Source organism: Scyliorhinus torazame, chromosome 10 (genome assembly GCF_047496885.1).
Source record: "Scyliorhinus torazame isolate Kashiwa2021f chromosome 10, sScyTor2.1, whole genome shotgun sequence".
NCBI classification, from domain to species: domain Eukaryota; kingdom Metazoa; phylum Chordata; class Chondrichthyes; order Carcharhiniformes; family Scyliorhinidae; genus Scyliorhinus; species Scyliorhinus torazame.
In genome coordinates, this window is record NC_092716.1 from 181,960,255 (window position 1) to 182,021,202 (window position 60,948).

At 47.3% G+C, this 60,948-nt stretch overlaps 1 protein-coding gene across 1 annotated transcript; it reads right to left on the minus strand.

Moving 5' to 3' along the window:
- Nucleotides 1-1,643: 1,643 nt before the first annotated feature.
- Nucleotides 1,644-58,801, minus strand: LOC140384399 (uncharacterized). Its single transcript, XM_072466071.1, has 8 exons — nucleotides 58,732-58,801; nucleotides 34,940-35,114; nucleotides 34,584-34,702; nucleotides 28,548-28,614; nucleotides 18,857-19,010; nucleotides 7,181-7,326; nucleotides 3,918-4,028; nucleotides 1,644-2,248 (listed from the first exon to the last, which is right to left on the minus strand). Exons 2-8 carry the CDS (start codon nucleotides 35,090-35,092, stop codon nucleotides 2,045-2,047), a joined length of 954 nt encoding a protein of 317 aa, XP_072322172.1. The 5' UTR covers nucleotides 35,093-35,114; nucleotides 58,732-58,801; the 3' UTR covers nucleotides 1,644-2,044.
- Nucleotides 58,802-60,948: the final 2,147 nt, after the last annotated feature.

A 60,948-nucleotide genomic window follows, 5' to 3' on the forward strand; every position in this document is an offset into this window, starting at 1 on the left:
TTTATAGGAAGGTAGTGTTGCCAGAGGCCTGTTACCAATGATTCATCCTTATCCAGACCATTTTCAGGTGCTTCAATTACCTTTCTCTTCATCAAAGAGCCAAGGTAGGATTGGCAATTTCACTGTGCTTTACTCCTTTCTCCAATAATGATGGAACCTTGCCTACAGCTGCACTTGAACAATTGCTACATAATACTTTTGTACAAAAGAAAGTCAGCCACCTGCCCTTGTCTTTCAATAGCACCATCATCTGTGTAGTCTCCGTTATTCATGTTCTTTGAGTCACCATTAGCTGTATGGGTGACTGAGTGGAAGAGCAGTACAGAAACCTAATACTCTGCAATTAGTGCTTACTTCCATAAACTCCCAAAACCTATCCATCGTCTGCAGGGGTCGAGTCATTCGAATGCCCAACATTCCATTCAGGAAAAGCAATTCACTTGGTTGATACATCCTCCAGATTCACACTTTTGCAACCATGCGTATGATCTAGAGGATGCACTAGAATTCTCTGAGGGGCTCTTAATTAGTAACTATCTCCCTTCTGCTCTTGTCACTTTTGGGAACACCATGATCTCCAAATCGTGTACAATTCTGATTTGGACATGTTGCTTCATGTAGCCATTTTGCTCCCCCCACGACACTCCCGTAAGTCAGCTGACTCCTGCTGACCCCGGCCTCTCCCACCATTCCTTTTAAAAAAATTAATTGAGGGCGATTGGTGCAGTTGGCTGGGTCAGTATTTATTGCCCATCCCTGTAGGTATGTCTAGAAGTCTGTTCATTGTCTGATCAATACCTGTAATTCCTTATTTAATTCCAATGGGTAGGGGGAGGGGGTGGTGGTTGGGGATGCGCAATCACCCAAAGACAAGAGTGATTCGAGGGAAAAGCTACTTATGCCACCTGCTTAGCCTGTTTAGGCCAATAAATGTGACATTTTTAGCATTGTAAGAATTCTTACAACACTAGGTTAAAGTCCAGCAGGTCTTTTTGGAGTCACTAGCGTTCGGAACACAGCTCCTTCCTCAGCACTCACCTGATGAAGGAGCTGTGCTCCAAAAGCTAGTGACTCCAAATAAACCTGTTGGACTTTAACTTGGTGTTGTAAAACTTCTTACTGTGCCCACCCAGTCCAACGCCAGCATCTCCACATCATTTTTAACATTGTTCACAACCTGAGAGAAGAACAAGTTTCAGTGTGCCTTAAGATTGTTATTGAGTGTGGAATGTACAGGAAGCAGCGTCAGCTTTAATATCTTCATGCTCTGTTATCTTACAATTGGTTGATTTAAAAGTTCTTTAAATTTTGTTTTGGGTTCAGTCAAGACATGATGCCAACGACACTGGCATGCTTCATTTTTCCCCCTCAGACTTCCATTTCCCCCTCTGCCTTCAATACCAATAAGCTTAATCTAGAATTCATGTACAAATCAAAACATTGAGAGCATTATTAGACTATATTGTCATGCACAATGTTGTCCAGTGAAGTCCACAAGCCAGGAATGAATTAAAATAAAATCACTTGCCCGGGACATTTAAACAGTTGACTGCACAAAAAGAAATTGTAGTTTATGACATAAAGTGAATCATGGACAATTGCTGTTTAAAGTAATTTGTTCAAATACACACAACATGTTACCCTTTCAAAAATGACATTTTATTAATAGAAAGCTCCAATGATATGATAAGCATTGGGAATTGATTTCCATAAAATCAGAGTGTATTCTAGTATAGTGTTCCATTAGATAGCACCCTGTAATTTCTTTCTTCTCAGCTGCAGCCACCATGTCAGCCTTCTCCTTGCAGCCAGAAATAACCCAGCCAGGGCACAATTACTCCTCTGATTTTCCTAATTGCACACTTCTGTATACGATGCTCGGGAAGTTGGAAATTCAGCAAATAGAGATAGAACCTACTATAGGGATAAAAGAAATATTGCTTCAACTGCATTAAAACTGAATAATATTTTGACAAGTTCTTTTAATCGATTTGAATCTGCAGTTTGGAAAGTCTTCCTGCTGTCCTGCTCACTGGCATTCCGTTCAATCGCCAGTTGGATAGGATTCCCTTGGAAATATTTCTCCGTGTGTCTCCTTTAGGTACTGAATAGAACTGATGGGTGGGTATTTGTTCAATCCATCGCAGCATTCCAGTATTGTATTATGATCCGGATGAACAAAAAAAGCCACTGACTGCCGAGGGCTGTTCAACATGTCATCAGTTTGCGGAATAGGAACTCTATGTTTCTGTGGAAAAGAAACAACAATTTTCCTGATTTGTATGTTCCTCATAATATTTCCATGAAGATTTCTATAATAATATAAGTTCATAGTGAGAAACTCAATTCTCTCAGGAGCATCAGGGCTCGGGATTATTAAAGGGAAACTTAGGATAGATGTGCAGCAATAGCTCTTCTCAGGTCAGAAGAAGGTGTCAAGGAGGATGGTTGAAAGCAGGCCATTGAAGTCTTGGAAAAGAATTAGCTTGAAGCTGTTATTGAAGAGATTTTAGAGAGGGTGCAAAATAAATTTACTGGAAGGTCAACAGAGATGTGGGACTCCACGGAGAGAGCAGAGAAACTGTGATTGTTGCACTTTGGAGCAGACAAGGTTGAGGGGTATCCTGTAAACACGGAGAAGCTGTTTCTAGGGGCAAAAGGATGGCTAATGTGGGTAAAAGAACGAGAGGCAAGCTGATGTGAGCTGTTTGGATATGGAATACTCTGCTTGGAAGATTGGTGGAAGTAGATTTAATTGGGAAATGGATAAATACTTGACAAGGAAAACAGGACTATGGGGAAAGGGCAGGGAAATGGGACAAATTGGGTAGCCTGAGCAAAAAAACAGAATAGGTGCAATGAACTGAACACGTTCTTCCTGTGCTGTCGCCCTATAATTCCATGATTATTAGGATGGTGCATTTGTAGATTAATTTATCGGCACAACCTTTAGGCCAACAGCAGTTCTTGGGAAATTCTAAGCTCGATATTGGTGCTTTTTAACTTGCCAGTTCACACTGTAAAGGCATAAGGAAACGTGAAGTGCAAAAAAAGGCCATTAAAAAGGCTTTGAATTTATCCATCCACCACACTCCTTTCCTGTATTTCATTCCCATTTTTTCAAAGGAGACCAATCCAAAAAAATTCACAAATCGCAAAGCTGACAGCCTGACTTTCCTTATAATTCCTCACAGCCAACATTTCAGCTCCAGGCCATTTCCTTCAGTTCTCTACCCATAGGCAGGTCCAATCCACAGTTCCCACCACAGGTAGGGCAAGTCAGCAGGTCCCAACTCCACCCCAGCCAGAAACAGGGATGGAACCCCAGGCTGTTGGTGCCAATCTTGTCCATACTGCCATCAGCGATCACATCTTCTTTGCCATCAAGTTCTGGCGTGGAATTCGAACCCAGGACATCTAGTTGAGGGGCAGTAATGCTTCCCACTGCACCACAATACCTCCACTTAGTTCCCTAATGCCACTTGAAATCATGTGATGTAAGATTAGCTCCGTGGGGCACACATGGACCTCTATAGCTCGACTTGGAATTACTGGATCTGTCTTTGGTGTTTTTCTTTCATTTAAAATCATATAAATACTCTCATGCTTCTTTCCCTCTTCATGCACATATACATATAGACACATTCTTCACTTGCATTTACAGACTCACATTTGATTGGACAGTTCCAATGGCTTTGCAAATAATTGCATTTAGAACCATACATACCTCAGGGTAAATAGGTGTTGCTGAATTGTTAATCAATTGCTTTTTGTCATATTTAACGTACTTGGAGATATTCTCCATTTGGGAAATCTTAACAATTTGAAAGTTAATCAATGGTTTCAATGCATAAAAGGAATAGTAAGTTACTATGATTTTAATTATCCCTGTTTTACCAAAATGAGTGTCACCTCACCATGGAAATCAATGCGTCAGATGTCCACCTCTGAAGAAGGTTAGCTATGTTGAGTAGAACAGTGTTTGGAATGTAGGGAGCAGCACAGTATTGGCCTGATTTATTCATAACCTAAAATACAAATGTTGTGAAGTGTTAAAACACCACCAGCGATTGCACCAATTAACATTTCATGTTTGGTTCATCCCTTTCTCCCAATTTGAGGAAAAATTCTGCCAATCATATTACCTTACCCGAATAATCATTCCTTAGGCGTCAGTCTAAACACTGAGAAATAACAGGCCATTTTATACTGGAGGGCATTAGAGATATGATCAATTTTTTTGTTATCCAAAATCTACACTTTCCTGCAGAGGCCATTGTACAGCCTCTAAGTGTGGATTTCCTCTCCTTTCTGTGGTGTTCTTTGTGGTTCAGATCCTAGGATGGTTGACATAGTGTTCACAAAGACCACAACTAGCTTTTGTATTAACAAAGCTAAAGATTTATTTGCACTACTTAATCGAATTTGACCTCTTACTTCTATATCATAAACAATTGACAATAAACATACAATCTACCACTAATCTCTACACTAATATAATAACTATGATTTGCTCTCATTCACACTAGTTTTCTTACTGTCTTTCTCCTAGCCTTCTCCTCAACACTCTCCCAGAAGGCTTAGCATTGATGCATTATATAGTTCTGCAGCCAGCTCCCTCTAGTGGTTGATTCGGAAATAACATTAACCCTTACAGTTCTGTACATTTCTCATAATGTCACACTTTCGAGGCAATTATTTCTGGGACTAATTGCAATGTCCCCATTGTCACCTAACAAACAAGAATCGGACCTGGGATATTCCTGGACTTGTATGATTCATTGCCACATTATCTCTGCGATCTCTGCGCCATTGGAAAATCTTGAAAGTTCCAGATTTTTTCATTGTTGTTATAACTTGTGGCAGACAAAACAGACTTGGAGCATTTGTTAATTAATAAAGTTAAATAGATGGTAAATTATTTGGTTCACCACAATGCTAATAACACAACACTGAATCTTTACTTTGAATTAAATACTGTACAAGAGAACATTATACTCAAGAGTAGCTGGGCACAATAAGTGATCCAGAATCTCCATATTATTTGCGCCTGTGTTTATCTCTGTCGCATCTAGCAGCATAATTTCAGCTTGTTCAGGTCTCAATTCGACACATTTTCTACCAAACGTCTTATGACTAAATCCAATATTTGGAGGAGATAAAAATCTGTTACGCTGTGAATAGGTTTGCTCACAAGCTACTAGCAAGTAGGCACCAATATAATCAATTGAAGTGGCACTTGAACTGGAGAATGTCATTCAAATATCTATATTTATTTGCACCAGGGAAGAAATAGGAGAGTGCATTTTAAATTGTTGTTTGATAGAGAATATCAGGTTTGATTACATATTGGCTAAGACTTTGTGGGGCTAATATTGTGTTATTGAACACAAGGAATTCCACCGCTGAATGGCCTGACTGCTCCTTCTCCTCAACCTCGTCCTAAGCCTCACTATCAGAGGATGTGGCTCATTCCATCAGATGATGCTATGCCAGGACCTTCCCTCTGAACAATGGCAAGTTGTGTATGGCAGAGCAGGCTGTGGAGAATAGTGAGACACAAGCTGGATAATAATGCATGGTCCAAGCATCAAAAGCTCATTTTAAGCGGACCAGTAATCTGCTCGGTGGTGGCCCTGGTAGATGTATCGTTTTCATTGCACCACATGTGAGCATCGGTCCATGGATCTTTCATAGGGGTTATGAGCCATCGCTTCAGCGGGTTGTGCTTGTCTCCAAGAAGTCACACATCCAATGGTTTTGGTGGACAGAATGACTGTGGCACGGATAAATGTTGAAGGATGTAAACATCAAAACTGCTTCCAGGATAGTGGGCAGAGATCTGCCCAATCGTGTGACAATGGTCACATACAAGTTGGACATTGAAGGAATAACAAGTTTTACGATGGCCTCAATGGATCTTTGATGGTCACGTGTACAAACTATCACACCTTGATCTTTGGGGAATCCAGCAATATGCTCAAAGCCTCTGGCTCTCTCAGCCTGACTAAGGTCATCGATGGTGAATGAGATGAAGTCATTAGCTTAATTAAAAAATGTATCTGTGACTATCTTTATGCAACGGCGAGCTGAAGCTTGAAATATGGCATTGGCTGGTTCCTGGAATGATCCAGTTGCATAAAAGATCAAGACCACAGTCATCGTGAGAGAGACAGGCAAGAGTGGGCACCAATGCAATTTGAATTGATCTCCCCAGGCAGCAATTCACAAAGAAAGTTCACTGACTCCCTGGAGAGGTGCAGATTTCAAAAACACTGGCACGCTGAGAGCGAAAGGTAATTTATCCTTTGCCTGTGGACTCTCTTACATGCTAGCGTCTGATCCTACCACAAACTAGCTGTTGCGATTTATTGTCAGTCCTGTTCGGGCCCTTGTGTAGCAGTAGGTTCTTCACCTGACTGGACCACAGGGTGCAGCTGTCCCCAGCCTGCTGGCCTTCTCTATCTGCTGCCCCTTATTGGAGGAGATTCCTCCATTGTGCACAATCACCATGGAAACAGGTGTCTCTAGTTTCCCTGTTGGAGTCCTCACCCTCCACGATTGACCTCTCTTGATTTTGTAAAGCCAGACTGCAAAAAATGAAGAAATAAGGCCCGTTAACAGTCAATTGGTGCCACTTTCAGCAGCAGACTCAGCTGTTGCACACCATGGTCCCATCTGCCGCCTCTTTTATCCACCCTTGTGCCACCTCCTCACACATGGCATAAATGCTTTTCTCGTGTGACGACTGAGCAACTACTGTGACTAATATGAGAGGTTATTCATGAAGGCCCCGTCTTCTCAACCTTGCCCCTCTCCTGAGGTGTAGTGATCCTCAGGTTAAATCACCACTAGTCAGTGCTCCCCCACCAAAGGGGAAAGCAGCCTATGGTCATCTGGGACGATGACGACATTACCTCACCTTGCTGAAAAATAGATTGACAATGTAAAATTGCAGTCAATTGCCTCTTTAACAAGTTCAACAGCTTCCTAAATGTTTTCCCCATAATGGCAGGTAGGCTTCTGAATAATCGGAGACTGGCGGGATGATATTGGATTGCTGACCCAATGCCATCACGCCATATTTTACTCAAGAACTGGGAGGACAGAACACCTGACTTGTGGCCATAAAATCAAACCATGGTAAAAGCAGGATCATATTTTTGAGATTTATATTTACCTCCAAACCTCCACTTTTATCTTGGAAGAGTAAAGTGCATGTCCCAAAATCTGAATGCTCTGCACATCGCATCTGATGTTCCTTCAGAGAGGATTTCTGTATTGATGGGTAATATGCAGTTCTCAGGGTTGTAGGATTTTGATTACCTTCGAGAGATTACATAATGCGTTATAATGCAGATATTATTAATCATTCTAAAAGGTAAAGTTATGGGCGGAATTCTCCGTTTGAGAGACTAGGGGCTGGATTCTCCGTCCCGCCGCGCCACATTTCTGGTTCAGCACGTGGGCGGGATGCACCGTTTCGCCGGCTGGCCAATAGTGTTTCCCATTGTGGGCAGCCCCACACCGTCGGGAAACCCCCGGGCCCGCAAAACGGAGCATCCCGCTGGCGGAGAATCCAGCCCTAAGTGCTGACGCTGGGACTGAATGGGGTGTGTAACACGGTCCCGATGGGGGTGTGACTGGGGACATGCTAATCGCCCAGCACTCGTGCCACGTGGAATGAGTGCAATTTCAACGCACGCCGGCATGTGATTCGCTGGGTTCAGGAATGACACTTGAGAGCCTGACAAGTTGCAGCCCCATATAAGCATTCCTCTCCTCACACACTCACAATCCAGCCAAGAAGATGGCAGCCCAGAGAGTGACCTCGTGGTTCGTAGATGCAGTGCTCAAGATTTTGCTGGGCGCCATGGAGGAGACGCGGAACACCCTGTTCTCCGGGTGGGGATGGAGGCTGCCACCAGCCGATATCAACCTGGCTTGGGCGGAGGTGGCAGAGGCCGTGAGCCCCATGGGCCTCACCGTGAGGACCGGACAGTGCTGAAAGAAGCTGCACAGGGCAGCCAGGGAGTGTCACCGCCACCATTCCCCGGCACCACTCCCGTCTCACACACCCCAATCCCAAAGCTAGCAAACGCCCGCCCCCCACCCCCCGCACCATACGGCTCCTGTCAGGCGGACCAGTAGGCAGTGCTGGGTGAGGATGGGTAACCCCCTAGGCCAGCCAGGGTGAGTCACCAGTTCCATGTCCTTGGCAACATTCTTGACTCACCCAACCCCACACCCAGCAACCACCCACACCCACCCCACCATGCACGGTAGCATTGTGGATAGCACAATTGCTTTACAACTCCAGGGTCCCAGGTTCGATTCCGGCTTGGGTCACTGTCTGTGCGGAGTCTGCACATCCTCCCCGTGTCTGCGTGGGTTTCCTCCGGGTGCTCCGGTTTCCTCCCACAGTCCAAAGATGTGCGGGTTAGGTGGATTGGCCATGATTAATTGCCTTTAGTGACCAAAATTGCCCTTAGTGTTGGGTGGGGTTACTGGGTTATGGGGATAGGGTGGAGGTGTTGACCTTGGGTAGGGTGCTCTTTCCAAGAGCTGGTGCAGACTCGGTAGGCCGAATGGCCTCCTTCTGCACTGTAAATTCTATGATAATCTATGATAATCTATGCAGCTTCCACTGGGCGGACTGGTAGGCAGTGCTGGGTGAGCATGGGCAACCCCCCCAGGCCAGCCAGGGTTAGACACCACCACTGCCCCCTGACACCACCCACATCCCACACTCCAGTAACCCCTCCTAGACAACGACCGAACCCCATCTGCCAGCAGCCGCCCACACCCCACCCTGCATCACATGGCAGGTGCTGCAGATATACATGCCACCTGATGTGGCGCTTCCTTCCCACCTCTTCCTCGGTCTGTTGGACGGTTGGTTCTCCAACCTCGCTGGCTGGTCCCTGCTCTTCTGGGACAGGCTCCTGCTCTGCAGAGTCCTCCCCGAGCAACCTCCCTGCTTGTGCAAACTCATTGTGTCCGCAAGAGTCACCGTGGCCAGGCAGATGCCAACCATTGCTGGCTGAACTCTGAAATCCATTGTCTGTAAGGGGTAAAGGGCAGACAATTGTAAGGGGAATAGGTGGGCATTTCTGTGGCCACAAACGAGACTCCAGGATGGTATGTTGCCTCCGTTGTGCTGGAGTCAAGGATCTCTCGGAGTGGTTGGAGAACATTCTGGAGGGGGAGGGTAAACAGCCAGTGGTCCTGGTACAAAAAAAGGTTAAAAAAAGGGGAGGTACAAAAAGCAGTATATAAGGGGCTGGATTCTCCGCCCCGCCACGCCACATTTCTGCTTCACCCCACCAGCGGAATGCTCCGTTACGCTGTATTGTCAATGGGGTTTCCCATTGTGGGGCAACCCCAGGCCGGCGGAGAATCCAGCCCAAGGAATTAGGAAGAAAGTTGAGAAGTTGTACTTCAAAGATAGTGATCGCAGGATTACTACCAGTGCCATGTGCTAGTCAGAGTAGAAAAAGCAAGATATATCAGATGAATATGTGGCTGAAGAGATGGTGTGAGGGGTTGGTTTCAGATTCCTTGGGCATTGGGTCTGGTTCTGGGGATGTGGGACCTGTACAAACTGGAAGGATTACACCTGGGCAGGACCAGGACTTATGTCATGGGGGAGTGTTTGCTAAAGTGGTTGGGGAGGGTTTAAACTAAAATGGCAGGGGATGGGAGCCTATGCAAGGAATCAGAGAAGGAGGAAACAAGGACAAAAACAAAAGACAGAAAGGGGAATAACAAAAGTGATAGGCAGAGAAACCAAAGGCCATATTCATACAGGGCCACAGTGAAAAATAACAGGAGCGACACACTTAATGTTAAAAATACAAGCTTTGAGCTGTCTAGCACAGGAGTAAAATGGGAAAGGTGTGAGAACTGGGAACTGTTTAGAATTCAGCATAAAAGGACCAAGGGATTGATTAAGAAAGGGAAAATAGAGTACGAGAACATTAAAAACTGACTGTAAAAGATTTTATAGATATGTGAAAAGAAAAAGATTGTGAAGACAAATGTAGGTCCCTTACAATCAGAAACAAGGGAATGTATCTTGGGGCCACAAAATGGCGGAGCAACGAAACAGATACTTTGGTTCTGTCCTCACAAATCATAGGATCCCTACAGTAGGAAGCCATCCAGCCCATCGTGTCTGCACCGACCCTTTTGAATGAGCTACTCATTTATACTCCCCTGCCCACGCCGCCCTATCCCTATAACCCCATAACCTAATCTAGGTCACCCTAATTTGAAGGTAGTTTGTGGTGGAGCTGTTGTCAAGTGACACTTAAACCGGAAACACTTCTTCAGTGTTTCCCTCCCTACCCACTCCTCTAACCAAAAAAACAAACAACTGCTGTGAAGATCAAGAGGAAGGCTCGAGAACAGTGACTGGTAAGTAGTGTTTCTGTTTTCTTTTTCTTTTCATTGGTATATTGATATTTTTTTCTTTCTTCGTTGTTTATTTATTTATTTAATTGTTTTTGGTAAATTGTAATTGTTGAAGTTAACCGAAGGTTTAAGACATGGCAGGAGATCTCAGACCCGTGTCATGCTCCTCGTGTGCGATGTGGGAGCTCAGGGACACGTCCACTGTCCCTGGCTCCTTCACGTGCAAGAAGTGTGTCCAGTTGCAGCTCCTGTTAGACCGCTTGACGGCTCTGGAGCTGCGGATCGACTCACTTTGGAGCATCCGCGATGCTGAGGACGTCGTGGATAGCACGTTTAGCGAGTTGGTCACACCGCAGGTGAAAGGTACTGAGGGAGATAGAAAATGGGTGACCAAAAGACAGAGCAAGAGTAGGAAGGCAGTGCAGGTGTCCTCTGCGGTCATCTCGCTGCAAAACAGATATACCACTTTGGATACTGTTGAGGGAGATGGCTCACCAGGGGAAGGCAGCAGCAGCCAGGTTCATGGCACCATGGCTGGCTCTGCTGTGCAGCTGGGCAGGAAGATGAATGGCAGGGCTATAGTGATAGGGAATCAATTGTAAGGGGAATCGACAGGCGGTTCTACGGACGCAATCGAGACTCCAGGATGGTATGTTGCCTCCCTGGTGCAAGGGTCAAGGATGTCTCGGAGCGGTTGCAGGACATTCTGGGGGGGAGGGTGAACAGCCAGCTGTCGAGGTGCACATAGGCACCAACGATATAGGTAAAAAACGGGACGAGGTCCTACAAGCTGAATTTAGGGAGTTAGGAGCTAAACTAAAAAGTAGGACCTTAAAGGTAGTAATCTCAGGATTGCTACCAGTGCCTCGAGTTAGTCAGAGTAGGAATGTCAGGATAGATAGGATGAATACGTGGCTCGAGAGATGGTGCAAGAGGGAGGGATTCAAATTCCTGGGACATTGGAACCGGTTCTGGGGAGGTGGGACCAGTACAAACCGGACGGTCTGCACCTGGGCAGGACTGGAACCGATATCCTAGTTTGTCCTAGATGTCCAATGTTTGCTAGAGCTGTTGGGGAGAGTTTAAACTAATGTGGCAGGGGGATGGGAACCGATGTTGGGAGTTGGAAGGTAGTAAAACAGGGACAGAAACAAAAGGCAGTAAGGGGGAAAGTGTAAGGCAGAGAAGCCATAGTCAAAAATCAAAAATGGGGACAGTACAAGGTACAGTGACTGAGGGGAGCTCAGTGAATAGGACCAGGAATACTAAAAGGAATAAAACGGGAAGTGAAAACATTAATGGTAAGCGACGCGGCAGGTTGTTACATGAAGATACGGGTTCAACGACAAGGAAAATTAGGAGAAAGGTTAAGAGGAAATATAACTTAGGAGAGGTTACTGATCGAGGTGTTAAGACTCAGAACAGAGGTAAAAAAGCCAACATAAGTGTACTTTACCTGAATGCTCGTAGTATTCGGAATAAGGTAAATGAGTTGATGGCGCAAATCATCGTGAATGACTATGATTTAGTGGCCATTACTGAAACATGTTTAAAGGATGGTCACGACTGGGAGTTAAATATCCGAGGGTATCAAACTATTCGGAAGGACAGAGTGGATGGTAAGGGAGGTGGTGTAGCTCTGTTATTTAAGGATGACATCCGGGCAACAGTAAGGGATGACATCGGTGCTATGGAGGATAAGGTTGAATCCATTTGGGTGGAAATCAGGAATAGTAAGGCGAAAAAGTCACTGATAGGAGTAGTCTACACCACCAAGTAGTAACATTATGGTGGGGCAGGCAATAAACAAAGAAATAACTGATGCATGTAGAAATGGTACAGCAGTTATCATGGGGGATTTTAATCTACATGTCGATTGGTTTAACCAGGTCGGTCAAGGCAGCCTTGAGGAGGAGTTTATAGAATGTATCCGCGATAGTTTCCTAGAACAGTATGTAATGAAACCTACGAGGGAACAAGCGGTCCTAGATCTGGTCCTGTGTAATGAGACAGGATTGATTCAGGATCTCATAGTTAGGGATCCTCTCGGAAGGAGCGATCACAATATGGTGGAATTTAAAATACAGATGGAGGGTGAGAAGGTAAAATCAAGCACTCGTGTTTTGTGCTTAAACAAAGGAGATTACAATGGGATGAGAGAAGAACTAGCTAAGGTAGACTGGGAGCAAAGACTTTATGGTGAAACAGTTGAGGACCAGTGGAGAACCTTCCAAGTGATTTTTCACAGTGCTCAGCAAAGGTTTATACCAACAAAAAGGAAGGACGGTAAAAAGAGGGAAAATCGACCGTGGATATCTAAGGAAATAAGGGAGAGTATCAAATTGAAGGAAAAAACATACGAAGTAGCAAAGATCTGTGGGAGACTAGAGGACTGGGAAATCTTTAGGGGGCAACAGAAAGCTACTAAAAAAGCTATAAAGAAGAGTAAGATAGAAGTAAACTTGCTCAGAATATAAAAACAGATAGTAAAAGTTTCTACAAATATATAAAACAAAAAAGAGTGGCTAAGGTAAATATTGGTCCTTTAGAGGATGAGAAGGGAAATTTAATAATGGGAGATGAGGAAATGGCTGAGGAACTGAACAGGTTTTTTGGGTCTGTCTTCACAGTGGAAGACACAAATAACATGCCAGTGACTGATGGAAATGAGGCTATGACAGGTGAGGACCTTGAGAGAATTGTTATCACCAAGGAGGTAGTGATGGGCAAGCTAATGGGGCTAAAGGTAGACAAGTCTCCTGGACCTGATGGAATGCATCCCAGAGTGCTAAAAGAGATGGCTAGGGAAATTGCAAATGCACTAGTGATAATTTACCAAAATTCACAAGACTCTGGGGTGGTCCCGGCGGATTGGAAATTAGCAAACGTGACACCACTGTTTAAAAAAGGAGGTAGGCAGAAAGCGGGTAATTATAGGCCAGTGAGCTTAACTTCGGTAGTAGGGAAGATGCTGGAATCTATCATCAAGGAAGAAATAGCGAGGCATCTGGATGGAAATTGTCCCATTGGGCAGACGCAGCATGGGTTCATAAAGGACAGGTCGTGCCTCACTAATTTAGTGGAATTTTTTGAGGACATTAACAGTGCGGTAGATAACGGGGAGCCAATGGATGTGGATTTCCAGAAAGCCTTTGACAAGGTGCCACACAAAAGGTTACTGCATAAGATAAAGATGCATGGCATTAAGGGGAAAGTAGTAGCATGGATAGAGGATTGGTTAATTAATAGAAAGCAAAGAGTGGGGATTAATGGGTGTTTCTCTGGTTGGCAATCAGTAGCTAGTGGTGTCCCTCAGGGATCAGTGTTGGGCCCACAACTGTTCACAATTTACATAGATGATTTGGAGTTGGAGACCAAGAGCAATGTGTCCAAGTTTGCAGATGACACTAAGATAAGTGGTAAAACAAAAAGTGCAGAGGATACTGAAAGTCTGCAGAGGGATTTGGATAGGCTAAGTGAATGGGCTAGGGTCTGGCAGATGGAATACAATGTTGACAAATGTGAGATTATCCATTTTGGTCAGAATAACAGCAAAAGGGATTATTATTTAAATGATAAAATATTAAAACATGCTGCTGTGCAGAGAGACCTGGGTGTGCTAGTGCATGAGTCGCAAAAAGTTGGTTTACAGGTGCAACAGGTGATTAAGAAGGCAAATGGAATTTTGTCCTTCATTGCTAGAGGGATGGAGTTTAAGACTAGGGCGGTTATGCTGCAATTGTATAAGGTGTTAGTGAGGCCACACCTGGAGTATTGTGTGCAGTTTTGGTCTCCTTACTTGAGAAAGGACGTACTGGCACTGGAGCGTGTGCAGAGGAGATTCACTCGGTTAATCCCAGACCTGAAGGGGTTGGATTACGAGGAGAGGTCGAGTAGACTGGGACTGTACTCGTTGGAATTTAGAAGGATGAGGGGGGATCTTATAGAAACATATAAGATTATGAAGGGAATAGATAGGATAGATGCGGGCAGGTTGTTTCCACTGGCGGGTGAAAGCAAAACTAGGGGGCATAGCCTCAAAATAAGGGGAGGTAGATTTAGGACTGAGTTTAGGAGGAACTTCTTCACGCAAAGGGTTGTGAATCTATGGAATTCCTTGCCCAGTGAAGCAGTAGAGGCTCCTTCATTAAATGTTTTTAAGATAAGGATAGATAGTTTTTTGAAGAATAAAGGGATTAAGGGTTATAGTGTTCGAGCCGGAAAGTGGAGCTGAGTCCACAAAAGATCAGCCATGATCTCATTGAATGGTGGAGTAGGCTCGAGGGGCCAGATGGCCTACTCCTGCTCCTAGTTCTTATGTTCTTATGTTCTAATCTGCACATCTCTGGACACTAAGGGGCAATTTAACATGGCCCATCTACCTTACCCGCACATCTTTGGACTGTGGGAGGAAACCCACGCAGACACAGGGAGAACGTTTAAACTCCACACAGACAGTGACCCAAGGCCGGAATTGAACCCAGGTCCCTGGCGCTGTGAGGCAGCAGTGCTAACCACTGTGCTACTGTGCCACCAATGAGGACACAAATCAGATGCGAGAAACGTAGGGTTTAGTGAGAGGAAGAAACTGAAGGAGATCAATATTAGTAGAGAAATGGTGTTGGGGAAATTGATGGGGTTGAAGGCTGATAAATCCCCAGGGCCTGATAATCTGCATCCCAGAATACTTAAGAAAGTGAGCCTATAAATAGTGAATGTATTGGTGGTCATCTTCCAAGATTCTATAGACTCTGGACCAGTTCTTGCAGATTGTAGGGTAGCTAAAAGGGACGTAGAAAGAAAGCAGGGAATTACAGACCAGTAAGCCTGACGTCAGTAGTGGGGGAAATTCTAGAATCCATGAGAAAAAATTTGATAGCAGAGAACTTAGAAAATAACAGCAGGAAGGGACAGAGTCTGCATGGATTTATGAAGGGGAAATTATACTTGACAAATCTACTGGAATTCTTTGAGGATGTAACTAGTCGAGTTGACAAGAAGGAGTGAGTGGACGTGGTAAATTTGGACTTTTAGAAGGCTTTTCACAAAGTCCTGCATAAGAGATTAGTGTGTAAAATTAAAGCGCATGGAATTAGGGGTATTGTATTGAGATAGATAGAAAACAGTTTGGCAGACTGGAAACAAAGAGTAGGAATTAACGGGTCCTTTCCAAATTGGCAGACAGTAACTAGTAGGGTAGCGCAGGGATTGGTGCTGGGATCCCAGCTATTCACAATATATATTAATGATTTAGATGAGGGAACAAAATGTAAGATCTCCAAATTTGCAGATGACACCAAATTGGATGGGAGGGTGAGCTGTGAAGAGGATGCAGAGATCCTTCAGTGTGATTTGGAAAAGTTGAGTGAGTCGGCAAATGAATGACAGATGCAATATAATTTGGATAAATGCGAGGTTATCCGCTTTGGTAGCAATAACAGGAAGGCAGACTATTTGGGCAGCACAAGTGGATAGCACTGTGGCTTCACAGCGCCAGGGTCCCAGGTTCGATTCCCCGCTGGGTCACTGTCTGTGCGGAGTCTGCACGTTCTCCCCATGTCTGCGTGGGGTTCCGCCGGATGCTCTGGTTTCCTCCCACAGTCCAAAGACGTGCAGGTTAGGTGGATTAGCCATGATAAATTGCCCTTAGTGGCCAAAAAGGTTGGGAGGGGATATTGCGTTACGGGGTAGGTTGGAGGTGGGGGCTTAAGTGGGTCGGTGTAGACTCTATGGGCCGAATGGCTTCCTTCTGCACTGTATGTTCTATGTTCTTATCTGAATGACTATATAGTAGGAGAGGGGAATGTGCAACGAGACCTGAATGTCCTCGTACACCAGTCACTGAAGGTAAGCATGCAGGTGCAGCAGGCGGTAAAGAAGACAAATGGTATGTTGGCCTTCACAGTGAGAGGATTCGAGTACAGGAGCTGGGATGCCTTGCTGTAATTATACAGGGCCTTGGTGAGGCCACACCTGGATTGCTGTGTGCCGTTTTCGTCTCCTTATCGGAGGAATGATGTTCTTGTGCTAGTGGAAGTGCAGTGAAGGTTTACCAGAATGATTCCTGGGATGGCGAGACCGACGTAGGCGGAGAGACTGAATCGATAAGATTGTATTCAACGGACTTCAGAAGAATGAGGGGTGGTGTCATAGAAACCTGTAAAATTCTAAGATGTTCATGATGGTGGGTGTGTCCCCAACCAGAGGACAGGTCTGAGGATACGGGGTAGACCATTTAGGATGGAGATTAGGAAAAATTTCTTCACCCAGAGTGGTTGACCTGTGGAATTCATCTCCACAGGAAGTAGTTGAGGTCAAAACATTCCATGTTTTCAAGAAGCAGTTAAATTTAGCACTTAAGGCGAAGGGAATCAAACGATATGGGGGAATGTGGGATTAGGTATTGAGTTGGATGATCAGCTATGATCATAATGAATGGTGGAACAGGCTCGAAGGGCCAAAAGGCCTCCTGCTGCTCCTGTTTTCTTGGTTTCTATGATAGCATGATGAGTTCGCTTGTACCCACCCAGATCCAATGGGCTACGTGGTGGTCCTGGCCTGCATTGCAGGCCCTGCCACGCATGTCCCCCTCCGCCTCTCAATCCTAGTCCCACCCCTGGCTGTTCTCCCGGACAGGTCCGCACCACGCCCCTGGCCCCATTGGTGCCTGGCACTGAATGGCCTCTATACCCGTCACCTGTCCCTGTCGGTAGGGGTACCGTTGGCTGGTACTACCCATGCCAACGTTACACTCTGCGGCCCATGTCCTAAGCCCTCCTGTGGGGTTTACCATTGGTGCCCTACTTAGGTGGGCTGTGTGATACCCCATCAGCAGGGTGGGACCTGATTTGGGGGTGGGGGTGTTAACGTGTACCTGTTGGATCCATAGCTGTGGCAGGTCCTCTCTGCGATGCGTGGCTTATGCCTACCTGGCTGGTGGCAGGATGGATGGGAGCAGGGGGGCAGTGGGCAGGCTGGGCTTAGTGATTGCTAGTGGTCCTGCGGGGCGGACTCGCTGGCATCCGTCCAAGGGGGCAGTGTGTCAGGGAGGGTGGCAAGGGCCATGGGACATGCGTCCGCTGTTCGGGATGCGCTCTGTATTTCCTCTGCTCCCCTTGCAGTGAGGCGGCACCTTGATGGATCCACTGAGTAACAACACCTGGTGGACCACTGGCAACGCTGGGGCATGACTATCTCATTGGGGGGTTGGAAGGGGGCTGAGGGTTACGAGGGGAATGGCCTACGTAGCGGGGGTGGGCACACATAAAACCGGCCGGTGGTGCTCTACACCTTTACAGGACATAGTCAGCAGTTAGTGGAGCACGCAGACTGACGGCTGCCTGGTCGGCTGCAGCAATGGCGGTCCATGCCTGGGCACTCCGGTCCCGGAAGTGACACATCGAATCCACGGCCCATCGCCTGCTCTCCCCCTGCTCTCCAACCCCCACCCCTACTGTGACGTGTGCCCGCCAGCCAGCAGCATGACTGTCAGACCCCTGTTGTGCCTTTGGGAACTTTTCTTACTCTTCTTTATCCCTCTCAGCAACCATGGCGCCTGGTCCCCATTTATCATACCATAAGTGAACCGTACCGGTGTCACTTCCGCCTGACAGAGGCGGAGCATTGCGGCAGGCTGGGGGCTACCAGGTCGGGCCCGTTAATGGTATGTAATGATCGCTACTATACGTTTTGCATGCCCACAGCGGTGCAGGGCATGGAACGCATCCACGCCACCATTGAGGCGCCAAGGCATGGCACTCCATTGGGCGCCCGGCGCCGAACTCAATTTCCGGCTGACACCCAATTCTCTGCCCAATCGTGATTGCGGCGTTGCTGGTTGGAGAACCCCGCCTTATATTTTTTTTTAAACTCAAATTTTTCACTACCAACCAAAATAGATAATTGTCACTCTTCTACTTCCTGCTGAAAGTTTGACACATTTTCTATGGAAATTATCACACTGTCACTTTTCACCAACTTTCTCTCCATTCCTACTGCTTCCCATATCCCCTGAAGCTATTGATTCCTTATTGGTCTATAGTGCTAGATACCTTTATGTATCTTCACAGCACCAGGGTCTGGGTTCGATGCCGGCTTGGGTCACTGTCTGTGCGGAGTCTGCACGTTCTCCCTGTGTCTACGTGGGTACCCTACGGGTGCTCCGCTTTCCTCACAGAGGTCCCGAAAGACGAGCTGTTAGGTAATTTGGATAATCTGAATCCTCCCTCTGTGTACCCGAACAGGTGCCCGAGTGTGGCGACTAGGGGATTTTCACGGTAACTTCATTGCAGTGTTAATGATGTCAGCCTACTTGTGACAATAATAAAGATTATTATTATTGATTGAATGACTAATATTCATGTGTAAGCCATGACTGTGAAGCTGGTGCGCTATTTAACCATGGAGGAGTAGATTTTCTAATGTCGAAACGAGTACTTACTGCCTATCTTTGTGTGCTTGTTGATGAAGAAATCGGGCTCAAGGCTCAGGCCCATTGCGATCACTTTCAGAATTCGGATGGCCAGCTGCTCAGAGGATTTGAAGAATGATTCCATACATTTTGTAAACTCAGGAACATGTTTGACAGGCCAATTCTAACACAAATGAAAAAAAGGGACTCTCTCAATCAAATTTTCTTTGCTGAAATAAGAAGCTGAACACATTCTGCTTCCTCCGCCCTCACTCCTCCCACACAGAGCTTCCACCCTCTGCCTCCTCCATTCCATTTCCTGATCATTTCAGAATCTGCCAAAAGTCACTTTCAAGTGTATAATAACCCTCACGAGACCAATGGGGACACATCGATCGATCTCCCTTCCCGTGGGGCTCGTAGAATACGAGCTCCCCGCTAGTGGGCAAAGCCCTGCTGGGACTCGTAGATTCTGCCTTTAAATCCCGGCCCGCACTGGGAACGACACTTCCGGTAGTCCCGACTGGGACCTCTAAACTATAAGCTGTGCTGTGGCCTTTAGTTTATGTTTACGAATTAGATATTGTTTAATTGACCTTCTCGGGCCTCCTCTGCCTAATTACTCAAAAAATACCTCACATGGAGCTTTAGAGAAGCCCTTTAGTTTATATGAGTGTGGTGATACACCACTGTACTTCCCTACCATTGTACATAGTATATAATAGTTGTGTGTAACGTGGCCCTGTAATACTGTGTATTGTACTGTAGCTCTGCAGAGGTTCGGTCACTGGTAGGTAACCCAACCTGACCACGGAGAGCTCCGCCTTAGCCACTCCCCCGGGAGTTACGTATAAGAACCCTCTTCTGGGACCGGCCCCATTCTGTCTGGGGTTGTCTGTGTCGGGTAAGCCTCCCATGTAGTATATTAAATTGATGCACTAAGCGTCAAGAACCACAAAGACATGTGAGACTTTAACTAAGGCTTTAATATACTACATGGGAGGCTTACCCAACACAGACGACCCCAGACAGAATGGGGCCGGTCCCAGAAGAGGGTTCTTATACGTAACTCCCGGGGGAGTGGCTAAGACGGAGCTCTCCGTGGCCAGGTCGGGTTACCTACCAGTGACCGAACCTCTGCAGAGCTACAGTACAATACACAGTATTACAGGGCCACGTTACACACAACTATTATATACTATGTACAATGGTAGGGAAGTACAGTGGTGTATCACCACAATGAGATCAGTCCAACTTGCTGCAAGATGACTCATCGTTAGCAAGTGATGCTCAGATCTGTGTCCTTAACCTACACGGTCCAAGTTTGGATTCTTCACATCACACCAGCTGGACAGACTATATTTAAAATCTTCTGGCATTCACAGGAGATCCACCAGGCTGTAAGCCTCCTTAACTCTGTCTGAGGAGGAACTAGAACATAGAAAAATACAGCACAGAACAGGCCCTTCAGCCCACGATGTTGTGCCGAACCTTTGTCCTAGATTAATCATAGATTATCATTGAATTTACAGTGCAGAAGGAGGCAATTCGGCCCACTGAGTCTGCACCGGCTCTTGGAAAGAGCACCCTACCCAAGGTCAACACCTCCACCCAACACTAAGGGCAATTTTGGACACTAAGGGCAATTTAGCATGGCCAATCCACCTAACCTGCACATCTTTGGACTGTGGGAGGAAACCGGAGCACCCGGAGGTAACCCACGCACACACTAGGCGACTCATAGTACCATAGCTCTATAGTTACAGAGTTACTGTCTGATATAGTTTGATAGACTGTTTGCGGCACTTAAGCAAACCATTTGGACCAGCTCTCTATAAGAACACCTCATTTTCATAGACCATTTCATAGAAACCCTACAGTGCAAAAGGCAGCCATTCAACCCATCGAGTCTGCACGACCCCTTGAAAGAGCAACCCAGCCCAAACCACACAACCTAGTAACCCTACATAACCTATTGGACATGAAGGGGCAACTTAGCATGTCCAATCCACCTGATGGCAGCACAGAGCACAGTGGTTAGCACTGTTGCTTCACAGCGCCAGTGTCCCAGGTTCGATTCCCGCTTGGCAATCTACACGTTCTCCCCGTGTCTGCGTGAGATTCCTCCAGGTGCTCCGGTTTCCTCCCACAGTCCAAGGATGTGTACGCTAGGTGGACTGACCATTCTAAATTGCCCTTAGTGTCCAAAAAAGGTTAGGTGGGGTTACTGGGTTATGGGGATAGGGTAGAAGTGTGGACTTAGTTAGGGCCGGTGCAGACCTGGGGGGCCAAATGACCTCCTGCTGCACTGTAAATTCTCTGATTCTACGATAACCTGTACACCTTTGGACTGTGGGAGGAAACCGGAGCACCCGGAGGAACCACACAGACGGTTCAATTCCGGCCTTGGGTCACTGTCTGTGTGGAGTTTGTACTTTCTCCCCGTGTCTGCGTGGGTTTCCTCCGGGTGCTCCGGTTTCCTCCCACAGTCCAAAGGTGTGCAGATTAGGTAGATTGGCCATGCTAAATGGCCCCTTAGTGTCCAAAAGGGCCGAATGCCCTCCTTCGGCCTGTAAATTGCATGACTCTATCATCAGCAGCTTATCCAATTCACTTTTGAAAGCCTCATTTGAATCTCACACTCTTAGGGAGTACATTATAGATTCTAGCCACTTGCTGTGTTAAAAATGTTGTTCCTGATTGATTTTATTAAACCAACCATCTTAAATTGGTGTTCTCTGTTTCTTGAGGAACAGTTTCTCTCTGGTCACTTTGTCTAGACTAGATCTTTTGCACGAACACCTTTCCAGAAGTCTCCTGTCAAAATTTATTTTCTCTAAGGAGAACAACCTCAATTTCTCCGAGGTATTTATGTAACTGAAATCCCTCATCCCTATGTTAGGATACTGTTGTAAAACCTTTGTCTGTACTGTGCTTTTTAAAATTCCTGTCCTGCTGACTGCCTTTAATCTGCAGCCTTCTTGTTTACAGCTGTAAGATTGGGATTTTTTGTGCTCAAGCTATAAACTTTGGGCCAACTTGAACACCCTGGTCTAATGAACTAGCCCAGGACTTCCCCTTTAGGTTATGTGGCACAGCCCATATTGATGACTCTGGAATTCTGAGCCATCTTCTGAGTTGCTTGCGATTGGTGGAGACATTCAGAATCTTCCAGAAGAAAGGCGGGTTGTGTGAAGAGCTCCATTTTTGTCCTGAGTTCTGTGAGAAGACACAGGCAGGAAGCAACTTGAAGATATTCTCTCTGCTTTCTCTCTCTGCCTGGCTATTTAAAAGGCTCCAAGCCAGACCTGTGAAGGCACTCTTACTTGAAAGATACAGGCAGCAGCCCGACCTGTGAAAGGAACGTCTGGAGTGAAAGGCTGCAAGCAGTTTCTCATCAGGTCCAGAATACTTTAATCCTCTATCTGAATGGCTGGGAGCACTCTTCATTATAGAGCTGATGTCTCTGCACAGAAATCAGGCAAACGCTAAATTCTGTAATTTCTCAGGTATAGAGCTCCAGTAATCCCAGGGAAATGGAGACTCCATCAGGTGGTTAAAGGAGACAATTTCACTGACCTGAATCTCCTGTGTAAGCCTCCATCTGGTGGTCGAAGAACAGAATTGCACTGACCTGAATCTCTTGTATAAATCCATTTCCCAGGGGGTCACATTCGGAGGAGGCTGGTGCCTACAGAGGCCACAATCTCAGCAGTGAAGATTTGTCTCAAACCTTTTCCTTAAATTCCCATTATTTTAATTCTTCCCCTACCAATTACCATGTGTCTGTCTTCTGTGTGTCTGATGGAGGGTGAGATGGGGCTTTGGGAATAGGTAGACGAGTAGTCCATTGTTCCGTTATTTCCTTAATATGTCCATCTTTTACACTTGCTATAAATAAACAGTTTGTTAATGTTTTACTTATAAATCTGGTGCCTGTAACTCATTCGAGTGGTGACGGGTTAAAGATCTTAGGAAAACACACAAATTATTGATTAATTCACTTACGTTGGAACGCTGGGGTCTGTGGGCTGAAACTGACCGTGCGCTCGCCTCGGGTGTCATAACACCTAGAACCATTCTTGTAAAAATTCCCAGCACCTCAACACTTCACATCCAACCTAAAGTGTGGTATTTAGAATTGAACACATACTCTAGTGAAAGCTAAACCTGTTGGTATATAATGTTGATCATATTTTCCTCCTTTTTGACGCCTATGCCTCTACCTGCAAAACCTTAGGTTCTGTAAGCCTTTTTTTAGAGTAGATTTAGAGTACCCAATTCATTTTTTCCAATTAAGGGGCAATTTAGCACGGCCAATTCACCTACCCTGCACATCTTTGTGTTGCGGGGGCGAAACCCACACAAACACGGGGAGAATGTGCAACCTCCACACGGACAGTGACCCAGAGCCAGGATCGAACCTGGGACCTCAGCGCCGTGAGGCAGAACGGCTAACCCTCTGCGCCACCGTGCTGCCCCTGTATGCCATTTTGACCATTTTCTGAACCCATCCTGCCCCTTTCAATGATTTGTGCACTGTTCCTAGACCTCCCTTAAAAACTGTGGGCACGATCTAGCAGCCGAGAATCCCGTAATGGCTGCTAAATATTGTGACTGGCCAAAAGCGGGATTTGCACTGAACGCAATTTCCCAGCCCCCCTCTGATGGTGTAAGAAAGAGGACGACAGCTGTTGGGGGCCATTGGCTTTAATTGCAGTGTTTGGGGGAGAGGGGTTACTAAGTTCGATTTCGATGGAAAATTAGTCCATTGCTGTCAGATGGAGCCTCAAATGAAGACCATGGGACTGCAGACCAGGATGAGCAGCCGGAGGTCACACCAGTGAAGGAGGGAAGACGAAGAAGACGCCGCAGAGTATACCGCACTCGGATCCACTTCATGGAGCTTTCCGATAACATCTGTCAACGGAGACTCCAGTTCATGAAGGAAAGGGTGTGGCACATGCGTCATGTCCTGGCACACTTGGTGTCATGTGGCACAAGACAATACCTGTGCCCGGTGGCCTTCAAGGTCACTGTAGACCTGTATTTCTATGCCTCTGGATCCTTCCAGGGCTCCACTGGGGACTTGTGTGTCATCTCACAGGCTTCCATCCACAAGTGTATCCGTGAGGTGATGGATGTGCTTTATGCCAGGACGAGTGACTGCATTCATATCAACTAGCACCAGGCCAGACAGGACGAGAGATCTACAGGGTTCGGGCAGATAGTATGTTGGTCACAGATAAATAGGCAATTGATCACCCCCATGTGGTTCTCCATGCCCTACGGCACCTTTCATCAACAGAAAGGATTCCACTCCCTCAATGTGCAACTGGTCAGCAACCACAAGATGTGCATAATGCCATAATTCATGTTTGTGCCTGTTTACTGGGGAGCGTACATGGCCCATCCTCGTTCCTGGGCCTTTTGAGGGGCACCCCAGGCTACTGGGATGGCTCCTCTGGGACAGGATCTATCCCCTCAGGCCATGGCTGATGAAACCAGTGCAGAGGCCACAGACCGCTGCAGAGGCCCAAACAATGAGGCGCACAATGAACTCTTGAAGCTGTATTTCCACTGAGTAGACTGATCCGTTGGAGCCCTGCTCCCAAATAGTCTCCCACATTGTGGTTGTTTGCTGGGACTCCACAACCTTGCTCAGCAACGGGCTGAGGATCCTCCAGAGGAGGATCTGGAGGAGCGCCACACGTCCTTAGACGAGGAAGAAGTGAGGGAGGGCACCAAAGTGGAGCCTGCTGAGGATGCCGCAGATGGCTGCGAGGTGGGGCGAGAGTGCATATCGGCAGGAGCGCTAGCATAATCCACATTGCCTCATGCTTCATGGAGTAGGACCTATTGGGTGGACAGCTGGGTGCCCCCTCGAACGTCATCATCCCAATGCAACCAGGTGGGTGGAGTGGAGCGACCATTCATTATTCAGGATGCTGGGTGCCAGCTGACCAGTCAGTGCAGGAGGGTCGTGATGACTTGCTGTGAGGAAAGGTCTGTGATTCTCCTCAGGGATACTGCTAGTATCTGATTCCTATCTGTCTGATACCAGCTCGCAGAGTCACTGGCGTATCTCAGAGCGAGGATGAGTGCATACATTTTTCTATCCTTATGCTGTAACGGGGAATTTGGCAAAAGGTTTTAGTACTTTCTGCATCTAAATCCTGTCATTACAAATGAAACAATTGAACTGAGAAGACCTCTGAAGGGCATGTAGGCCCTGTGGGACCAAATGCGTCCCAATGATGAGAAGCACCATTCCATTGAGTAACTTAAAATTATTAAGCCTAAAAGTGGTGAGCATCGATTATCTTTAATACAGTGATAGATCAAAATTAGAAAGTTGACAGTTTTCCTGAGCGACCTGTGCCGAACTTCACCTTGCCATGCTATGTACCTATATTTTATATACCCTCCCACTACATCTAGCTGTGTCGCCGGGATGCAAATTTGAGGTGGAGGTGGCCTGCTGTCTGCCATGTTCTGATGCCAGGGATGACCTCCGGCATTCTCTGGAGGGCGAGTACCCAGACTGCCCGGCCATATTTTTGGGTGTCACTGGTGTAGTGCCAGATAGGCAGGACTCTCAGGGCCTCCTGTGTGGAGGCCCTGGATTGTGCACCTCCCTCGGGGTGCTTGTGGGCCCCTGGATTACTCCATTGGATAGAAGGGCAGCTGTACTGAGATCCATTGAGCTGTCCTCTGTTGCTGGCACTCGTGGAAACGTACCAGTGTCTGCACCATGCAATTGATACCCTGAGCCATGGAGCTCATGGACTGAGCCACATTTTGGACAAATCTGCCATGGATCTGACTTTGAGCCCCTGGTCTCCACTGCAGTCGCCACCCGAGCAATTTTGGCCTGCATGCCACGCATCATTGAATCATAGCATCCCTACAGTGCAGAAGGAGACCATTCGACCCATCGAGTCTGCATTGACCCTTCTAAATACCACCCTACCTAGGCCTAATCCCATACCCTATTCCTGCAACCCCACCCGAAGGGGTAATCTACCATGGTCAATCCACCTAACCTGCACATGTTTGGACTGTGGGAGGAAATCGGAGCACCCGGAGGAAACCCATGCAGGCAGGGGGAGAACGTGCAAACTCCATTCAGACAGTCACCCAAGGTTGGAATCGAACCCAGGTCCCTGGTACTGTGAGGCAGCAGTACTAATCACTGTGCTACCATGCCACTCAATTTGGGGCAGCACGGTAGCACAAGGTGCAGCACGGTAGCACAAGTGGCCAGCACTGTGGCTTCACAGCACTAGGGTCCAGGGTTCGATTTCCCACTGGGACACTGTCTGTGCGGAGTCTGCACGTTCTCCCCGTGTTTGCGGGGTTTCCTCCGGGTGCTCTGGTTTCCTCCCACAGTCCAAAGACGTGCAGGTTAGGTGGATTGGCCATGTTAAATTGCCCTTAGTGTCCAAAATGTTAGGAGGGGTTATTGGGTTACGGGGATAGGGTGGAAGTGAGGGCTTAAGTGGGTCGGTGCAGACTCGATGGGCCGAATGGCCTCCTTCTGCACTGTATGTTCTATGTTTCAATTGTTACCAGATTGCCGGTGCAATCTTCTGCGAGAGATGGCTTTGGGAGTCCGGATCTACTGCTCAGGCAAGCTACCGCCCATCTTCTCTCCCTCGGGGCGATTGTGGCGAGCTTACCCTGCGGGGGGGCAAATGGGGATGATGCAAGCAAGTTGCCTGCAAGGTGTGATGGTGATGAAACCTGGCATGTGTGGGCTCTGCACATGGGCAGAGCTGAATTGTGAGGAAGGGAGTGCCTGGGGAGATGAGGAAGCTCTGGCATGCCACCAACTACCTTTACCCGCTCATGCCGGTTATTTGCCAGTTTGCAGGGAGACAAATGGAGATGGTGACCAGGCAGCGTACTGGGCCAGAAGGCAATGACTCCTGGCATGTGTGAGCGGTGCGCGTGAGCAGGAATGAATAAGAGGGAGAGCAGACACAGTGGAGATAAAGATGCATGTTGGAGGTTAGGTGGTGAGACCTAGCTGGGCGGCAGCATAAGGGGTCCAAGAGGCCTGGACAGGGGCGACTGAAAGAGGGAGTGATGAGAGAATTAAAGAATCTTTATACTGACGAATGAGGCCATTCAGCCCTTCGGGTCTGTACCGAACCTTCGAAAGGGCACACTATCCAATCTCCCACCCTATCCCCGTAACCCCACCCAACCGTTGGACACTTAGGAGCAACTTATCATGGCCAATCCACCTAGCCTGCACATCTTTGGACTGTGGGAGGAAACCGGAGCACCCGGAGGAAACCCACACAGACACAGTGAGAATGAGCAAACTCCACACAGTCACCCGAGGTTAGAATCAAACCCAGATCTCTGGCGCTGTGAGGTAGCAGTGCTAACCACTGTGCCTCACAAGAAAGAAGCATTTGTGCTGACATTTACGATATCAACGACTCCCCCTCGGACTGATCTGTTCCCTGTAAGAATACTATTCACGATACCCTATGCTGCTCTTGCTCATGTATTTGCTTTGTTTGACCACTTGACCCTCTTCTGGAGGGTGCTGGCACTCGCCAGTAGGGACACCGTCTCCCATGTGGGGTCGGTGACCTTGCTGGAGGGCCTCATGCTAGCCTATGGGTAGATTGTTACCATTCTCTCCTCCACTGCATCCAGCAGACAGGTGAGGCCCCCATCTGTGAAACGGGAAGCAGGCTTCTTTGCTGACTTCTCCTGGCTTGACTGATACCAAGTGCTGTGGAGCTGTTTAAATGCAGCGTCCCCTTGATAGAACTGCTCAGATGACCTCCGGGGCAAGTGAATCAGATGGTTTGTGCCCAGGTTTGTAACAGTTGCGGTCCGGATCGTTCTGATGGAGCCAGCAGGATTTGCACCGGTTTTCGCACAGAAAATTACCTCCACCTGATTTTTGTATCACCACCTTGTATCTTTTATTTCATATTGCCTCTTCTTGCCAAATTGTTTCTCTTCACACATCCCTGCATTAAATGTAATCTGCTATGCGTTTGCCCATTCCACTAGCTTGTCTCTGATTTCTTGAAGTCTATTTGTGAATTTTTGTTTGTTCCAGTGTTATGGAAACTATACTACATCAGATTGTGGTTGGGTTACAACCTCTACAAACAATTTCATTGCAAACTGCTAAAGTAAGGGGGGGGTGAACACCTGAAACATGTCCAGATTAGCTCAGACCATCAAGTTCTCTTCATGGCAGGTACATCCTAGAACCATTACCAACCATTCTTTGTGTATTTCTGACTTTCTGACCAATGAATCAACTTGTGTTGAACCATATAAGGAGTTACATTTACCCTTTCTTTTTAGATGTAGTTAGACAGGCAGCTTGCATTCCCATTGTAGACTTACATGAAGACTTAATCTCTACCACATTACTAGCGAGCCCCTGGAACGCTGGGCTAACGGAAGTTAATAAAAACTGAAGGTAAATGTTACTGAAGGTATATTATGTAATGGTTTCAGGCAGAGGTGATAACAGATTATTGTAACATAAAACCAGGGAAGTTGAGGTTCGGTCACACTGCGACTAAAACATGAGGCTTCCTGCAGCCTGCCATCTGCGAGTATTATTTCCTCCTGTAAATCGAGAAAAAAAGTAAACTGCATCTACAAATCTCACTCCTTCAGAGAGACAATGAATAACAGAGAAAAAAAAATCTCAATCAACATTTAGAGATCTTACATCACTTGTAGATATTGTTGACAGATTAAAGACTTCCTTCAGTTCTCCAGAGCTTGTGGGATTTAAGCTGGGAAGAACAGAACCATGCATTTATTAAACAGAATCCTGCAGAATTATTACTCAGTCTATATTCAAATCTACTTTCATTTAGCACAGCAAAATTTATGTCCATCAATAATCTACTCAATTAGGGTGCTCCACTGAGGGAAAAGTTCTGGGGTTGGATTCTCGGTTCCTGAGACTAAGTGCTGACACCGGGGCAGAATTTGTGGACTTTCACGACAGCAAAACTGGCGTTGAACCTGGACTGATTCAGCGACTGCGGAGGGGCTAGCACCAGCACCACATGGAACACAATCGATTCCAATGAAAAATGGTGCAGGATTCTGATGCACTATCAATTACTACAAAGACGAGAGTAGTGGAATAATCGAGGTTTTATTGAGCAAAGATCCCTGCCTCTTTTAGCTGGAACCAGAAGGGCTGCGACACCAGAGAGTGCACACATTTATACGCCGCCTACTGGGTGGAGCCAGCAGGCAGGGATTTACACATTAACCTCTACTATACGGGCAGTGCCGTAATACATGTAATATAGTACTAGTGGTGACTACCACATTCACCCCCTGTTAAAAAAAAAGAGTCCAGCGGGGGTGTTGGAAAACATTACAAGTTAAGTCTGTCGGGGGCCTTGACCCTCCTCTGCGATCGCCTCAGTCCTGGTGGTGATGTGGGTGCCGACTTGGTAACCTGCGACTCCTGGAGCGTGTTGTCGTCGCCTTCGTCACCCCTGAGTGGAACCAGTGGGAGGACAGAACCTACTGGGGTGGGGGCAGCGGTGAGGTTCGCTGGGGGGAGGGTGAGTGGCACAGGGGTGAATGAGGCAACTGGGGGGGGGGGGGGGGGGCGGGGGGCGGTGTCTGGTCGGGGGTCGTGGGTGGGGATCCAGCGGGTGCCAGGTCCCAGAGAGAGACTGTGTCTTGGCGCCCGTCGGGGTGTGCCACGTAGGCGTACTGCAGGTTTGCATGTAGGAGGTGGACTTTTTCGACCAAGGGGTCTGACTTCTGGGTCGGCACATGCTTCTGAAGGAGGACGGGTTCAGGAACTGTCAGCCATGTTGGGAGCAAGACCCCGGAGGTGGACTTCCTGGGGACGCAAACACACGTTCGTGAGGGGGTCTCGTTAGTCACGGTGCAGAGGAGCGATCGGATGGAGTGGAGCGCGTCAGGGATGACCTCCTACCAGCGGGAAACTGGGAGATCTTTAGACCACAGGGCCAGCAGGACGCCTTCCAGACCGTCCCGTTCTCCCTATCCACCTATCCGTTTCCCCGGGGGTTGTAGCTGGTCGTCCTGCACGAGGCAATGCCCTTGCTGAGCAGGAACTGACGCAGCTCATTGCACATGAAAGTGGATCCCTGATCACTGGATTAAGGTGGGGAAACCAAACAGAGCGAAGATGCTGTAGAGGGCTTTAATTACCGTGGCAGAAATCATATCGGGGCTTGGGATGGGATCCGGGAGTACTCGTCAATCACGTTCAGAAAGTACTTGTTGCGGTCGATGGAGGGAAGGGGTCTTTGAAGTCCACGCTGAGGCGCTCAAAGGGGCGGGACGCCTTCACCAGGTGCGCTCGATCTGGCCGGTAGAAGTCCGGCTTGCACTTCGCACAGACCTGGCAGTCTCTGGTGACGGTCCTGACTTCCTCAATGGAGTAGGGCAGGTTGCGGGCCTTGATGAAATGGAAGAACCGGGTGACCCCCGGGTGGTGGAGGTCATAGTGGAGAGCCCAGACTCGGTCCACTTGTGCGCTGGCACATGAACCGCGGGACAAGGCATCAGGGGGGTCATTAAGCTTCCCCAGGCGATACAAGATCTCATAGTTATAGGTGGAGAGCGCGATCCTCCACCTCAAGATCTTGTCATTTTTGATCTTGCCCCGCTGTGTATTATTAAACATAAAGGCAACCGACCATTGGTCAGTGAGGAGAGTGAATCTCCTGCTGGCCCGGTAATGCCTTCAATGTCGCACAGCTTCCACAATGGCTTGGGCCTCCTTTTCGACAGAGGAGTGCCGAATTTCGGAGGCATGGAGGGTGCGGGAAAAGAAGACCACAGGCCTGCCCGCCTGGTTGAGGGTGGCGGCCAGAGCTATGTCCGATGCATCGCTCTCCACCTGGAAGGGCAGGGACTCGTCGACCGCGTGCATCGTGGCCATGGCGTTGTCCGCCTTGATATGGTTGAAGGCCTGGTGGGCCTCAGCCGTCAGGGGAAAAACTGTGAACTGAATGAGTGGGAGGGCCTTGTCCGCATAATTCGGGACCCACTGGGCATAGAAGGAGAAAAACCCCAGGCATCATTTCTGGGCCTTGGGGCAGTGGGGGAGTGGGAGTTCCATGAGGGGGCGCATGCAGTTGGGGTCGGGCCCTAGGACTCCATTTTCCACGACATAGCCAAGGATGGCTAAGCAGTTGGCGCGGAACACGCATTTCTCCTTATTGTATGTGAGATTAAGGAGTTTGGCGGTCTGGAGGAATTTTTGGAGGTTCGCGTCGTGGTCCTGCTGATCGTGGCCACAGATGGTGATGTTATCTAGGTACAGGAAGTTGGCCAGCAGTCCGTACCGGTCAACCATTCGGTCCATCTCTCGTTGGAAGACCGAGACCCCATTAGTGACGCCGAAGGGAACCCTAAGGAAGTGATAGAGGCGGCCATCTGCTTCGAACACAGTGTATTGGCGGTCCTCCGGGCGGATGGGGAGCTGGTGGTAGGCGGACCTCAGGTCCACTGTGGAAAAGACTCGATACTGCGCAATCTGATTGACCATGTCAGATATGCGTGGGAGAGGGTACGCGTCGCGCTGCGTGTACCGATTGATGGTCTGACTGTAGTCAATGACCAGCCTGTGCTTCTCCCCAGTCTTTACTACTACCACTTGAGCTCTTCAGGGACTGTTGCTGGCCTCAATAACCCCTTCCCGCAGAAGCCATTGGACCTCCGACCTGATGAAGGTCCTGTCCTGGGCACTGTACCGTCTGCTCCTAGTGGCGACGGGTTTGCAATCCGGGGTGAGGTTCGCAAACAGGGAAGGTGGATCGGCCTTAAGGGTCGTGAGGCCGCACACGGTGAGGGGGGTAGGGGTCCGCTGAATTTTAAGGTTAGGCTTTGGAGATGGCACTGATAGTCCAGGCCGAGTAACAGGGCAGCCGCAGAGGTGGGGGAGGACGTAGAGCCGGAGGCTGCTGAACTCTACGCCTTGGACGGTGAGAGTCGCGATGCAGTACCCCCGGATTTCCACAGAATGGGATCCGGAGGCCAAGGAGATTTTCTGGGTGACAGGGTGTACCGGCAGGGAGCAACGCCTTACCGTAGTGGGGTGGATGAAACTCTCTTTGCAGGTTGTCTCGTGACCATTTTAGCGTCGATGTTGCGGTCGCGAGCTTGCGGGGCCGTGACTGATCTAAGGTGATCGAGGCGAGCTGTGGCAGATGCTGGGAGGTCCCGGGCTGGTCAGCGGTGGTAGAAGTGGCGGCAGGCGATGACCGGCCAGACGAGCAGGGGTCCTGAGACGCCGTCCAAAATGGCGCCGAAGATGGCGGTGCCCATCGGGCGCACATGGCGGGCAAAATCAAAGATGGCGTTGCCCACGGGCCAAACGTGGCTTGCGGTGAAGAAGCTGGTGGTGCCCACGGGCCGCATGTAGCTTGCGGATGGGAAAATGGCGGTGCCCGTGGGGGGGTGTAGGAACGCCAGTCCTGGAAACAGCGGCGACCGACCGGGCCTGGCAAACAGAAAGAAAGTGTCCCTTCTTCCCACAGCCATTGCAGGTCGCGCCCCGCACCGGGCAGCGCTGCCTGGGGTGTTTGTTTTGCCCGCACAAATAGCACTTGGGCCCCTCCAGAGTTGGCTGGCTGCCGCATGGCGCAGGCTTGTGGTGAGCTGGAGTCAGCAGCTGATGGGGCCCACGATGCCCACGAGGGTGCCGCGCGGTAGGAGGCGTAGGACTGGACATTACAGGAGGCCACTTCTAACGAGTTAGCGAGCTGTCTAGTTCCCGCAAGATCAAGCGTACCTCCTTCCAGTAGTCGCTGGCGGACGTACGCAGACTTCATGCCCGTAACGTAAGCGTCTCGAATTAAAAGTTTGGTGTGCTGGACTGCTGAAACAGCCTGGCAGTCACAGTTCCTACCTAGGATGTGCAGGGCACGCCAGAAATCGTCCAGAAACTCCCCGGGGAGTTGCTGTCTCGTGGCCAGGAGGTGCCTGGCGTATACTTGATTGACTGGTCGAACGTAGTGTCCCTTCAGGAGGTCCATCGCTTCGGAGTAAGTGGGCGCATCCCGGATGAGAGGAAAAATGTCAGGGCTCACCCCTGAATAGGGGACTTGGAGCTTCTGCGAGTCCGAGGGTTCCTCAGCGGATGTTCGGAGGTAGCTTTCGAAGCAGGCTAGCCAGTGGTCAAAGGCGGACGTAGCGTTGGCTGCTTGAGGGCTCAGCTGCAGGCGATTAAGTCCGTGATTGACAGTCCGGGAGGCTGACAAGCTACAGCTACATATACACATTACAATCCCCACACCCACTCATCCAAATCAACAAGATGGCACTGGTTGTGCTGGAGGACACCCCTACAGCAGATGGGTCAGCTGGTGCCAGAGGGCACCTTGGGGGGTGGCCTGGAGGGACACCTACAAGACCGGTGGCCCTACGTTCACACTGGGCAGTCAACGACGTGTGTAGCTGCGTGGCAGCCTTGCCGGTTGCGGCAATGGTGTTGTGTGTCTGTCCACCCAGACCCCACAGCCCACCTTCTGGCCAACCCCCCCCCCACCCTGGCAGAAGCCCCCTGGTCAGCGGTACAACTGTTAACAAACTATGGCAATGTTGGAGACTTTCCGTACCCCCTGGGCTGGATTCTCCAATTTTGAGGCGTTGTCCGGAGCATGTGTCTCGTCTTACGGCCAAAAAGTCGGCGCTGCCCCCTGCACCGATGTTCCACCCGGTGGGGGGATAGCAGCCACGCCACATCGCAGCTTTACCTGTAGATACGGATGGAGACTTGCCGGGTATGTGGCTGGGCATGCGCACGGCGGTGGCCTGCAGCAGTCGCGCCGTACAACATGGCGCCGGCCGCATGCAGACCCGGACTGCCCGATAGTGCCCCCCTGTAACCCCCCTCGCAACACCCGGACCTCCCCCCACCAGTCCGTAGCCACCACGTGAGGCCCCCGAAAACTGTGAGCATACGTGTCCCACGTTGTTGGGGAGTCGGCGCATCCGGGGCGGAGTATCTGGGGAAGGCGTCAGGTGATGTCCTGAGGCCGTCCCAACGGCGTGCGGCGTACTCAGCGATGACGCCGTTTTTGAGGGAGCAGAGAATCCGAAAAATGGCGCCGTCCCAGTTTTCGGCGTCAAAACAGATTCTCCGGCCAATCGCCGAATGTGATTTTGGTGTTGGCTATCGGAGAATCCAGCTCCCTCCCTCTCTCAGCAGCAACGATGCCGGTTTGACGATGTTTAAAAACACAAGTGAATCGCGCCATCGGGAACTTGGCCCATCGGAGACGGAGAATACAGCGTCAGGCCCGCTAATGATATACAAACGATGTTTACTGTGTGTACATTGCGGACCGCATTGACGCCGCTGTCGAGATGACGAAGAATTGTGATTTGGTGTCAAATCGGCGCCCGCTGTAATTTTAGCGCCTGAACTTATTCTCCGCCCACTCGCTTTTTCCGATTTCGGCGTCAGCCAATGGAAAATCCTGCCCCTGGCATTAATATCCCTTGGTCCCAAGTGTAAAGCAAGCGAATGTTCATATGGACTGGTTTGTTTAAGAAGTAATAAGGGGAGTAAATATAAATTCATGATTTTCAACTGCTGAAATGAGTTGTTGTCAAAGCTTCACTGTATCTGTGATGACAAAGTTATCTTCAGGTGATCAGTCTAATGCAATCTGGGCTCTTTATTTTGAGATCATGTACTTGGGATTTACTCATAAATGGGTTGCACTGGATGAGGTTCTTCAGGAAATCTTACCTTTCTGTTTCAATCCATCCTTGGCTGGGAGTCTCAGAGTCTGTTGAACGGGCATATTGCTGTTTAATGTCCCTTGGGAGCAGAAAGAATCTTCTACTGATGTCCATCACTTCAAACACCTAAAGAGCGATTGTTTAGAATGTGTCATTAAGCATACTAAATACAAAACAGGTAATTATGATCACTTAAGCTAATTTACAGTTCCGAATAGTGTCGTGTCGACATATTAATATTTTCATGGCAAACACACAACTATTGATATTAATCACCCTTTATTTTGATTATTTCATTTAACATGCACATTAAAATACCATTGGTAAACACTGCTAATATGAGGCAATAAAATTAATACACACGTTTTCATCTTTGATTCCTGTGTTTTTGATGTACACAAAACCAATGTCACGGAAGGCCCTTATGATCTCGGTGGATATTCGTTCCAATTCAATGGCTGATGGCTCAGCATTTCCTAAGCCAAATGAACCAAAATCAACCACTTCGATGCTCATCTTACTCCAAGGATTCTGTCTTCTTCAGAACATTCAATAAACAAAAGTAGAATAAAATGATTTAAATGGAATTTGCTAAAAGTAAAATTAGACTAAGTTTGCTTAGGTTAATCATTTAAACTCTATATTCAAACAGATCTGGAAAAATGTTACTAAGTATTATGCTTCAGTAATTGGGTCCGGTACCATTTATTTGTTGGCTGGTATGAACTCCCTTAGAGCTCCAAAATGGTCTGCAACATGCATGCTTACTGGTGGACTGAAACATAAAGAACCCTGGGTTGGTGCAGATGTTAGCATGCACATTGAACTTCCATCCGGAGTATGGAGAGCCGGTGGGTCAGAACATCAATTAGCATGTAACACTGATTTGACAACTCCACTTCCAGCCAAGTCCTTCTGGTAACCTCACACAACTGTACACATGTTCATCAGCAGGAATGGTCCCTTACCAATACTATTGAAAGAGCTCATCAACTACTTGCTGGTTAGTAGCTGGTTGACTTCATCTAGCTATCGACAGCTGGTTTGTAATACAGAACAAGGCCAGCAGCGCGTGTTCAATTCCCGTACTAGCTTACCCGAACAGGCACTGGAATGTGGCGACTAGGGGCTTTTCACAGTAACTTCATACTGGGACAATAAAATTATCATTACAATTCTACAGATGTTTTGCGTATTCCATTGGTGTTTGATATTGTAAAAAGGTTTACAAGGGAGCGGTGTGACAGGTACTAAATATTCAATATTTCTGAACAAACCAACCGCTCACAGACATGGATGAACTATGTGAGATTCCCCTAAGAATACAGCATAACTTAGAGAATGAACATATGCAATGCAGAACTGGACAAGCTCTTGGAAGAGGAAGGTGGTGGAGGAGGAGGAGGGTGCAATAGACTCCATGCAGGAAGCGATGTCTGCTAAAGGTGCTCCGAGAGCAATTCCCTGACCTGAACCTCAACAAGGAACAATGCTGTAATTTTCCAGTGCTCCCTGGCTGCAAGATTCCCCAAGGTGGGGCCAGTGATCCATTGAAATCTCCATCCATATCGGCAGGACCGGAAGATCCCGCTGGCAGGAAGGGCTGGAAAATTCCAGCCAACGTGTGTGAACAAAGAACAAAGAAAACTATAGCACAGGAACAGGCCCTTCGGCCCTCCAAGCCTGTGCCGACCATGCTGCCCATCTAAACTAAAATCTTCTACATTTCCTGGGTCCGTATCCCTCTATTCCCATCCTATTCATGTATTTGTCAAGATGCCCTTTAAATGTCACTATCGTCCCTGCTTCCACCACCTCCTCCGGCAGCGGGTTCCAGGCACCCACTACCCTCTGTGTAAAAAACTTGCCTCGTACATCTCCTCAAAACCTTGCCCCTCTCACCTTAAACCTATGCCCCCTAGTAATTGACCCCTCTACCCTGGGAAAAAGCCTCTGACTATCCACTCTGTCTGTGCCCCTCATAATTTTGTATACCTCTATCAGGTCGCCCCTCAACCTCTGTCGTTCCAGTGAGAACAAACCGAGTTTATTCAACCGCTCCTCATAGCTAATGCCCTCCATACCAGGTAAATCTCTACTGCACCCTCTCTAAAGCCTCCACATCCTTCTGGTAGTGTGGCGACCAGAATTGAACACTACACTCCAAGTATAGCCTAACTAAGGTTCTATACATCTGCAACATGACTTGCCAATTCTTATACTCAATGCCCCGGCCAATCAAGGCAAGCATGCCGTATGACTTCTGACTACCTTCTCCACCTGTGTTGCCCCTTTCAGTGACCTGTGGACCTGTACACCTAGATCTCTCTGACTGTCAATACTCTTGAGTGTTCTACCATTCACTGTATATTCCCTACCTGCATTAGACCTTCCAAAATGCATTACCTCACATTTTCCAGATTAAACTCCATCTTCCATCTCTCCGCCCAAATCTCCAAACGATCTAAATCCTGCTGTATCCTCTGACAGTCCTTATCGCTATCCGCAATTCCACCAACCTTTGTGTCGTCTGCAAACTTACTAATCAGACCAGTTACATTTTCCTCCAAATCATTTATATATACTACGAACAGCAAAGGTCCCAGCACTGATTCCTGCAGAACACCACTAGTCACAGCTGTCATGTGAGAGTACCCTTTAAGAAATGGGTGTTTAAGAAATGTACCTTTAAGAAATGGACCTGCTCATGTTACTGGAATGATGTCAGAGTGTGGGTGGAGCTGAGCTCTGGTTCTGCATTTTAGTTTCAGTTTGAGAAAAGCTTGGGTGTGTCTATGTTTTTCAGTGTGCTGCTCTGCTTTTGATCTCTGCCCTCCAAAGACTATCTATGGATAATTTGGTGAACTCAGAATTGTAAAAAGGTCTCAGTATTAAATGTAAACCTAATGTGTTCCTGTTTGAAGGTTTGTTAAGTCTTTTGGGTGTAAAAGGACAGCATTCAGGTTACTTAGTGTTGTATTCTTTGGGGGGTGTATTTGATTTACTGGTTGCTAAGATATTCACTGTTTGTTTTAAAAAGGTTAACTTGAGTTCATAGAATAAACATTGTTTTGTTTTTAAAAAACACTGGTCCATTTTCTGCTATACCATACCTGTAGAGTGAGCCGTGTGCTCCCCCTACCACAATCTATTATAAGTTGTGGGTCAGGTGAACTCCATGATACACTTTGGGATTCTCTAAACCCTGGCCCATAACAATTGGGAGGTCGAAGGGGATAAAAGTCTATCGATTGGATTGGCTTTGTGAACTTAAAGACAGTGAGGGGTGAGCATATTGTGGTTGCTTTTCAGGTGTGGTATTTCAGTTAAGTAGGGATTGTGTTGTGGACAATGGCTCTTTCAGAGGCTCAGAAGATTTTGGGGGTGGAGACTGTCACACGCAGTACCTTATGGACAGAGACTAAAAGCAGACTGTCAGATTTGACAAAAACATTGCAGTTAACATTACCTGACGAAATGCAAAAAGATTAGGTAATTATGGCAGTGGCTGAGCATTAAAAGTTGCCTGAGATACAGTTTGACTCATTGGAAATGGCACAAATTCAGTTGCAAATTAAACAAATGGAACATGAGAAAGAATTAAAGCAGCTTGAATACAAAAGAGAGAGAGCGGAAAAAGAAAAGGAGAGAGAAGAAAGGAGGAAAGAAAGAATAGCCCTTGCAGAACAAAAAGAAAGAGAAAGGGAGATACAGATCAGGGAAAAAGATAAAGATAGAGAGTTTGAACTTCAGAAAATGGCCATGAAACAGGACAGTCAGTTAAAATTGGCAGATGTAAAGGGAAACGTACAGTTGGACCATAGTGATGAGGATAGTGAGAAAGAGCGTCAAAGTCGAAGGCTTGGTGGGAATCTATTTAAATATGTCCAAGCATTGCCACGGTTTGATGAGAAGGAGGTAGAAGCCTTTTTTATTTCATTTGAGAAGGTAGCTAAACAAATGAAATAGCCACAGGACATGTGGGTATTACTGATTCAAAAAAAGCTGGTAGGTAGAGCTAGTGAAGTGTTTGCATCACTACCAGAGGAGGTATCTGGACATATGAGGAGGTGAAAAAATCCATCTTCGGTGCATATGAACTAGTGCCTGAAGCTTACAGACAAAGGTTTAGAAATTTAAGGAAAGAATTTGGTCAAACATACATGGAGTTTGAAAGTATCAAACAGAGTACTTTTGATAGATGGATAAGGGCTTTGAAAATAGACCAAACATAAGAAGCTCTCAGAGAAAATATACTTCTGGAGGAGTTTAAAAATTCAATTTGTGTTGTAGTGAGAATTCATGTGGAAGAGCAGAGGATTAAAACTGCAAGATTAGCCGCAGAAATGGCAGATGATTATGAATTAGTTCATAAATCAAAGCTTGGTTTCCGACATCAGTTTCAGCCTGTGAGAGATAGAAACTGGGGACATGAGAAATACTCAAGTGGTAAAGGTAAAGGTGATCTGATGGGAGATAATAAGGAGAGTGTACCTCAGATTAAAAAAGAAATCCAGGAGGGTGGAAAAGAAATGAAAAGTTTCAAATGTTTTCACTGTAATAAACTCGGCCATGTAAAGTCACAGTGTTGGTGGTTGAAGAAAAGCACTGGGAAGGCTGATGTGGTAAAACAGGATACGACAGTGGGGTTTGTTAAAGTTGTAAAGGAAAGCCCAAGTGAAGCAAAGGAAGTGCAAAAGATTGTACAGCCTGATCAAGAGATGATTGATAAGAAGGTGCCAGATCTCTTTAAAGAATTTACTTGTGTGGGTAAAGTTTACTCATGTGTATCAGAAGGAGTTGGTAAAGAAGTCACAATTTTAAGAGGTACGGGAGCTAGTCAATCTTTAATGGTAAGAGATGAGGAGTTATGTAGGTTGGGAAGAATGTTGCCAGAATAGGTGGTAATATATGGAATTCAGGGTGAGAGAAGTAGCGTTTCATTTTTAAGGTAATGTGGGAAAGTCCAGTGAAGATTGGTGAAGTGGTACTAGGAGTAATAGAGAAACTATCTTGTTCAGGAATACAGTATCTTGGGTAATGATATAGATGGATCGCAAGTGGGAGTGATGCCTCCTGTGGTTGATAAGCCAGTGGAAAATCAGACAACTGAAGTGTTGAAGGACGAATATCCTGGGATTTTTCCGGACTGTGTAGAAACAAGGTCGCAAAGTCACAGGTTAAGACAAGAGGAGAAATCAAAGAGTGAAGATGACGTTGAACTGCAATTGTCAAAAACTATTTTTGGTCAGATGGTTGAAAGAGAACAAGAACAGGTGGTGGATGAGGCGGATATTTTTAGTTCAGGAAAATTGGCGGAGTTACAACAAAAAGATCTAGAAATAAAACGGATGTATCAGAAAGCATTCACGGAAGAGGAATCTGCATGTGTACCAGAGTGTTATTACCATAAAAGTGATGTCTTGGTGAGAAAATGGGGACCTTTACATATGCAGGCGGATGAAAAGTGGGCAGAAGTTCATCAAGTAGTATTGCCGGTAGGGTATAGGAAGGAGGTGTTGCGAGTTGCACATGAGGTACCAGTGGGAGGTCATGTGGGGACAAGGAAAACTCAAGCTAAAATCCAGAAACATTTTTATTGGCCTGGACGACATCAAAATGTAGTTAAATTTTGTCAGTCATGTCACACATGTCAAGTGATAGGGAAACCTCAAGCAGTGATAAAACTAGTGCCCTTAATACCCATTCCAGCATTTGAGGAACCTTTTACATGGGTCCTAATTGATTGTGTAGGACCGCTTCCTCAAACAAAAAGTGGGAATCAATATCTTTTGACTATAATGGATGTGTCTACTAGGTTTCCAGAGGCTATTCCAGTACGTAATATTACAGCTAAAGGCGAGTTACTTAAATTCTTTACTAGCTATGGACTACCCACAGAAATCCAATCGGATCAAGGATCAAATTTTACCTCAAAGTTAATCAAAGAAGTTATGGATAGCTTAGGAATAAAACAATTTAAATCAACTGCGTACCATCCAGAATCGCAGGGACCATTAGAAAATGCATCAGGCATTAAAGACATTGTTGAGGACTTATTGTCAAGATTATCCAGAGGATTGGGATAAAGGAATTCCATTCGTACTGTTTGCAATTAGGGATGCACCTAATGAGTCAACCAAACGTAGTCCTTTTGAACTAATTTTTGGTCATGAGGTAAGAGGACCATTTAAATTGATTAAGGAAAAATTGGTGGGTGAGAAATCGGAAATTACATTATTGGATTACGTGTCAAATTTTAGGGAACGATTAAATAGAGCAGGTGAATTGGTTAGACAACATTTAAACGGTGCACAAAATGTGATGAAACGGGTAGCGGACAAGAAATCCAAAGTTCGTAGTTTTGCCAGTGGAGATAAAGTTTTAGTGTTGTTACCAGTGGTAGATGAACCTTTAAAAGCAAGGTTTTGTGGACCTTATCAGATTGAAAGGAAATTAAGTGAGGTGAATTATGTGGTAAGAACACCAGATAGAAAAAGAATCACCGAGTGTGGCATTTGAATATGCTTAAAAGGTACTTTGAAAGGGAAGGAGAGAAAAAGGAGGAGGTTTTAATGATTCTAACTCAAAGTGACAAACCAAATCCAGATGACTGTGAATTTCACATACCTCAAATTAAATTGGAAAATGAGGATGTTCTTAAACATTGGGTTAAATTGGTGAGTTATCTTCCAGAGGAAAAACAAACTGACTTGAAAGAGTTATTGATATCACATGGGCAAGTTTGTGGAGATAAATTGGGAAGTACTAAAATGGCTATACATGATGTAGATGTGGGAAATACTGTTTCAATCAAACAACATCCATATAGACTTAACCCTTTAAAATTAGCACAGGATAACAAAGAGATTGAGACTATGCTTAAAAATGGCATAATTGAAGTGGGTTGCAGTCAATGGAGCTCACCCATAGTGATGGTGCCTAAACCAGACGGTACCCAACGGTTGTGTGTGGACTATAGAAAGGTTACTGCAGTTACAAGAACGGACTCTTATCCTATCCCACGTTTGGAGGATTGCATTGAGAAAGTGGGACAGTCCGCTTTTATTTCCAAATTGGATTTACTTAAAGGTTACTGGCAGGTACCTTTAGCTGAAAGGGCGAAGGACATTTCAGCTTTTGTGACTCCAGATGGTATATACCAATTCAAAGTTATGCCATTTGGCATGAAAAACGCCCCAGCCACATTTCAATGGTTAACTAACAAAGTTGTTTCAGGATTACCCAATTGTGCGGTATACATCGACGATGTGGTAATTTTCAGCCAGACATGGAAAGAACATTTAAAACATCTGATGGAGTTATTCGATCGACTTCAGGAGGCGGGTTTGGTGATAAACCTAGCCAAAAGTGAATTTGGAAAAGCCCGGATCACTTTCCTTGAGGTGTTATCAATACCCTCGAGAAAAAGGGAAATAATGCAATTTCTTGGCATGAGTGGATTTGATCGAACATTTGTGCAAAAGTTTTGTTGTGTGATTGCTCCACTGATGGACTTGCTCAAGAAGCGTAACAAATTCCAGTGGACAGCGGAATGTCAACAGGCATTTGACTGCCTGAAAGCTGTGATAACCAATGCTCCTGTGTTGGAGAAGTGCAAGGGACTCTATGATCAGATTTAAAGTATCTGACTTTAAAGAGAAATGCCGAGGCGTAGAGAAATGGACGGATCGTGCAGAGACCTTCTTGTTCAAAGAGACTGTCAATCGAGAAGAATTTCAGTTCGAGGAAGAAGAACGGGGAAACAAATGGACTATATTATTATACCTGTTTGTGTGTTGTTTTTTTGAAACGAAAAGTATATTTACTGTGTGCATTTCTTAAAGGATGGTGAAAACGTGAAAAATGAAACCACCTTGAAGTTGATGGGGGGTTTTTTCTTGGGGGGGAAGGTGTCATGTGAGAGCATCCTTTAAGAAATGGGTGTTTAAGAAATGTACCTTTAAGAAATGGACCTGCTCATGTTACTGGAGTGATGTCAGAGTGTGGGTGGAGCTGAGCTCTGGTTCTGCTTTTTAGTTTCTGTTTGAGAAAGAGCTTGGGTGTGTCTGGGTTTTTCAGTGAGCTGCTCTGCTGTTGATCTCTGCCCTCCAAAGCCTATCTATGGATCATTTGGCGAACTCAGAATTGTAAAAAGGTCTCAGTATTAAATGTAAACCTAATGTGTTCCTGTTTGAAGGTTTGTTAAGTCTTTTGGGTGTAAAAGGATAGCATACAGGTTACTTAGTGTTGTATTCTTTGGGGGGTGTATTTGATTTACTGGTTGCTAAGTTATTCACTGTTTGTTTTAAAAAGGTTAACTTGAGTTCATAGAATAAACATTGTTTTGTTTTTAAAAAACACTGGCCCATTTTCTGCTGTACCATACCTGTAGAGTGAGCCGTGTGCTCCCCATACCACAATCTATTAAAAGTCATGGATCAGATGAACTCCATGATACACTTTGGGGTTCTCTAAACCCTGGCCCATAACACAGCCCTCCAATCAGAAAAGCACCCATCCATTGCTACTCTCTGCCTTCTATGACCTAGCCAGTTCTGTATCCATCTTGCCAGTTCACCCCTGATCCTGTGTGACTTCACCTTTTGTACCAGTCTGCCATGAGGGACCTTGTCAAACGCCTTACTGAAGTCCATATAGACAACATCCACTGCTCTACCTCATCAATCATCTCTGTGACCTCTTCGAAAAACTCTATCAAGATGCGCCAGTAAGTGCATTCTCATTGACATCTTCCATCTGCTGAATCCACAATTGCAACCTCAGAGCCGGCCATGGGCCACATTATCATTGATACCAAATAGTTTGGCAAATAAAAATAGCAGTGAGCTCGAACACATAACTAAATGTTATTATGTAAGCTCTCAAAATTATTCTGACATTTCTTGTTCGTTTATGTTCATTAGAATTGCTTTAAAATTGAAAGGCAGTCAGTTTAGTGGAATGAGGTCTTTATTCAGGGATTTGTAACTAAACTGACATCACAACAGCTACATTTCCCATCAAAACAAAAAACCTCAGGATATAATGAACAAAAATTATTTTACAAATTTTCAATAAACACTATAACTATTGTTCATGTTCAGAGGGCCAGTCAATATCTAGAAAGAGAAAGGATATGTATGTCTGTGCACACCCATCATCAAATTGAACACGTGAAGATAAGTGGACACTAGTGAGTTTGGTTTTTGCTCCTCCTCTTGCTCCTTTTCCCCCCAAATATACAACATTATTTCAGTTAAAGCTGCCTTTCCTCCTGTAGTGATACCAAGATTGTGTTGTAATTCACCGACTGACCACTAGGAGCCTCACTAGTGTATAAGTGAATGTTAGTCAGCTGACTCCTCAGACTGACTGGAGAGCTGGAAAAGAGAGGCTGCGCCTGCATGGTTTTGCTGTTTGCTGTTATTAGTCCATTGTCTTGTATATAGTTCACCCACAGTTCAAGTTAATAAATTGTTTATAACTTTAACTAAAAGTGTTCTTGTAATAAATCAAGTAATCCGACAAGAACATTACATGGTACAAGTACTCGAAGATATTAAACACTGTCACAGAGATTTGAAGATTTTGCAGTCTACAAGAATTTAACAACATGGAGTTGTTGAAGCCACCAAAGAGTATGAGCTTTCATGGTAATGTGGACAGCAACTGGCAGGTATTAAAACAAAAATGTAATCTGTTTCTTATTGCAGTAAATTTAGAAGATCAATCAGATTCATGTAAGATAGTAAAAATTTTAACAAAGTAATTTGAAGATCTGATGCCCATTGCAACCCGAGGAAGAATGAAATTTGTGAATGCTAAGTGAATAGATTACATTTACAGAAGACAGGAGAGCCCATAGATCAGTCCATCACTGATTTAAAGTTAAAAGCTAAAACCTGTGATATTTCTGAGTTGGAATTATCCATGATTCGGGACCAGATTGTATTTGGTGTGAATGAAAATAAGCTGAGGGAATGGTTGCTGAGGGATTCGGAACTGTCTTTGGAAAAACAGTTAAGATTTGTCAGGCTCACCTGCTAGCAGCACAGCATTCTGAAATGTTCCTCAGTAATGGCGCTTCTTCTTGGAGGAGAAAACTCCGGTTGCCGCCCTTTTCCCAAAAAGCCGGGAAACTTCCAAAAAAATGCGGTAAAGTTCCTGCAGTTCTTCACACACCAACAAACAGGTTAAAGATCAGAATGAAGTATTTCTGTGTAAAAGATGTGGTCAAAGACACAAATTCAGACAGTGTCTTGCGTTTGGCATGTTTTGTTTCAGATGCAAAGAAAAAATCACTTTGCTCAGAATTGATATCTAAGCCCAACCCCAGATCAGTCAGCACAGTGGAAGACACAGTCTCCACTGATGAAACATCATTGTTTGTTGGAGTAATAGCAAAGAAGAAGAATTTTTTGGAGATGTCAAAAAATTCTCCAGCACTTAAAAAAGTGCAAACTGATACTCATTTAAAATAAATGAGGTTGATGAGGACAAATGGCTGCTACCACTTGAAGTGAACGGTACAATGGTCCGAATGAAGTTAGACACTGGTGCCAAAGCCAATTTAATCAGCACGACTGATTTAAAAAATCTAAAAATTCAGCCGATTAGAAGAAATCACAAAATATCTCTGAAACATTATAATGGTTCAATCATCAAATGTTATGGTGCTTGTGACCTGAGTGTGGTGGTAAAGAACACAGTTTATTCTGTCCCATTCTATATTGTATCCAAGTGCTTGGATTCATTATTCGGTGATCAGTCCTATGAAGAATTAGGTCGAGTGCAGTTGGTATATCGCATCCACATTATCAGCAAATTCAGCGATGTGTTCACAGGTTTTGGTACACTACCATTCACCTACAAGATACAACTCAAAGAGAGCAAAACCTATGATACAGGCACCCAGAAGAGTACCTGCATCTCTTTGGGGTCGCCTCAAAAAGGAGCTAGGCAGTATGACAAAGTTAAAAGTAATCAGAAAAATAGAAGAACCTAATGACTGGGTAAACGCCATAGAAAAAGAATGGCGATATTCGCATATGCATGGATCCTAAAGTTCTTAACAAGAATATCAAAAGAGAACATTACCATATGCCAAAGTATGAGGAATTCACATCTGAGATGGCTGGTGCATAATTCTTTATGAACCTTGACGCATCTTAGGGTTTCAGTCAACTAAAGCTAGAGGACCAAAGTACAAAATACTGCACTTTCAGTACGCCATTTTACGGTACTTCTTTCTGACAAAGCCGTTTGGCATAATTGCTGGATCAGAAATCTTTCACAGCGTCATGGAGCACATCATCATAGGCACCGAAGGTGTACGTGTGTATGTGGATGATCACTTGGGGCTCAACCATACAAGAGCACAATACAAAATTGCTTCTATTGAGCGTAGGAGAAATGGGCTGAAGTTCAACAAGCCAAAGTGCCAATTTGGAGTAACTGACGTCACATTCCTAGATAACAAGCTCTCATCGCAAGACATTGAACCTGACAAGGACAAAATCCAAGCAATTCTCAACATGCCAAAACCACACAACAAGAAAGCCATCTGAAGAGTGATGGGTATGATCAATTTTAAAAGGAAATTCATTCCAACACTGTCAGCAAAAACAACACATTTACGTGATCTCCTGCGCAAGACAACGGATTAATCTTGGATGAGCAACATGAGCAAGAGCGGAAGAAGCTCAAGACTTCACGAAGCACCACGCCAGTTCTCAAGATTTTTGGCCCAGCTAAGCAGATTAAAGTGTCAACAGACGTGTTCAAAGATGATCGGGGAGCAGTTATTCTGTAACTCGAGCATGACGATTGGAAACCAGTATGCATTACGATCCATGATGAGAACAGAGCAGAGGTACGCTCAAATCAAAAAAGAATGCCTGGGTTTAGTTGTAGGCTGTAAGAAATTCCACAACTACGCGGGCAGTGGCGTCAAGTCTAGTTTGAGCTATGGAGCAGCACATCCAGAAACTGACCTTCTTCATAGACCAGCTTATGCAGCATCTCACCAGCTGCCTGGCTATACCAGTACACATCACCCCACAGGTACCAAATAGTTTTGATAATCCCCCCGCCGCCCCCCGCTGACAATTAATTTTCACTAAAGAAGTAGACAAATGGCTGCCACCTCCGGACGAACCATAGCCTTGACCCTCTTAGTGCGAACTTGATTTTCTCAAGACTGAGAAAGCCTGCCATGTCATTGGCCCAGGTCTCTGATTCCGGGGGCTTTGAGTCCCTCCATCCTAACAGTCCCTCCGGGCTACCAAGGAGGCAAAGGCCAAGACGTCGACCTCTCTCGCCCCTTGGACTCCCGGGTCCTCCGACACTCTGAAAAGCGCCACCTCTGGACTCGGTGCCACCCTTACTTTTAACACCGTGGAGATGACATCTGCAAACCCCTGCCAGAATCCCCTAAGCTTCGAACATGCCCAAAACACGTGGACATGGTTCGCTGGCCCTCCCGCACATGTGTCTTCTATCCCAAAAAACTTGCTCATCCGGGCCACTGTCATGTGTGCCTGGTGAACGACCTTAAACTGTATCAGGCTGAGCCTGGCGCTTCATGTGGACGTGTTACCCTGCTTAGCGCATCCGCTCAGAGACCTGCCTCTATCTCTCCCCCTAACTCATCCTCCCATTTGTGCTTTAGCTCCTTTGGCGGCGTTTCCTCTGACTCCATGAGTTCTTTATAGATATGAGACCTACAAGCATTTAGAGAGGCAAGGAATGATTCGGGGCAGTCAGCATGGCTTTGTGCGTGGAAAATCATGTCTCACAAATTTGATTGAGTTTTTTGAGGGGGTGACCAAGAAGGTAGATGAGGGCAGTGCAGTAGACGTTGTCTACATGGACTTTAGCAAAGCCTTTGACAAGGTACCGCATGGTAGGTTGTTGCAGAAGGTTAAAGCTCACGGGATCCAGGGTGAGGTTGCCAATTGGATTCAAAATTGGCTGGACGACAGAAGGCAGAGGGTGGTTGTAGAGGGTTGTTTTTCAAACTGGAGGCCTGTGACCAGTGGTGTGCCTCAGGGATCGGTGCTGGGTCCACTGTTATTTGTGATTTATATTAATGATTTGGATGAGAATTTAGGAGGCATGGTTAGTAAGTTTGCAGATGACACCAAGATTGGTGGCACAGTGGATAGTGAAGAAGGTTATCTAGGATTGCAACGGGATCTTGATCAATTAGGCCAGTGGGCCAACGAATGGCAGATGGAGTTTAATTTAGATAAATGTGAGGTGATGCATTTTGGCAGATCGAATCAGGCCAGGACCTACTCAGTTAATGGTATGGCGTTGGGGAGAGTTATAGAACAAAGAGATCTAGGAGTACAGGTTCATAGCTCCTTGAAGGTGGAGTCGCAGGTGGACAGGGTGGTGAAGAAGGCATTCGGCATGCTTGGTTTCATTGGTCAGAACATTGAATACAGGAGTTGGGACGTCTTGTTGAAGTTGTACAAGACATTGGTACGGCCACACTTGGAATACTGTGTGCAGTTATGGTCACCCTATTATAGAAAGGATATTATTAAACTAGAAAGAGTGCAGAAAAGATTTACTAGGATATTGCCGGGACTTGATGGTTTGAGTTATAAGGAGAGGCTGGATAGACTGGGACTTTTTTCCCTGGAGCGTAGGAGGCTTAGGGGTGATCTTATAGAGGTCTATAAAATAATGAGGGGCATAGATAAGGTAGATAGTCAACATCTTTTCCCAAAGGTAGGGGAGTCTAAAACTAGAGGGCATAGGTTTAAGGTGAGAGGGGAGAGATTCAGAAGGGCCCAGAGGGACAATTTCTTCACTCAGAGGGTAGTGAGTGTCTGGAATGGGCTGCCAGAGGTAGTAGTAGAGGCGGGTACAATTGTGTCTTTTAAAAAGCATTTAGATAGTTACATGGGTAAGATGGGTATAGAGGGTTATGGGCCAAGTGCGGGCAACTGGGACTAGCTTAATGGTAAAAACTGGGCGGCATGGACTGGTTGGGCCGAAGGGCCTGTTTCCATGCTGTAAACTTCTATGATTCTATGATTCTACCTTCCCCTTTCCCACCCATACTCTAGAAATTACCCTATCTTGTATCCCCCGTGGCGGTAGGAGTGAGAAGGTTGGAACCTGCCTTCGCAAGAAGTCCCTAATCTGCAGATACCTAAACCCATTCCCTCCCGTCAACTCAAACTTCTCCTCTAACTCCCTCAAACCGGGAAAGCTCCCATCGATAAACAAATCCCCCATCCTCCCGATCCCTGTTCTCTGCCATCTCTGAAACCCTCCATCTAGTCTGCCTGGGGCAAACCGATGGTTGCTACAGATTGGAGCCCAAACCGATGCTCCCTCCACTCTCACATATTTTCTCCACTGCTCCCAGACTCTCAGGGCTGCCACTACCACCGGGCTTGTGGAGTACCGGGCCGGCAAGAATGGCAGAGGTGCTGTGATCAATGCCCCTAAACTCGTGTCCTTACAAGATGCTGCCTCTACCTGCTCCCACACCGACTCTTCCCCCACTATCCACTTCCTAATCATGGCTATATTTGCCGCCCAGTAATGGTTGCTAATGTTTGGAAGCACCAGCCCACCCTCCCCCCGGCCATGCTCCAGCATCACCACCTTCACTCGCGGTTTTATCCGCTCAAACAAAACTAGAGATTAGCTTAGTTACTCGCTTGAAAAAGGCCTTTGGGATAAAATGGGGAGGCACTGAAAATCAAACCGGAATCTCGGGGGAGACCGGCATTTTCACTGTCTGTACCCTCTCCGCCAGTGATAACGGGAGCATATCCTACCTTCGGAAGTCCTCTTTCATTTGTTCCACTAACCGGGTCAAGTTTAGATTATGTAACATCCCCCAGTCTCGTGCCACCTAGATCCCTAAATAACGGAAGCTACCTCCCACCACTCTTAGTCTCCCCTCCTGCCCCCGTGCCTGAATCGCAAACATCTTGCTTTTTCCCATATTTAATTTGTACTCCGAAAAACATCCAAATTCCCTAAAACCCTCATGATCTCTCCCATCCTCTCTAACGGGTCGGAAACATACAGGAGCAGGTCATCGGTGTATAACGAGACCCCGTGTTCCACCCTACCCCGGACCAACCCCTTCCAGCTCTTAACGCCATAACCAGTGGCTCAATGGCCAGAGCGAACAGCAATGGAGAGAGGGAGCATCCCTGCCTAGTCCCCCGGTGCAGTCTAAAATAGCCCGATGTCAGACGATTCGTTCGAACATTCGCCTCTGGTGCCTGGTACAGCAGCCTGACCCAGTCGATGAAACCCCACCCGAACCGTCCCAACACCTCCCACAGATAGTTCCATTCCACCCGGTCAAAGGTCTTCTCTGCGTCCATTGTGATCACTACCTCCACCTCCTTACCCTCCGGTAATCATGATTACATTCAGGAGCCTTCTAACGTTGGCTGTATACTGTCTCCCCTCAATGAACCCTGTCTGGTCTTCCCCTATCACCTCCGGGACACAGTCTTCAATCCTTGAGGACAAGATTTTAGCCAGCAGTTTGGCATCAACATTCAACAGGGAGATCGGCCTGTAAGACCCGCATAGCTCGGGGTCCTTCTCCCGCTTCAGGATCAGTGCGATCGAGGCCTGTGACATTGTCGAGGGAAGTACACCACGCTCCCTTGCCTCATTAAACGTCCTCACCAACAGTGGGCCCAGCATCTCAGAGACCCTTTTATAAAATTCCACTGGGTAACCATCTGGTCCCGGGGCCTTGCCCGACTGCATGGCCTCCAGCCCCTCTGCTATTTCTTCAATCCCGATTGAGGCTCCCAGCCCTTCTACCAACCCTTCGTCCACCTTTGGGAACTCCAGCCCTCCCAGAAATTGCCTCATTCCTCCCACTCCAGCTGGGGATTCTGACTCGTATAGCCTGCTGTAAAACTCCTTGAACACTCTGTTGACCCCTGCTGTGTCCAAGATTGTGTTCCCTCCTCTGTCCTTCACTTTCCCTATCTCCCTAGCTGTCTCTCTTTTCCTGAGCTGGTTGTGCAAGCACTCTACTGGCCTTCTCTTTGTGCGCATATATCGCCCCCTCGTCTTCCTCAACTGCTCCACCGCCTTCCCCGTAGATAACAAGCCAAATTCCACCTGTAGCCTCCGTCGTTCCTTCAGTAATCCTACCTCCGGGGCCTCCGCATACCTCCTGTCTATCTGAAGTATTTCCCCGACCAACCTATCCGTTTCTGCCCTCCCTTCTCCCTATGGGCCTGAAGTGAAATCAGCTCCCCTCTGACAACTGCCTTCAGCGCTCCCCAAACCATTTCTGCTGAGTTCTGGATGGATTCCCTCAACTGCCCGCACACACCCTCGTCCGCTAACAGTCCTACATCCAATCTCCATTGCGGGCGCTGACCACCCTCCTTGGTCACCTTTAGATCCACCCAATGTGGGGCATGGTCCGAGATAGCAATCGCCGAATACTCTGTGTCAACCATCCCCACCAGTAAAGCCCTGTTCAAAATAAGATCCGTGATCTTCCCTAACATCCGTCTTACAAACTCCACATCATCCCAGTTTGGTGCGTAGATATTCACAAGCACCACTGGCAACCCTTCCAGCTTCCCGCTAACCATGATATTTCTAAACCCCCCCCCCCTGCCCGGCCCATCCCTTCTTCAGCTTGGTCTGATCAATTAATTGTCTCCTGTAGCAAACCTGACCCCAGAGCTCTCTGTGAGTCCATGTTCTCCATATAAAAGTATGTTTTTATGCACGTTCAATCTCAAATTCCACTTTTGCTGTTAAATCTGCACTGGTGCTAAGTTCAAAAGGTGTTTCTATCTCAAATTTTCTCTATTAGCAACTTTTCTTCCTCTCTGCTTCTGTTCTCTCTATAAATACATATTAAACACCCTCACCAACAGTGGGCCCAGCATCTCAGAGACCTTTTTATACAATTTCACTGGGTAACCATCTGATCCTGGGCAGCACGGTAGCACTGTGGCTAGCACAGTTGCTTCACAGCTCCAGGGTCCCAGGTTCGATTCCGGCTTGGGTCACTGTCTGTGCGGAGCCTGCACATCCTCCCCGTGTGTGCGTGGGTTTCCTCCAGGTGCTCAGACAGTGACTCAAGCCGGAATCGAACCTGGGATCCTGGAGCTGTGAAGCAATTGTGCTATCCACAATGCTACCGTGCTGCCCCTATTGATAGGATGCAGAGCTGGAACAAAAAATGGCAGATGGAGTTTAACCCTGATAAGTGTGAGGTGACTCATTTTGGTGGGAAACATTTGAATGCGGATTACAGGGTCAACGGGAGGGTTCTGAGGAATGTGGAGGAACAGAGAGATCTTGGGTTCATGTCCACAGATCTCTGAAGGTTGCCACTCAAGTTGATAGAGCCGTGAAGAAGGCCTATAGTGTGTTAGCGTTTATTAACAGGGGGCATGAGTTTAAGAGCAGTGGGGTTATGCTGCAACTGTACATGACCCTGCTGAGACCACATTTGGAGTATTGTGTGCAGTTCTGGTCACCTCATTATAGGAAGGATGTGGAAGCATTGGAAAGGGTGCAAAGGAGATTTGCCAGGATGCTGCCTTGTTTGGAGGATAGGTCTTATGAGGAAAGGTTGAGGGAGCTAGGGCTTTTCTCTTTGGAGCGCAGGAGGATGAGAGGTGACTTAATAGAGGTTTATAAGATGATGAGGGGGTTAGATAGAGTGGATGTTCAGAGACTATTTCCTCGGGTGAATGAAGCTGTTACAAGGGGGCATAACTATAAGGTTCAGGATGGGAGATATAGGAGGGATGTCCGAGGTAAGTTCTTTACTCAGAGAGTGGTTAGAGTGTGGAATGGACTGCCTGCTGTGATAGTGGAGTCGGAACTTTCAAGCGGTTATTGGATAGGCACATGGAGCACACCATAATGACAGGGAGTGGGATAGCTTGATCTTGGTTTCGGACAAGGCTCGGCACAACATCGAGGGCCGAAGGGCCTGTTCTGTGCTGTACTGTTCTATGTTCTATGTTCACCTACGACTTTTCATCAAAGTTCCACCCAGTTCTGTGTAAAAAGAGCTCTTTTCTGTGACTTTAAGCATTAGCAGCCCTGTATGTGACCATTCACTCCATGGTCACAACCGGAAGTCTCAAGAGTACATATTGTTAAGTATTTGTTGAAGAAAGCAATGGACAGCCAATCTGATCCATATCTCGCACTATTGAGTTTCAGAGCGTCAACAGTGTCACATGATCGCCAACCCAGTTACTCATAAATAGAAGAAGGAGAATACGGCGGGAAATGCAAAACATTAAAGAGAAACCAAAGCAGTTATATGATAGAACTTTACCACCTCTGAGAAGTGATGACATTGGGAAAGTAGAAGATTCAGGCAATTGGTCGAAAAAACCATTGTACTTGAAGAAGTAGCACCTCGTTCCTACAATGTACAGACAGAGGAAGGGTTGGTTTAAAGAAGAAATCGTCGCGCACTCTTGAAAAGCAGAGAAGACTTTCACAACAATGTGATGGATGACAAACCTGCTTCAGAATCAACGCAAGCTGAGTGTCAGATAGTTCAGCAGTTCCTGAGCATGAGAATGTCCTGGGAAACATTGAATCTACAAGTTCTGAGCTGCAAGGTCAAACTTTGAGAATATCAACCTGAGGCAGAAGAAAACCTGGTCGACTCAATTTGTGGATTTGGACGATTTGTACATACGATGCTTGCGGTTCCATATATTTCTATATATATCTATCTATATACATATATATATAGTTGTTGAACCAGTTTAAAAAATTTAAAGTAAATTATAGGTAGACTCATAGGCTCATGATAGCACATGAAAATATATGATGATAATGTATTAATTTATTCTTCAAAGGAAAGGGAGTGTAGTGATATTATGGTTGTGTTGTAATTCACCAACGGACCACTAGGAGTCTCACTAGTACATAAGTGAATGATAGTCAGCTGACTCCTCAGACTGACTGGAGAGCTGGAATCATAGAATTTACAGTGCAGAAGGAGGTCATTCGGCCCAGCGAGTCTGCACTGCCCCTTGGAAAGAGCACCCTACCCAAACCCACACCTCCACACTATCCCTGTAACCCAGTAACCCACCCAACCTTTTTTGGACACTAAGGGCAATTTATCATGGCCAATCCACCTAACCTGCACATCTTTGGACTGTGGGAGGAAACCGGAGCACCGGAGGAAACCCACGCAGGCACGGGGAGAATATGCAGACACTGCACAGACAGTGACCCAAGCCAGGAATCGAACCTGGGACCCTGGAGCTGTGAAGAAAGTGCGCTAACCATTGTGCTACCGTGCTGCTTCTCATGGAAAGTCTGCTTCTCCATGATTTTGCTGTTATCTTTTTCTATAAATTTAGGGTACCCACTTCATTTTTTTTCCAATAGTGGTAGTCACCACTGTTGTATTATATTGTATATACTGCACTGCATACGAGGGTATTACGGTAGGACCCCTGTACTACAGGTACGGGGGTAGATCCCTGCCTGCTGGCTTCGCCAACTGCAGCCATTTTGGCAGCAGCTGTAGGAGGCCACACATCTCTGTGTAATAAAGCCTCGATTACTCTCTACTTTCGTCTCGTCATATTTGAGAGTGCATCAATTTATTACACAGCGATTTTACAAAGATGGATCTCCGCATCAAGCCGGATCGCCTGCAGCTGCATCCTCAAGCAGACAACGCCAAAAAGGACTTTGCACATTGGCTAACTTGCTTTGAAGCATACATCGGATCTGCGACAGACCCAATCCCAGAAGCACAGAAGCTCCAGATTCTGTACAGGCGGCTGAGCTCCGATGTCTTTCCCCTCATCCAGGACGCGCCGACCTACACAGAGGCCATGGCGCTACTGAAGGAGAACTACGCTCAGCAGACCAACAAGATCTACGCCAGGCACCTCCTGTCCACGCGGCACCAACTTCATGGTGAGGCTGTGGAAGATTTTTGGCGAGCCCTGCTCGCCCTGGTGAGAGACTGTGATTTCCAGGCCGTTTTGGCCGCAGAACATTTTAACCTGCTGATGAGAGACGCGTTCATTACGGGCACAGGGTCGGCCTACATCCGCCAGCGCCTCTTAGAAGGAGCTATACTTGACCTCGTGGCAACCAAGAATCTAGCGCTCTCGCCACCATCTTGGTTGCCTCACAACCAATGTGCGGAGCCATCTTGCCTGCCCCAGGACACGTGCGACCCAAGGGCGCCGCCATCTTGGCTGCCTCAGGACACGTGCGGCCCATGGGTGCCGCCATCTTCCCCGCCTCAGGACCCCTGCCCGCACCTCATCGGGCCACTCATCGCCTGCAACCGCCGACGACCAGCCACGTCTCGCCTCCGTCACGATCGACCAGTCCCGACCGCACAACCTCGCGACCGCGTCGACAAAGGTGAAGGTCGACGGGCATGAGATATCCTGCCTTCTGGACTCCGGGAGCACTGAGAGCTTCATCCACCCCGATATGGTAAGGCGCTGCTCCCTCGCGGTACACCCCATTAACCAAAGAATCTCCCTGGCCTCCGGATCCCACTCCGTGGCGATCCGGGGGTACTGCATCGCCACCCTCACCATCCAGGGCATAGAGTTCAGCGGCTTCCAGCTCTACGTCCTCCCCAACCTCTGCGCTGCCTTGCTACTCGGCCTAGACTTCCATTGCAACCTCCAGAGCCTAACTCTGAAATTTGGCGGGCCCCTACCACCCCTTACTGTATGCGGCCTCACGACCCTTAAGGTCGACCCGCCTTCTCTGTTTGCAAACCTCACCCTGGATTGTAAACCCGTCGCCACCAGGAGCAGATGGTACAGTGCCCAGGACAGCACCTTCATCAGGTCTGAGGTCCAGCGGCTGCTGCGGTAAGGTATCATCGAGGCCAGCAGGTAGTGCTGAAAACGGGGGAGAAAAACAGGATGGTCGTTGACTACAGTCAGACCATCAATCGGTACACGCAGTTCAACACGTAACAGCCCCCCCCCCCCCCCCCCCCCCCCCCGCCCTCCCCCCCACGCATATCTGATATGGTCAATCAGATTGCACAGTACCAGGTCTTCTCGACAGTGGACCTGAAATCTGCCTACCACCAGCTCCCCATTCGCAAGGCGGACCGCCCGTACACCACCTTTACCATTTCCTTAGGGTTCCCTTCGGCGTCACTAACGGGGTCTCGGTCTTCCAACGGGAGATGGACCAAATGGTTGACCGGTACGGACTGCGGGCCATTTTCCCGTACCTGGATAACATCACCATCTGCGGCCACGACCAGCTGGACCACGACGCTAACCTTTCCAAATTTCTCCACACCGCCAAACTCCTCAACCTAACCTACAACAATGAGAAGTGTGTGTTCAGCACGAACCGATTAGCCATCCTCAGCTATGTGGTTCAGAACGGAGTTCTAGGACCTGACCCCGATCGCATGCGCCCCCTCAAGGATCTCCCCCTTCCCCACTGCCCCAAGGCCCTCAAACGATGCCTGGGGCTCTTTTCATACTACGCTCAGTGGGTCCCTAGCTATGCGGACAAGGCCCGCCCACTCATCCACTCCACCGGTTTCCCACTGACGGCCGAGGCTCACCAGACCTTCAACCGTATCAAGGCCGACATCGCCAAGGCCGCGATGCACACGGTCGACGAGACGCTCCCCTTCCAAGTCGAGAGCGATGCATCAGACGTTGCTCTAGCCGCCACCTTCAACCAGGCAGGCAGGCCTGTGGCATTCTTTTCCCGCACCCTCCATGCCTCTGAAATTCGGCACTCCTCCATCGAAAAGGAGGCCCAAGCTATCGTTGAAGCTGTGCGGCACTGGAGGCATTACCTGGCTGGCAGGAGATTCACTCTCCTCACTGACCAACAGTCGGTTGCCTTCATGTTCAACAACACACAGCGGGGTAAGATCAAAAATGATAAGATCTTGCGGTGGGGGATCGAGCTCTCCACCTTTAATTATGAGATTTTGTATCGCCCCGGTAAGCTTAACGAGCCCCCCGATGCCCTGTCCCGAGGTACATGTGCTAGCGCACAAGTGGACCGACTCCAGACGATACACGACGATCTCTGTCACCCAGGGGTCACCCGCTTTTATCACTCCATTAAGGCCCGCAGTCTGCCCTACTCCATCGAGGAAATCAGGGCTGTCACCAGAGACTGCCAGGTCTGCGCGGAGTGTAAACCGCACTTCTACCGTGCGCGCCTGGTGATGGCCTCCCACCCCTTTGAACGCCTCAGCGCGGACTTCAAAGGGCCCCTCCCCTCCACCGACCGCAACATGTATTTTCTCAATGTAGTCGACGAATATTCCAGATTCCCCTTCGCCATCCCATGCCCCGACATGACGTCTGCCACCGTCATCAAAGCCCTCAACACCATCTTCGCTCTGTTCGGTTTCCCCGCCTACGTCCACAGTGACCGGGGACCCTCATTTATGAGCGATGAGCTGCGCCAGTACCTGCTCAACAGGGGCATTGCCTCGAGCAGGACGACCAGCTACAACCCCCGGGGAAACGGGCAGGTGGAGCGGGAGAATGGGACGGTCTAGAAGGCCGTCCAGCTGGCCCTACGGTCCAGAAATCTCCCAGCCTCCCGCTGGCAGGAGGCCTTCCCCGACGCACTTCACTCCATTCGGTCGCTCCTGTGCACGACGACTAACAAAACCCCCCATGAACGTCTCTTTGCCTTCCCCAGGAAATCCAGCTCTGGGGTTTCGCTCCCAACGTGGCTGTCAGCTCCAGGACCCGTTCTCCTCCGCAAGCACGTGTGGCTCCACAAGGTGGACCCATTGGTTGAGAGGGTACAGCTACTCCACGCAAACCCGCAGTACGCCTATGTAGCATACCCCAATGGCCGCCAAGACACAGTCTCCCTCAGGGACCTGGCACCAGCTGGGTCCCCACACCACCCCCCGCCCCGACGCCACCCTCCCTTCCACCAGCGCACCCCACCACAGCCCCCGCTCCAGGACAATCCGTCCTCCCCTTGGTCCCACCCGGGGATGAAGAGGATGTCGACATGCTCCCGGAGTCACCAACGACCGAGCCGAGGCCTGACTCGCCACTAGCACTGCGGCGCTCTCAACGACGGATCAAGGCGCCCGACCGTCTACATTTTTAACCTTCTCTGAAATTTTAATGACAACCTGTATGTAAATAATTTTCCACCACCCCCGCTGGACACCTTTTTAACGGGGGGTGAATGTGGTAGTCACCACTGTTGTATTATGTTGTATATACTGCACTGCATACGAGGGTGTTATGGTAAGGCCCCTGTACTACAGGTACGGGGGTAGATCCCTGCCTGCTGGCTCCGCCCAGTAGGCGAAGTATAAATGTGCGTGCTCTCCGAACTGCAGCCATTTCGGTAGCAGCTGTAGGAGGCCACACATCTCTGTGTAATAAAGCCTCGATTACTCTCTACTTTCGTCTCGTCGTAATTGATAGTGCATCACCAATTAAGGGGCAATTTAGCCAATCCACCTACCCTGCACACCTTTGGGTTGTGGGGGCGAAACTAACGCAAACACGGGGAGAACGTGCACATGGACAGTGACCCAGAACCGGGATCGAACTTGGGACCTCGGTGCCGTGAGGCAGCAATGCTAACCACTGTGCCACTGTGCTGCCCTGATTTTGCTGTTATCAAGCCATTGTTTTATATATAATTTACTCACAGTTAAAGTTAATAAATTGTTCATAACTTTAACTACAAATGTTCTTGTAATAAATCAGACAATCTGACAAGAACTTTACACCTCCCCTAAATTACACAATAAAATCGCAGTCCAGTTGAATGCTTATTACCATTACTGACACTATCTCCATTATTTCCTCTCACTCTCTTTCCTACCAACTGAAACATAAGAGCTCAATTGAAAAATCAATGCTCAACTTCCCATTTTATGATTTTAGTCCAGACATTATGGATGCTTCTTTCAAAATTTACTAAATTCATTTGTTTGGAATGTTCCATTTTCAGTTAGATTATTCTCAAGTAAGCAAAGCATACCACACTCCACATCCTATTTGAAACAAATATAAGCTAAAATTTCAGCATCAAAAACATTGTCCCCTCATTGATGACAAGAAAGTTCCAAACTTTTAATTGCCAAAAATTGTAATCTTTCGCAAATTAGTATTTTACTCAATACTCACCGCTGAGTTTTGAAATCCTTCTCGAAACTATATTAGCCTCTTTGTTTAAAGTTGGTGGATTTGTTCATTTATAAAGCCGAGTCGCAAATATTTACCCTTTCCTGAGTTGATAATGGGAAAGGTAAACCAAGAAAATAACCAATCAGATTTTGGCTTTTCAATCACGAGAGAATAATTTATTTGTTTTGTAATAAACTCATGGGGCTTATATTAATAATGGAGAAAAGTAAGATCAAAAGTCCAACTTCTAAATTGGAAAGAACTTACTTGAAGTATGAGGGAGTGCCGACAATTAAACAGCCACTTAAAGGGATCAAAAATCCAATTGACAGGAATTTTACATTTTCCGGGCAACTCCCAGGTTGGAGCACGGTCAACACGAGCCAGGTGCAAAGTCACTCAGGCTCTTCCAATGATGCATACATTCTGAAACTCTCAAGGCCGTCGCGACTTCAGCTCCACCAAATTCTCCATTCTCCTGTTGACAGCTCCATTAAGCTTCTCCCCAATCCATGGCAGACTTATTTGATATGAATGGGCTTGTTTCATACACCCCTCCAGATCACCTTTCAACCTGGTGCCCGCCTCGCTCCTGCTGGTAGTACTGCATCAATGTCCTGCCACACTTCACACTGGTTGGTCCTAAACTGGCCAGCCAACATGAAATTATATTGTCCCAATGTTTGTGGATACTATGGCTGCTTACGTTCCTACCAACTACACATTCGATGAGCCCAAACATCACGGCCGGGATTCTCCGAAATCCGCGAGCGATGCTGGCGTCAACGGGCCTCCAGGCCCAGGCATTCACCCCTTCCTAGGGGGCTAGAATGGTGCCGGAGTGCTGTGCGCTGCTCCGGCGCCAAATGCCGGCCCGCCAAGCCCGGCGGGGGTCCACACATGCGCGCCACGGCCGTCTCCGCGGCAGCCTCCGGGCAATATGGCGGAGCCGTACAGGGGCCCCCCTGGAATGAGCCCACCTATTGATCAGTTGCCTCCGATTGCAGACCTGGCCACCGTGGAGGCCCCCCATGGAGTTGGCTCCCCCTCCCCCGCCTCCCCACCAGGATGGCTCCGCAGCCAGAACGCCGAGGTCCCTCCAGGTAGGACCATCCACAAACGACGCCGACGGGACTCGGCGGGCACTCGGCCTGTCGAGCGCGGAGAATCGTCGGGGGGGCGTCAAGCCATCTGGGATGGCCATTTACAAAGGGAAACATGGCCACTTGCAAATAATCACAGGAAATATGGCCAATGCAGGATCCAGACGAACTCAGAGCTTAAGTGTATATTTGCCACTAGATAGCCAGACACTATCGAAACCCCCAGCCGATTTACATTCTAATGGCCCATTTCCCCAGAACAAAAGACTTGTACTCAGGTATCAGATACAGATACAGACTCATCGGCACCACTCCCTTCACTCAGGAAGCCCAAACAGCCAAGGTCAATGACCGCTCAGGACACACCCAGCCATCAAGGCACCCGCCCCTTTATTGGCGAAAATCGAAGGCAGTAATCGAAGCCTGCCGAATTATTGGATCCAAAGCTAAGGATCGCCCAAACGAGCGCAAAACCCCCGAAGGATAAAAAGAGACACTGTTCAGTCTCTTTTGGCCCCGGCGCACCGGCACTCTCTTGGCCCGGCCTACGTCTGATACCAATTGCAGCACCACGACCGGAAGCAAGTTCAAGACCAACGATCTCTACCAGACGGTTGAGCCCTGCAGAAACGAAGTCACTTCTCCAGACCCAGCCACGCAAGATCCAAAAAAGGCCTTGTTCCTCTGCATAAAGCCGGGTGCCTGCAGTTAAGTACAGTTTGTTGTAGTGTTTTATGTTGCATGTCAAAGTAATTCTTGTGTCAATGAACTATCATTGAACTTGAACTAACTAACTGGTTGTTGGGTCTTTGATCGATATCCGGCTAAACCTTGTGGTGGTATCATTTGATACCTGGCAACTCTGAAAAGCAATATCATCATTAATAACTATCAGTATCCAGTTAAAAAGAGTAACATTATTGGCGTCTCCGGTGCGAAATGGCAACATTATTGGCGACTCTGGTGGGATTCGACCTAGAAGTGATTTTGTCACTCCGAGAGAAACCACAAAACTTTGCATTAGAAATCCAATTGGGAAAAGTGAAAGAAACCACAAGTGTAAGGCCCGTATCGATCAAATCGCCAAGATTCGGAATTGTGTATTAACTTGCAT

Bases quoted from the DNA above. Each gene is read 5' to 3' on its own strand.
- LOC140384399 (XM_072466071.1), bottom strand. From the start codon at position 35,092: ATGAGCATCGAAGTGGTTGATTTTGGTTCATTTGGCTTAGGAAATGCT. The intron at 34,703-34,939 runs GTGTGTATTAAT...ATCGCTCTTTAG, and splicing joins CAGGAATCAAAGATGAAAAC to GTGTTTGAAGTGATGGACAT. The intron at 19,011-28,547 runs GTAAGATCTCTA...CATTTGTGTTAG, and splicing joins CAACAATATCTACAAGTGAT to AATTGGCCTGTCAAACATGT.